This window comes from Megascapheus bottae, chromosome 21 (assembly GCF_031878675.1).
Source record: "Megascapheus bottae isolate mThoBot1 chromosome 21, mThoBot2.hap1, whole genome shotgun sequence".
NCBI classification, from domain to species: Eukaryota; Metazoa; Chordata; class Mammalia; order Rodentia; family Geomyidae; genus Megascapheus; species Megascapheus bottae.
The window spans coordinates 12,947,474-13,019,562 of NC_143529.1; the positions used below are offsets into that span (position 1 = coordinate 12,947,474).

The 72,089-nt window shown below is 38.1% G+C and overlaps 1 protein-coding gene across 1 annotated transcript; it reads left to right on the forward strand.

Annotated features, from left to right (window-relative positions):
* Window positions 1–4,892: 4,892 nt before the first annotated feature.
* Window positions 4,893–27,042, forward strand: Icos (inducible T cell costimulator). Its single transcript, XM_090354360.1, has 5 exons — window positions 4,893–4,984; window positions 20,240–20,575; window positions 21,577–21,683; window positions 23,486–23,570; window positions 25,226–27,042. The coding sequence occupies exons 1-5, from the start codon at window positions 4,927–4,929 to the stop codon at window positions 25,237–25,239; spliced, it is 600 nt and encodes a 199-aa protein (XP_090210486.1). The 5' UTR covers window positions 4,893–4,926; the 3' UTR covers window positions 25,240–27,042.
* Window positions 27,043–72,089: the final 45,047 nt, after the last annotated feature.

The window sequence follows — 72,089 nt, forward strand, 5'->3', positions numbered from 1 at the left end:
TGGGATTCTGGTCAGGAATCTTTTACCTGTGCCCATGAGTTCCAGTGTCTCTCCTACTCTATCATGTAGCTGTTTCACGGTTTCTGGTCTGACATTGAGGTCTTTGATCCACTTTGAGTTAATGCTTGTGCATGGCAAAAGGCTAGGGTCAATTTTTAGTTTTCTGTATGTGGCTGCCCAGTTTTGCCAGCCCCAATAATTGAATAGACTGTGTTTGTTTCGCCAGATGTGATTATTTTTTAAATGTTTAAACAGGCCCATTAAAAAGTAATGTAAAAATTAAATCACACCAGTAGATTTTTCAGTATCTTGTAATAGTTTTAAGAGCTTTAATGTATATTTTGGTCCTATGGCCTTGAGGCTAGGTTAGTAAATTTCTGGTTAGAGAGCTTAGTTATCTTTTTCAGGGTCACCAGCTCTTCAATAATAGAGCTGGGTGTAGACCAATAGTCTTTTGACTTGGTATGATCTATATCTGTGTCTATGCATATATATATATATAGTGTCAAATGTATTTATCCTTTGTTAGATATTAAGAATAGGTGACCCAATGTCTAATAAAGGGGAAGGGGTAGTTTGAGCTCGGCTGGTGGTACACACTTCTAATCCCAGTACTTGGGTGGGTGAGGATCATGGTTTGAGGCCAGCCTTCACTATGTAATAAAACTCTGTCTCAAACAACATCAGCAGCAGCCACATCAAAAACAGTACCTGGGTCTTTAGATATGTTTTGTGTGTCATTCACAATGTTGGCTTGTGCTGCAGTTTTTAAAATAAGCTGCACAAATATTAATTTTTTTTTTTACAAAGGCAAGCCTCTTTAAGTGTATCTGGAAACAAAGGAGAAGTTATTGGCTCACCGGAGGCTAACATTAGCCTCCATAGGATGCACATGCCTGTGGCAACACACAACGGCAGCCGACTGCCTCCATCTCCTGGGTGCCAACCGTTTGGCCCTGTTGTTCACCTATTCCACACCACTGGCTACCTGTCCCTCCTTATTCCTCAGTCACCTACCTGGGTACGGGTGCAGAAGAACTTGTGTATATGTTGACCGGATGTTATTTACTGATCTCAATTTTTTCATTATGGCATAAAACCCTTTGGGCATAGCCTTCAGATCCGCTGAAGCGCCACTCACAAAAAGGGGTGCTATTATTTTTAGCCCATTTAAGTTTTAATTAACAAATGGTCTCAAGTACTTGACTGTTGGGGGGAAAGTACAGAGCAAGGAAAGCAGAGAAGGAAAGTCTGAGTTCCAGGGGACGTCAATGCCAGTTTTCAAGAGGAGAGAGGAATTAGAACTGACAAAGAAGCTCCTGTGGAGAAATGACAATGGCAAGGAGGCTGCACCTGACCAGCCAGGGGCTGGGCTGAAGTGTTTAAATTGTAAACTTAAAGCTTCCTCCTGAGAGTTAGATTTTCAATTTAATGCAGACTAAATCTGAGTAGAGGCAAGCAAAGTTACCGTAAGTGAATCCAGAGTAGCTCTTCAATCTGATAAATCACCCAGGAATGGCATTTGAAGATCTAGTATAACATCAAACAGAAAGCTGAGCATCAATAGGTTCAGAAAAGTCGAGAATACTAAGGAGAGAGCACTCCTAGGAGTTGGTGGTGTCGAGCTTATGGGTGATCTTAGACGAAATTTCAAGGAAAAAGTGAGTTTCAAAGAATCATGAGACAGAAACAATTTATAATCAGGAGAACATGAGGAGTAGAAACTGGTTAGATCTATCTTTTTATTATTAAAGAATTTATTAACATTGATTTTTACATCATATTTCAAATGTCATGTTTCAACAAACAAGTATTCAAAAAGGGAATCTCTGTAGATCTGTCTTTGCTAAGAATGCAGAGAGAACTTGAGGGAAGGGTGGACAGTCTGAGGAAGTATGTGTCTATAGGTGTACATGTATGAATGAATGTGCATATACATGTGCATGCATGTGTGCATGTATAAGTGCACATGTGTGTGTCTATATGTATTTATTTCTGTATATGTGGATCTGTATGTGCATGGCAAGCATGAGGCCCTGAGTTCAAACACCAGTGAGTTGAGATGGAGAGGGAGGCAGGGAGAGAAAGAAGGAAGAAAGGAAAGAAAGAGAAAGGAAGGAAGTGAAGGAAGGAAGGAAGAAAGGAAGGAGAGTTTTTTGTAGGGAGTTTGGTGGAAATTTAAATCCCACATGAAACCTCTGGAAGGTTTCAGCCATGGTACAAGGATGAATTAAATTTTTTATAAAGGTAACTCAGGTTAAAGTGTGGGGACTGTGAAAATGGGACTGAAGGCCATGAGAGAGATGTTGAAGGCTGATCTTAGGCTGTGTCCTGATGAGAAGAGAGAGAGAGAAAGAGAGGGAGGGAGAGAGAGAGAGAAGAAGGGACAGAGAGGGGGGGTGTTGTTGAAGAGGAATCATTAGTGCATATTGTGAGTTCACTGGGGCAATGTAGGAGGAGAAACCACTCTTGCAACGTTCTTTGAGAATTTCAAACAAGACAAAAAGAGATACTGCTTTGTAGAACTTGAGAAAAAAAACAAGCATTCTGTATTAGGAACCTTGGTGCCCACAAGGCAAGAAATAACAAATGTTCTACCTTTAATGTAAGAAACTTTCCATACCCCACCTCCACCCCAGGCATAGGCTAGACACAAATCAAAACCCTCTTAAGTCATGGAATTAAGAATGAAAAAGAAAGAAAGAAAGAAAGAAAGAAAGCAAGAAAGCAAATACGTGCTCTCTGTAGGTGGGTGGAAATTTTTTGGCCAGTTTCTTTTCCAGGCACAGGAAAAGCAATTCTGGTTATTTAAAACCACAAGTACTTGTATTTTTAATTGAGATTTTTTTGAGAAGTGAAGGCGTGAGGGGACCACATAAAGGGTTGGTGTTAGCATCAAGTACCATTCATATAAAAGCTAGCTTGGCTCTCCCACCTGTCACCAACCATTCTGCATACCAAGATGTGTGATGGTTGGGTGAAAGCAAACAGATTCATATCAAATTCATACACTATTGAACTAAAGCTGAATTGAACTGTAACTTGTACTTTTCTTCTCTGGAGGTAGAAATACAAGACAGGAGATTTTTTTTCTCTAGATGAAAATGATGTCTCAACTGTAAACTCAAGTTTGTTTCTCACCCTTCAAAAAGGCCAATGACTCAAGGAGAAAGAAAACTATTTACTTGGGCTAGAAATGGGGGTACATACTTGTAATCTTAACTACTTGGAAGATAAGATGATCTTAGTTCAAGGGCAAGCCTGGTAAAAGCATGAGAATTTATCTAAAAAAGAAATGAAAACGGTGCTGTGTACCAGGTCATTTCTTGTGTGGTAGGATCTTGCCCTGGTCTTGCCATGAATAGTTCTAACGATATTGTACCATTTATAAAGAAATGGAAAGGCTTGGAAAAATTATGGTAAGTGAAGTAAACCAGGCCCAAAGAGACAAAGGCTATGTTTTTCTTTATTTGTGGAAGCTTAGAGTTAGCTTAGAAACATACAAAGGGTAGTGTCACAGGAATGTTAGAAATAATATATACAGTGTATGTGAGGTTCAAGTGATAGTCTACCAGATAGATTGTAACATATACAAATATATCAGCTGAATTACAGTAGATTTAAGGGAGGTATCAAAGAGTGTCATTTTTTAGAAAAGCAAAATCAAAGTTGAATAAAATGAAGTACCAGGAAGTGAGTACTTCAAAGGGAATAGGATGGGGTCAAGGAGTCAGAGGGGGACAAATAAAGAGAAAAGGCCTTCTATCTGGCAAATATCATGTAACCCTTCTGTTAATTACAATAAAAATATACGAAAAAATAAAGAGAAAAGGTAGAGAATGTAGCTAAGAAACTATCTATCCTACAAAACTAACAAGAGTGAGAGAAGGAGTGGCTGGAGGAGGCATGGGTGTGCATGTTGAAGGGAATGCACTGATTAAGATATATTGTATTCACAAACTGCCTTGGCCAAAAAAAGGATAAAGAAATAGATTATGCAAGTTATCTTGCTAATCAATGTTTCTATGTATCTGTAATTGCACTCCTTCCACTTATGAATCTGTTTAAAATGGAATAAGTGAAAAGAAAATGGAAACCAAAACAACAACAACAACAACAACAAAAAGAGAGAACTCCAGCCAGATTCTCCAAATCCAATCCACCAATGGTGTGACCATGGCAGGCTTTTCAATTATTTTGTTTTCACTGGAGTGTATTGGTTCAGAGTCCTTAGTTTCTACAGACTTATAATATGAAGAGCAGGCTTTAAGTAGCTTAGAACTAACCTCATTATTTGGAAAGTAAAATCTACAATGAAGGCCATGTAAATGTGTGTGTGTGTGTGAGTTAGAGATTGAACTCCGGGCCTGGGCACTGTCACTTAGCTTTTTTTTTTCTTAAGGCTGGTAGTCTACCACTTGAACCATACCCACACTGTAAATATTATTTCTAACATACTTGTGATACTCCCCTTTCAATTTCTTCAATAATTTCATCCATTTCTTGTCCTATGCAAAGGGTTTTTCCAGCTCTGGAGCAAAAATTCTAAGGCAGAAATGTGGCTTATTCACTGTGTGAGTATTTGTTGATCCTGTTATTCTCCGACCCAGAGGTACTTTGGAACAAAGTGCTTCTAAAAAGAAGAGAGTGTTGCTGAAACCAGAATATGGGTAAAGTTTTCATTTGTCTTCATGACCATCAATAATCGATGGATGGTATACTTCACTCCTCTATGCAAGAACGCCTCCCTCCACTGCTGGCATCAATGAAGAGACAATCCCTTCACTTGATGGGAAATATGACACTGCACCAACTCCCACAAAACCCACTTCCTTTTCAGCAAATAAAAAGAAACAACTATGAACACGAGCGCACATCATTCTTCTTGAACACGGTAGGAGAAGGCTGCATCTGCTTTTGGCAAACATGAGGCTAGACATCTGGTATTTCTTGGTCTTCTGCTTCCAAATCAAAGTCCTAGCAGGTGAGTGGACATTTAGAAAAAAACAGAGAAATCAGTTGCCAAATATAAAAAGGATCCTTTTAAAAACAGGAAATGGTTTCAAAACAACCCAAGCAGATGGCTAAAGGTATTGTCTCTCCCATGTCACTGTAGATGGCATTGGGTCTGCCTTGCTATCTTTGGTAGTATATTTTAACATGAAGAAATATGTTCAAAGACCATTAAATTTTAAAATTGTCTGCTTGGAGTTATCTGCCAGTAGATAAAATAGAAGAGAAGCTTACTATTCTCAGCAAAAGATGAAAGACATACTGACTTGTGTCAACAGAATGAAAACCAAATAGCTCTGTCATTTGGACTGGGAATAATTCTACGGAAGAAAATAAAAAGGGATGGCTTCAAAAAGAAGGATTTTGATTTAATTCTTACCTGGATAGTATATTGTTTGAAATGTATAGGCTGCCATTGGGGTTTTATTAATACTAGATACCAGGGTTCCTCAAAAGGCCAAGCAAGAGTATATGATTAAAAATACTCCTCTACTATGTTAAAAATTATTCTACAATCTTTTATTCTTTCTCTTGGATGGCATATGTCAGAATTTGTATGAATTATTTAAACAAGGATATCTATAAGTTATTATCTGTGTTTCTGATGCTTCTTATTCAACACATTTTTGTATGGTTTTTCTTTTCTCTTCTTTTTGAGTCCTCTTAAGACTTGGGTAAATGAAGTGAAGTTAAATGGGGAAAGTTTCATTAATAGAAAATGTACAGGCAGAACTTCTGGTAGGTATAATCCTATATAGAAACCTATTTTTCCAGAAGTAAATCTTAGTTTCTTCTCAAAAAAATCAAAACTAAAATGAGATGAATTCAGAATTTGATCTTGTACTGTCTTAAAGTTACTTGAATGCTCTTAAGTAAAAGAGAAATGAGGTTCCATTTGGAATCAATCCCAAGAATAAATCTGGGCTGCCTACTTGTTTAACCATGTCTTTTCTTCAGTCTCATGAAGTTCTTTAGCAGCCTGAGCGCTCTACGAATAACATTAGAATAGAAATTCATCCATTCATTCATTCCCTCACTCACTTGTCCGCTCATTCATGCAGCACAGAGTCCCTGCCACCCAAAAGGCAATGTGCTCGCTGCTGTGTGAACAACTATGAGCAGCACCTGGCACGTGCTGCTCTTCTGAAGCAAACTGAATGCTAGGGAATGAAGCAAGCCATCCCAGTAACTGGTGCCAAGTACTGATGAAAAAGTCAGTTATATGAGAGAATTTGCCAGGGAACACGGACAGGTGGGGTGAGTGGGTAGCTGGGGTTTCACTGAAGTCTTTTCTTAGGAACTGGCACTAGATATTTGAAAAACAAGGAGGAATCAGTGGAGAAGAGAATACTAGGAATGAAGGAAGAACATCGTGTAGAATGTAAAAAGTAAACACAAAACACTGGTGTCAGGAAAGAATGAAGGCAGAAGGACTGGAAGATAGAAATAGCCCAGAAAGGGAGGAGGATAGGGGCAGGGAAGATGAAGCTGGAAAGGAAAAATCAGACACTAGACTACTTAGACCATAAAGATTTTGGATTTTCTTCTGAGAACTTTTGTATGAATCATGGCAGGGTTTATTTGTGCTGATGGAAATCATTCCAGTATGTCAAACCCACTGGGGGAGGCAGTTATGGTTATTGATGGCATGTTCAAGATAGCTGAGTTAGCACTGCTGATATTTCTGTAGAAGGATGGGTCCAGACTTACGTTGCATTATTACAGGTTACACACTGATAAATAACTGAAACTTCAGGAATTATATTTACCTGGGATTGCAAATCAATACGAGCAAGGATCATTCTTACCACACAGAAAATCAAGTTATGTGGTGTTCTACTTGCCAATCAATCAGGTGGCAAAACTGGTGGCATGAGTGGCTAAAAAGTGTAATAGAGAAAATAGCAGTCACCATACTCAAAATAAAATTAGGATGTACAGATGCACCAGGTCCCATTAAAAAAACCAAAAACCCAAAGACAACAAGTCCAAAGATCTAAATTCAAGTAAACTAAGTACTTGTACTTTCTAATACAAAGTTGAATTTGGAACCTCTTGCTTACATATGCTCTCTCACTTAAGCCATACCCCTAAGGCTTTTATATGTAGTTTGTTTTACTGATTAAGGTCTTGTAATAACTTTGGCCATGCTGGCTTGGAACTCTGAATGTCCTCTCTCTATTTCCTGAGTATTTGGGACCGCAGGCATATCATGCCTGTTTGTTTTTGAAATAGGGTTTGATAACTTTGCTTAGGCTGGCTTCACACCATGACCTTCTTGCCTCTATCTCCTCAGTAGCTAGGATTGAAGGTGTATGTCATCATACCTGGCCAGTTCTGGTGCTTCAACTCTAGGCCTGGGTCCTATCCCTGAGCTCTTCAGCTCAAGGCTAGGGCTCTACCACTTGAGCCACAGCACCACTTCTGGTTTTCTGGTGGTTTATTGCAGATGAGTCTCATGGAGTTTTGTGTCCGGGCTGGCTTTGAACTGTGATCCTCAAATCTCAGTCTCCTGAGAAGCAAGGATCACAGGCATGAACCACCAGTACCTGGCTCTGTGTCTTGATATTCCCAGTTTCTGATGTATCTCAATGCAACATTTCATGATGTCTTTGAATAATTCTGGAAGAGTTGGAGACCCTGTCTTGCGAAGAATCTTGGAAGAAGGTAAATCCCTAATTGTATTTAAAAGGGCCTCTTTTTAGGCCTTACTAGCATGGTGACCTGGTGTATGATCTGCTGAAAGAAAGACTTCTTTCTAGTTGAAAGTCTGTTCTTCGAGTAATATAGCAAACACAGCTGAGTGGGAATGGTGGAGGGCAGAGAGTGCCTGAGAAATGCATGTGTCTCATGTCATGTTCAGAATTCTTGGAAGCTTGGAGGGCACTTCTTAGGGCCTTGTCTCACTGGGTCTGACTGAAGCAGCCATTCCTGAATATCACACACCTGCTGGACAAGCAGCCATGGGGCATGGATCCACCTGCAGAGCTCAAGATAAGTCTGTGGATTTGAGCAACCTGAATTCCTTTCAGTGGTTCAGGAGTTGGTGGTGTCCTGAAAATACCCCTTCCAGTATTTATGTTGTATTTAAAAAAAATCCCAAATTACCAGTCTTGAAAAAAAAAACATTTTACGTAGTTGTACAAAGGAATTGTCATTAAACAAAGCAGTTTATAAATACAATGCATCTTGGTTAATGTCAGTTCTTTCAACATTCTTACACATCCCTCTCATTATTTTTGATAGGTGAGTTGAAGGCATTTCTCCTCCACATAGCAAACTTGATTTTGGTCCTTCAATATTGATTACCACTTATGTTTCTTGACTTTATTCCTGCATTGTAGCCAGTTATTTTTCTTTGTTGTTAAATCTTTTCTTCTTCGTTCTCTTCCCTCCTCCTTCTCCTTCCTCCTTTCTTGACATTTTGTTAACACAATGAAATTTCTTCTTAACTCTAGTAAAGTTAGGAGGGTTTTCTACCATTCCTTACTAAGTCAGAGTCATGCTCAGAGGATCTTAACTGAACATTTATTTATTCTTTTTTGGTCAATGTTGAGGATTTTTGTCAGTGTTGGTATTGCATATGCTAGACAAATAGTCTCCCACTTAACCACATCTCAGCCCTATTAATTTATACTTGTGTTGAAATAAATATGAGAATCCCTTCACCTGGTGTACTCTGCTCTCTGCCCCTGCACTGAGATGAGAACTTAGAAATGTTCTTCCCTTCCCATTTTCATGCAGCTACCTCCCCGTCCTCATATTGAGAATCTCTGCCCCATACCTGGGTTTTATACAAACGGTTTGAAATTTATAGTGGCAGTTCCTTGCTGGGTTTCCTCTAACAACATTACTTTCCTGTTTCATGACTCTTTCCTTGACATCCACATCACCTCTCTTTAGTGACACCACCATTGTGGACATCTGGCATCTGTCTTACAACCTCCCTTCTGATAAAGTGTTACGGTCTTCAGATCCATCTGATGCCCTGGATCTCAGCACAGGGGAAGCTATCTTTATTTTTTTCTGCTATGATATAGCTGATAGCTTTTCTAGGACAGGGATTCTTCCCGCAATGTTGTCTTACTTCTGAGTAGACTGGGGATTTTTACCTAGTATCAGCAGGGTTAGAGGATTATGAGTGAAGAATTCTTGTTTTTTTTTAAGTAACTTACAACAATAACAACATCTCTTTCCAATTCTGCAGTTTTAAAAGCCATTTATTTAAATATCGGTATCCAGGAATCCCACCAGTATACAACTCTGTATCTCTGTGTGTTTTTGTTGGGCCCTTTTAATCTGCATACTCAAGCTTTATCTTCATTTGTATTTTCTTAGTCCTCTCTTTTCTCCTACCTTCCCTCCAACTTTCTAGAGATGTCTATTATTCTCATGTAGGACTTGAAATTCCGGAGTCTCTCATCTTTAATAAAATAAATGGTGCTTGTAACTTGGGTTACTTAACAACTCTTTTAGATAAAAAGGAATCTAAGTTATATGTTCCCACTTCTTGGTTAAAACAAAATGCAGTTGTATAGGGAAGATTTAACTTCTCATCAGTTTTAAGATCTAACTTCTCATCAGCTTTACTCACAGTAAGAACTGTAGCCTTGCTTGACTTGAAATACACAAAGTGAGCAAAACTTATAATGTGTGACACCCTATTCTAAAAACATCAAGTTTTATATGTAAAATGACTTGTGAGGCTTCCCATTTTTTTAAAAAAATGTGTACTTTAAAATCATTTGTAGACTAAGATAACTAAAGAAAAGGCCACATTTTGGATAGGAGTGTTACCATTGAACTTAACTAATTGACAAACTGTGTCATGTGGTACTTTTTAGTTAATTTATGCAAAAATAAAACATTTTGGAGACTGGAGCATATGTAAGTATAGATTCTGAAACCATATGTCAGTCAAAAAAGATTTGTTTTCAGGGGTTTGGACTCAGAGGTGAACCAATACAGACAAGGATTTGCAAGTTTCAAAGGAGGTTGGGAATTGGGAACTGTCTGTGGGCCAGACATAATATAATGCTCACACCTACTCTGCTTGAGGAAAAGTGAAGGAGAAATAGTTTGTCCCTGAACAGGTGGCAGACTCAGTAACATGGATTCAGTTCACAACTTTTTTTCTCATATAACCTGTCTGAGCCACACTAATGGAGATACAGCACTTTCCAGAAGTCTGGAAAGATCTTTTAAAGTAATTTTCTCCCAATTTGAGAAATCAGATTTTGTCTTTTGCAAGTTAATGCTAACATTGTCTTAGGACTGTGCTTGAGGAATCCATATTCAGTAATGGCACAAGTATTCACTGAACTCATAATTAAAGGTGTGTTTTTTATTGTGTACTATCTACTGCTAACGAACAAAAATCCCATAGAAGTGTTTGATAACACTTATTTAATTGTAGTGGAAGTTTCTTATCTACATGAGTTCATTTCTGTACATTTCTACAGGCAGATAAATTGCAAAGCAATTACTGGGAATTAAGACCGTCAGAACAAGGACTCAGACTTCTTTCAAGTTTCAATACACAGGGAAGCTTAATATACAATGGTTAATGAATAAATATCTACAGAAATTTGTGTGAAGCACAAATAATTGCATATCAAAGAAATGTTTTTTTTTTTTAATTTTTTTGGCTGTAAGCTATAACCCTTTCAGGCTGGGAGTTTGGCCTAGTGGTAGAGTGCTTGCCTAGTATGCACAAAGACTTGGGTTCAATTCTTTGGTACCACATACATAGAAAAAAGCCAAAAGTGGTGCTATGGCTCAAGTGGTAGAGCGTTAGCCTTGAGAAAGCCCAAGGACTGTGCATAGGCCCTTAGCCCAAGCTCAGGGTGGCTGAAAAAAAATATATATCCCTTTCAATCACAGAATATATATGTATAAAAATACTCCTCTAAATATTTGTCACAAAAATGTGTCCAATGTACTTTGAAGGAGAAGAAATATCTGAAAATCATTATATTTAGTTTAATGTTAAAAGCTTCTTATTTCATAGAACTCCCTTTTAGATCTTAAGCTTTAGTTTCTTTAAATTGAGAGTTGAACTAGATAATTATGCAAAGAAATTCATAACATATGCGGTGTCTGGGATCCACTGTGTAGGTTTAAATTATGTACAGCATATTGCTGTATTATCTTGGGCCAGTTTCTTTGGCCTCAATTTCCCATCTAAAAACATAGGCACAAAAATAGGCAATCTGACTTAAAAGGTGGTTATGAGAAGAAAGTGTACTTAACACAGTACCCTACACATAAGAAGCACTAAATACTTACATGTGGTGGCTAATGATGCTGTTATGTGGAAACTCCTGAAATCTATTGGGGTCCCAAGAATTAGCTGGCATCATTCAGTTTCAATCTTTGCCTGTGAATTGGAAAATAAGTGTTTCCTAGCACATGGCAAATAGTGTCTCTTGTTTCCATTCCTTATTCCTCTCTTTGGCCCATTCTAAGGACATTTGCCAATGGTATACATAGTTCCCATATTCTCCAAGCTATCCATTACAAATAGTTGAGCATCCACTGACACAGTTTCAGGTCTTGAGGTTATTTAGACAACTTTGATGCAGTCCTTACCAATGTAGAGATCATGGCCAAATGAGTAAAACAAGAACAATTACTTGAATTATGAATGTGTCCATCTGAGCAAAGCATTATTAAGAGGGTAGAGTTAGGACTCTGGGGGAATCTAAGGAATACCCAGGAAGAGATGAATTGACATGTAAGAATGGATCTGAAAGAGTGAATGAAGGTGTTTAATCAGATAAAGAGGTAATAGGACATTTTAGTTTGTGGGAGGAGGAGCATTTCAGTGAAAAGAATGGCCAGACATTTCAGTGTGGCTTGAAGGATTGTGAAATTATTTTGTGTCATGCCAAAGTGATTGGATTTTTATCTTATCAGCCACAGGGAGACTTTCAAACAGGAAATGGAATGGCTCTTCAGAAACTCAATCTTGGGAGCCGCTTAGAGGATGTACATGGAAGAGAGAGCCTGATGTCAGGAAGAGGTTCACAGGTTCTGCAGATGAGGGAGAGAGGGAAAAGACCTGGATTAGCAATGGAAATAGAAAAGAAAGATGAAACTCAAAGATGTATCCATGAGCTGATGTCAACAGTATTTAATGACCAATTGGATGAGGAAAGGCAGGGAGAGGGAGAAAGGAAAACTGAAGGCCATAGGTTACTCTAGTGACTTCTTAAAAGAAAGAATGAATATTGAATTCAGTTTGGAAATGCTGCACTCCATATGTTAAGAACACATCCAGAAAGATATACAGAGAGGAATGAGAAATAAAAGACTGATGAGCCAAGCTGTAGATTGAAAACAAATTAGGTTTTTACAGTATAAACTAGGCTAAAGGTATAAAACAATCCACACAGCAAACTTGGCATTCATGTGTACGAAATACTTTGCCCAGAAACTGAGAAATAAGGAGCAGAGTATACATTGAGGAGTGTGGATTAAATCTCTCTCCCTCCCTTCTAGGTTCACTTAATCTCATGTGATTTCACTAATAGGATAATTTTAAATCAATGGTAATGTAATAACTAACAAAATTACTTATTTGCAAATTAATTACTTGCTGAATATTGCTGCAGACTTTTATAACACCTCTGGGAATTTCCCCATTTTTCTCAAAGAAAATAACTTCTAACCAAAGAAAATGAATCTTTCATTTTTCTTATTGAACACATTTAGAGAGCCAATATATTTTTTTTTTGCATGCCTTGGAGAGTTCCTCAGTTAGTAAAAGCAAATTCACACTCTGTGTGTGCGCGTGTGTGTGTGTCTTCCTTTTGTTTTTTGAGGGGTGGGGCTTTATCTTCCTTTTTCTTCACATTTTGATGTTCTTTATTCTACATATTTGGAATTTAAATTGGATGGAGTTTATCTTGCCAACCCTCCTACATCTCTAGGCCCTATCACTTCTTTGGATCAAAGATGACTTTCAGTCATAATAGAAATATCTAAATGCTACATATTTAAAAATCTACCAGCAAAGGATCTAAAAGTATTAGATGGCTGCTTCATTAAAAGAATGAATTATTTTCATGGAAGGTGAAAAAGTGGCAAAAAGCACAATTTTAGCAATGCCAGAATTTCTTAGTAAAAGATCAAATGTCACTAAAATCTAATGTAAGCATTACAATTATTAGAACTTCAGTTCTCACATCTCATTCTCATGCTGTGATAAGCTAGGGCTTATCATTGTTTGAGTATAGAAAATGTGTCTATTAAGCACTACGAGTAGCTGTATATTCAGGAGATCTTATCTTTCTATCACTCAGGGACTTTTGTGGTTAGAAGTCTGAGGTAAAGAAAATAAAGTTACACTGCTAATCTGTTTTGCGTCCTTCTTGCATTATGTGAATTCCCTAAATGTTTTCTCCAAAGGATTTTCAACCAGGAATAATACAGCTGTCAGCAAAGTGTTCTAGCCAGATTATCTTCTTTTTCCTTTTTTTAATTGTATATATCCTTTATTATCTTTAACTAGTTGTATTAACTAGGCACCATTTAACAAAGCAATTTATGAATACGAGATAACTTGATCAATGGTATTCCTTTCAACATTCTTACTCCATCCCTTCGCTCACTCTTCTTAACTTTGTAGAATATATAGTTAATTTCTGATGCATTCCCCTCCTCTTCTCTTCATTAGGCCCCTTCCCCCTCCCCCCCACCTCTACTTCCCAGTGTTTTATTTCGCTGAATTTCATTTTGCCCTTCTAAGGAATTATAAATTTGAGTTCTTCCTTGAATCTACTGTATTCGTTGGAAGGTCTGATTCTAATCTTGAAAACATTATTGGTCTATTGACATTAATAATAATATTATAAAAATCATAATAGCAGTTAATACAGTTAATAGGGTTGAGCTCTACTGGCATTCAATGTGATTCTAAATATGTTGTACCTGTTGGCTAGAGTGAATGTTATTTAACTATTCCAACAACAGTAACAAAACAGATATGGGTAGCAAAATATACATTTATACTTAACATTCAGATTTTTTATTTTATTTTATTTTTGCCAGTTCCTGGGGCTTGAACTCAGGGCTAAGTGCTGTCCTTGGGCTTTCTCAAAGCTAGAGCTTTACCACTTGAACCACAGCACCACTTCCGGCTTTTTTAATGTATGTGGTACCAAAGAATCGAACCCAGGTCTTTGTGCATCTTAGGCAAGCACTATACTACTAGGCCAAACTCCCGGCCCCTTAACATTCAGATTTTAAGACTCATAACCAGGATATAAGCACCGTGTGTGTGTGTGTGTGTGTGTGTGTGTGTGTGTGTGTGTGTGTGTGGTTAATTGGGGATGAGGCTCATGCACTTTCCCACCCAGGCTGGCTTTAAATGGTAATTCTCAGACCGCAGCCTCCTGAGTAGCTAGGATTATAGGTGTGGGACAGCAGTGCCTGGCTTGCAGAAGTGCTCTTGTAAGTGCTTTTAATTTATTTTTAAGTGCTAAAATACATATCATGGTGTTTATATTGCAAGCCACCAATACATTTATAATCATCTAGGTCCATCCGAGCTACTGTAGGCCCAGGACAACTTGTGTCCTAGCCCTAGATTGGGTGAATTTAATTACTCTACACTTTGGAGAATCTAAAGAACCAACTAGGCTTAAACTTTACAGGAAAAGGACAAAAAGGTCATCATTCACTTCAACTAGTCTTTTTGAGCCCGGTATGCAGGTTCAAAGCCCTTTTCCTTAAAGTTTATACAGATAGTTTATCCTAGAACCTGATACATCAGGTGTCAGGTGACTCATATGCATGATTATATAGCTTTATGTATTTGTTTCCAGAAGAAAAACAACATATAGTAGCTAACTTGGGGATCATATCCTTGCTGTTATAGAATGCTGGCACGAGATTAACTTTTCTGGCTTCAGTTTAACTAGATAAGACTAAATGAAAAATGTACAATGACAGTGTTGATCTGATTATTTCTAGGACCCTTTTTCATTCTTATATTCAATGTATTATCTTTCCATATTTGCAACATCACTGAGTTCTATATTTGCATTTGTTCATCTATGCATGCATCCTTTCTAGCTCATAAATATTCATTGCAATTTGCTATCTTCTCTTTGCTATTGTTGATGTTATGGATGCATCTGCAAATGTTATGTGGGGGTAATCAGACAATAAACAAGTAGATAAATAAACAGAGCAGTCATAAATATTTTATGCCTTAGATAATGTGATAGAAAATGATCTGGTGTCTCTTTGGGTTGGATAACTTATGGCCTGGTCACTGAAGAAGTGCCATTATTCTTGAGTAATGAAAAAGCTGCATCCAGGTAGGGATCTGAGGATGGATAAGAATGGGCACTAGGGAAGGCTAACATTTAGGCTGCTTTGGTAGTCTCAGAAAAAAATAATAGTGATTTGAATCAGTTGTATCTGAACTGGAAAAGAAGTAGGGAAATTCTGTTGGACATAAACAGAGATACACAAAAGGAAGGCTTTCTGCTGACAGATTTTAATAGTGATTCTCTAAGATGGGGCTGTTAGGGACCACTGTATAGCATCGGGCGATGACCTGCTTCCATTGGTTGTTGCTAGAGGTACTTTGGCCATGGATTGGACCAAAAAATCCTTTTGACCCGAGGCAAATACTTTAGTGTATCCGGGCCTTCAGTGCGTGGCACAAAAGACTCACTGCTCTAGTTCATGAGTTTGTATGGTGCTGGGAAGTGGTTGAGTCATAGTACAGGAAATTAAGAATTTTAAAGGTGAGGGTGTTTATAGGATGCTTGAAATATAGACAATAATGTAGCCAAGAATTTACTAGATATGCAGATAGCATGTATGGAAAAGTAATGAACATATGAAAGACAATGGGAGAGGAGATATTTTGAAACAAGATTTTATATTATAATACTTATAGTACATTTATCTATTATATTATCTATAAATATTATATCATATGCACACATGATATTTATTATAATATTTAAAATACGTTTATTATAGTAGGTGAAGGAAATATAAATATGAGAGAAAGGAAGAAACAGCAACAGCAAGAGATGGATGATGGGACAATAAAAAAAATTTTAACTAATTGTGTACAACAGAATTAATCAAACAAATTTGACATCCCACCACTCCAGACAGACAGACAGTGGTTATAAATACTAATGGTTTCACCCAGTACTCTGGGTTGAATATTAAACTCTGAGATATGAACATCCAAAGTGAGTGGAGAAAAGAGTCTAGAACCTTCTGTAATTGTAAGATACAAATGTATTCATATTTCCCTTAAATTGTCTTATCATTTTCACTTGATATTATTTTTCTGAATGCTACTAAAGAATAAGGAGAATTGCTATATGTCAGCATACCTGCTCTTTGAGTGCTAATGTAATCTTGAGGAAACATCATGACTGAAAACATTGAAATTACAGACTTGAGTTGTCTAACAGTTTTTCCTGAGATAAAAAAATTAGATATACGAAAGCTTGACCCTTCTTATCCCTGCATTTCATAAAAAAGAGAACCCAGGCAGATTTTAGGTTATCACAATAATTAAAAATGAATCATGTAGTGTCCACTTAGAGAATCCTATTGATTTCAATGGCACAGAGCAGCCAGACAAGCAAAAGTTAACTTTCCTAACCCTCCTAAATACTTTTGTAGGAGCAAAAAGATAGTCTCCTTTATTTTAAAATTTCCTGATTGATTGGTATATCTCATTGAAAGAGAAAATAATGGAAGTTGGCTTTTTTCCCCCCCAAGGAACTCACCAAAGGGCAAAGTTTTATCCCTCTTGGTTGCTAGAAATCTCATCCTTAATCCACAGAAAATAACTTTTGGAAAATACTTCAAGATAATTTTTCTTTTACTTCTCTGTCTCCCAATGAAAGTGGCACCCAGGCACTACTAGTGAGTCCTGCTAGTGGGAGAGCCAAAGTTTGCTACTGGTTTTCTTGGAAATCATGGCGTTGTGTTCCCACCATTACATCTCACCTTCTGTTGGGTTGTAGGTCACCAGGTGTGCTCAAAATGAAGAAATTGCTGCCACAATAACCCTGAGAAGAAGAGCATGCTTCTTGTTTATTGTGTGTACATGTTGGCTGGCCACAGACACTTTTGCTCCAGGATCTGTTTGTGGTTTACTTGCAGTCATTCTAAAGTCTCTGGGAAACTTGCTCTAAACATGTCTAAAGGAACTGAGAACCAGTCTTCTGATCTTATCTTCCTCAGCAGAGGTAGAGCCAGGAACATCAAAATAGCAGCAGTGCAACTTAATGCACTACAGAAAAACAATTCCGCAGCAAACTGCCCTTCCCTTTAATAGAAAGTACATCGCCTCTGCTGCATGGAGCTAGTCCTTTCCCCTTTGCCTTTTGTATACCTTCTTTTCCTTTTCAAAATAAAACTCGCATTATTTTCTTTCTGTATATTTGGATCCTTTTTTGAAAATCTGTGAAGCAATTCAAAGTCACCTGAAGTGATTTTAATGTGTCTAATAATCTGCACAAAGGTCAGATTACTTCTGGTTTAAATGTTGTCCAAGGATATAACTCTTGGAAAACAAAACTTATCAAGGAGAAAGTTTTCTACTAGATTCCTTACCTTGCAGAATCTAAAAACAAAAGTTTGAGCCTGGAAGAACAAGTGCTCTAGAACAAAAAGTAGCTTCTAAAGTCTGCTTATGACTCTGGGTCCAAAATTCAGGGCTCTGTGTCTGTTGTTTACCTCTGCAATTTTCCTTTTTTGAGGTCTCCTATTTAGTCCTTTTATTATTACTTTTAGACATTTGTTCTACACTTGGTTTTGTTTTTGAATAATTTATATACTATCACTAGAAACTGTAGTATATATTTTTTAATCAACTCTGAAAATCTTATCTGAAAATCTGTTCTTTAGGAATATAAAAATATTAATGAAAGCCTAGAGATGTTAGGAAAAATACATGTCTAGGAATCCATAAGCAAATAAATATATTGGGGGATACACAAATGGTTACAAATGAATTAATAAGCCAGAAGTCATGTTGTGGCTCAAGTGGTAGAGCTCTAGCATTGAGAAAGCCCAAGGACAGTGCTAAGTTCAAGCCCTGGGACTGGCACCAAAAAACCTCAAACAAACAAACAAAATCCAAAGCAAAGAATAGGCTAAAGCCTGAGAAAAGCAGCCCTAGGTAACTGGTACATGCAAGAGGCAGGGTGGGGCTACTGGGAGAAGGGTAGAAGAATGAAGGGGAGAAGGAGAGAATGTGGCCAACAATTCATTGTATATAACACAAAATTACAAAATTAAGAAGAGTAAGGGATGGAGTGGGTCAAGTAAGTGGGGGGGGGATGAGAATGTTGAGGGGTGACACTGATCAAAATGCATTGTGTCCATAAACTGCTTTGTTAAATGAAACCTCCTTTGTATAACTACTTAAAGATAAATATTTTAAAATAAAAATAAGTTATGGTACCCATAAGACATGTATGTGAATTAATGCACTTTCTATCTGGCAAATATCATGTAACCCTTTTACTAATTACAATAAAAAAATAAATAAATCCAGGGAAATAAAAAAAAAGTTATGGTAGCAAATCTCAAATGAAGTTAAGGAAACAATGTAGACGAATGGGTCCCCCTTCATACTGCTAGTCAATATAAATCAGAGCACTTCTTTAAGACACAACATGGCAGGATATACTGTTATAGTAATGTTTAAACATTTTGATTAAGTGCCATACTAATTCAGAAGGAAGATACTGAACATAACCCACTAACTATTCTTAGTGAATTAATTTAAATAAATTATCATGGATTAATATGGAAGTTCTGTAGATAGCTATGAAAAAAGGTAATTATTGGGCTGGTATGCAGCTGAATGGTAGGATACTTGCGTTGCACACAAAAAGTCTGGTGTACAATCTCTAGCATGGTTAAAACAAAGATAATGATAAAAAATAATGGAATGCTGATATATGCCATTAAATAAAAACAGAAACTAAAAGAGTATGTTTGCTATTTGAAATAAGATTATACGCAGTAGATAAAGAACAAAACCAAAGCACTATTTGTATTTCACTGAAAGACTGAACATGTTTTCTAGAACTTTTTCATGCTTATTTAATCTCAAGAAAAAAGAGTTTTGCAAATTTAATAATTTCCCCCAAACAATTTCAATATTAAACTTCCATGAATAAAAAGAATAAAAGAATCAAAAATAAAGAGCAATTTGCATTAAGCTAGTAGCTCAGAATCTGTAACCAGGCTTTAACCAATGTCTTCTTGTGCTTTTCCTGTAGCTCATAAAAACAATCTTGGTTACATGAGTTCATGCTTCATTTAAAAAGCAAAAAAAAAAAAAAGTAGGCAAAAATCTAGGGCTTTGCCATTATCATCAACTTTGATTCAGTTATCTGTGAAGCAGTTTCAGAAAATGTGTTAGTCTTGTATGAGCATTACCGAACAATAGTCTAATGTAAATATCTGCTTACATGGAATCATTCCACTTTAGCTTCAGGTATCTGCTTAAGATTTTCTCTTCCTTTCTTAAACATTTTTCCTCAAAGCATTTCTTGTTTAGCTAAGTGATATTTATGCTTGAATTGAAATTTTAAAAGTCACTCTTTTGAAAATGCATTTTCTGGTTTTTCAGTGAAAATGATAATCCATCCCATCCCTAGTACACATTACGTTATTCCTAACATCATTACACATTCTTTTGTTTGCCACCTGTCCCCATTGTGGAAGGGGGTTGAGACTAAATCTGTTTGACTCATGTTATCTAAATAATGCCATTTGATACTTAATATCTGGTGTATCGTATATTCATATGTAACAAGTACATTTCTGGGTAGGTTTATTTTTTCTAGAATGCATGCTCTATTTTTATGTTTGGATAGGAAGTTCTTTCATTTTGGTGCAAGAGATTTTTTAAAAGTTTTTATTCCTTTACTTATTTTGCCAGTCCTAGGGCTTGAACTCAGGGCCTGAGCACTATCCTTGGGCTTTCTCAAAGCTAGAGCTCTACCACCTGAACCCCAGCACCAATTCCAGCTTTATCTATGTATATGATACCAAGGAATCAAACCGGGTCTTCTTGCAAGCAAGGCAAGCACTCTACCACTAGGCCAAACTCTGGGTCAGCAATAGACTTTATGAAAAGAAGAAATTACTTTTATGTTTAAGTGTAACTATAGAATAGCATATCATAAAATGTCACTTTTTCTTTCTTTTTATCCAGGAGAAATCAATGATTCTGCCAAATATGAGATGTTTACATTCCACAATGGTGGAGTACAAATTTTGTGCAAATACTCTGAGATTGTCAAGCAGTTTAAAATGCAACTAAAGAAAGGGAAGCAGACACTCTGTGATCTCTCAAAGACCAAGGGAAGTGGACACACCATATCTACTGGGAATCTGAAGTCCTGTCAACCTCAGCTAGCCAACAACAGTGTCATTTTTTCCCTAAATAACTTGGAAAGTGATCACGGCTATTACTTCTGCAACTTATCAATTTTTGATCCTCCTCCTTTTCAAATAAAGATTATTAGTGGTGAATATTTGCATATACATGGTAAGTCATTTCTTTCATCCTTGGGACCTTAGAGGGTGTACATATTTTGACAGCTTTCTCCCTAATGAAGACAAATAAAGTCACCTTTTCTGTTAGAATTCACTTAGATATGATTGATAAGAAACCATTTTAATGAAGTACACAAGACATGATTTTTTAATTTTAATTTTTATTGGTCATAGGACTTGAACTCCGGCCTTGGCCATTGTCTCTGAGTTCTTCAGCTCAAGGCTGCTGCTCTATCCTTTGAGCCACAGCACCACTTCCAGTTTTCTGTTGGTTAATTGGAGATAAGTCTCATAGATTTTTTTACCTGGGCTGGCTTTGAACCTCAGTCCTCAGATCTCAGCCTCCTGAGTAGCTAGGATTACAGGTGTGAGCCACCGGTGCTCAGCTACAAGACATGATTTATTAACACAATAATAATTAATTTTTATTATTGGTAATATGCAATTTAACCACTTAAGACTGTTGAGCTAGAATAAGGTCATTTTATCTTTAAAATAGCCAGATTTGTGGCTTAGTGGCTATTGTCTCTATACACCTAAGTTATACAGTGCTTTGTGTTGGGTTTGTGGAATAAATGTGGTGATAAAAATCATATCTTTTGACTACGTGCTTATAATCCTAGCTGTTCAGGAGGCTGAGATATGAGAATTAGAGTTTGAAGCCAACCCGGCAGAAAAGTCAATAAGTCACTTATCTCTTGTTAATTAGGAAATAAGAAGTATGATTGGTTTGCAAAAATACAAAGAGGCCTCTTTTCCGTTAACCACATTTGTAAATATCCTTGGATGATCTTTTAAGGTCCAGTGTTTTGCTGTATTGTTGCAGGGTGGGTGTTCATTCACAGTCAATGGATTTCATCACTGTAATGAAGAAAGGCTTTATTTGGTTAAACGGCTCCTTTAAATATTACCAAAGAGCCTACACTTCAGCATAAGAGAGGAGATTTGATTCTCAGTGTTTTACATCACTGTCCTTTTTTTTTCCTAATCCAGAATCGCGGCTTTGTTGCCAGCTGAAATTCTGGTTACCTATAGGTTGTGGCGTTTTTGTTGCAGTGTGCATGTTTGGATGCATATGCGTTTTCTGGTTTACAAAAAAGGTGGGTAATTGATATCTTTTCTTGCATCTATTTTCCTGAGTCGTTAATTACTCCTCAAAAAATGCCAGAGAAATTTGAACAAGAAGACAACTCCTTTCCCCTAAGATACACATGCTGATGAAACTAATAACTTGGAATGGAGCTTGTTTCCTTGTTTATTTCATAGCCTAATTCATTCTAAAAAAGACTAGGTGGCTTACAGAAATATGATCTTACTACTCTTATTTAATAACAGGTAGAAAAGAAGGGCCAAAAGAACACCCATATTCAGCAAGGAAGTTACAATTTATAAATAGATGCCTCTGTTTTTTTTTAAAAAAGTTATTAAAATTGAGTTGTGCATAGTTGAACCTAACCCTCCCAGGAGTCTGGGAAAATATGAAAACAATTAGCTTTGCACGTCATTTAATTGTTATATTAAGAAAAGCAGTCTGTAAGTCTTAGAAGGTACCAGAAATAGAAATTGCTAACTTTTTTTTTTTTTTTTTTTTTTTTTTGTCAGTCATAGGGCTTGAATTCTGGGCCTGGGCTCTGTCCCTGAGCTTTTCAGCTCACGGCTACTGCCCTATCCCTTGAGCCACAGTGCTGCTTCCAGTTTTCTGGTGGTTAATTGGAGATAAGAGTCTCAAGGAATTTAGTGCCCTGGCTGGGTTTGAACCGCAATCCTCAGATCTCAGCCTCCCAAGCTGCTAAGATTACAGGCGTGAGCCATCATGCCTGGCTGAAACTGCTAACTTTTTTTTTTTTTACAGTATATGTTTTTAGACTCCTTATTTTGAAAAGAAACTGCTGAAAAGCTATTCTAAACAGTAAAACAACAGTGACATAAAAAAAACCCCTCTCTGTGGAACATTCATTTCTGTTGTCCACATTGCAAATTCTCAATCAAAGAACTTAAGTCCTTCTGCATATTTTGTGAGTATGCAAATATTCAGTGCCCTGCTGGTACTGGGCGAGGCAGGATGTGTATCTTTGCCAGTCTAGACTTGGTTTTTTGTTTTTAATTTAAATTTTGTTGAAAAGGTGATGAAAAGGGGTTACAGTTACATAAGGAAGGTAATGAGTACATTCTTCTTGAACAGTTTTACCCCTCCCTCATGTCCTCCCATTTTCCTCTTCTGATTCCCCCACCCCTTCAAGTTCATTTCCAGCATAGTATCTAGTGATTATCACTGTAGAATTGGTTTACCCTTTGTTTCACTGTTTCTGTGATTTCCCTTCCTTTCCCCGAATCAGAGAAAAATATACAAGGCAGAGAGTACAGAAATTAAAAACAGTGACAACAAGGAATAAAACCTCTTGTTTCCATTTCTTGGGGTCCATTTTGATAAGCATCATTTATATGGTCATATGCTCATAACTATTGAGACATTGTGATCCTTTCCTGAGAATATCCTCCTTTGTTCTTAGTGTATGAATGCTTAGAGTTCTGTTTAATCATTTCCAAGTGTAATTATTATATTTTTTATCCTTACTATTCCCTGGATTAACTTGTAGATTTATAGACTTTGAAAGGAGGCAAAGAGGGAAGAGAATGAGATAGGGCCCGCAATCTAGGTCTACAGGGGAAGTAGAGTAATCAAGGTAAAATAGAGGAAGGAAGTGCCACCAAAGACACTTTTAATTGAAAACCTTTCATGTTTTTCTCTTAGAATCTGTAGTGAGGAACCTAGACTCATTATTACACTTTTGTATGTCACTTTTACAAAGATTAGGAAGCAGTAACAACAAAAAAGTACAGGCGTGCACATGGGAAAGAACTCAAGATAAAACCTGTTCCTTACTTTTTCTTTTTCTTTCAGAAGTATGGATCGACTGCACACGACCCTAATAGTGAATACATGTTCATGGCAGCAGTAAAGACAGCTAAAAAAACCAGGCTTGCAGGTAGAGCTCCATTTGGGGTTTGGATAAAAAAGAGAATTCTTCAGATCAAACCTGGATTTTTTTTAAATACAAAGGAAAGTGTCCTTAAGACTTAATTTTAGTATTTTTTTCACTGTGAAAAAAATCTTTAAGTTTAGGTGAATTTCTACCATCTGAAGTACATTCAGTATGTGTGTAAATCTCTATTCAAAATAAACAAACAAAAACTTCACAGGCTGTGATTATAGTAAGAAAACCTTCCAGTTGATATTGGAAAAATTAGGATGGTTCTAAGGCTTCAGTGTTGAAAAATGTTATTAAGTCATAAGACAGGCATAAGACATAAGTTACTGAGTGAGGCCTTATGGGGATTAGGAGGATAGGTGGGACAATGAGACTGAGAGTAGGGAGAGAGATGGAGGCTGATACCACACGGGGGTGGGAGGAGAGACGAGAAAAAGAACTTGATAAAGATGCTCACTTATTTCCATGTAAAGCATGTGTAAGTTTGGAAAACTTGGATTGTTTCAAGTGTCCTAGTCAGATGAAAAAGAAGCCAAAAATACATCTCTGCCTCTTTTTAAAAATTTATTTATATTTATTTATTCATTTGTTGTTTGTTTGCTTGTTTATTTATTTATTTTTGCCAGTCCTGGGGCTTGAACTCAGGGCCTGAGCACTGTCCTTGGGCTTTCCTCAAGACTAGAGCTCTACCAAGTGGCTGTAGAGCCACAATACCACTTCCGGCTTTTTTCTATGCATGTGGTACTGAGGAATCTAATCCAGGTCTTCGTGCATGCTAGACAAGCACTCTACCACTAGGCCAAACTCCTGGCCCGCCTCTTTTTTTAAAAAGTGACAGAAATTGATATTCTATATCGTGACCCCTTGGGGTCTCCAGTTAACGTCCTAGATTTGACACTTGTAAAGAGCTTTGTTTGGTTAACTTACTACTGCAACATACTTCAACTCAATCATTGTTCTCATCGCAGTGCATTTTGACTTAGATTGCTGAAAGCAAATTCTGAGATAAGAACTTGAATCTCAGTAATTCATGTGAGAAGCGATCCCCAGCTGGGGCAGGGGGAATGGTGAAACAGACAAGACAACCAGGCAGGTCGGTGCTTAGGGTGCATTAGTCAAGCGCCAGCTTTGGGTTCCCAGGGCTAGACAGAAGTACAGGGCCTCCAAAAATTGCTCTGAAAGATGGCAAGTGGGGCATGTGGTGGGGGCATTGGCTTCATCTCTTCTGTTTGGAGGGGCCGCAGGTGGCATTACCTCTTCCCATCTCTGTGTTACACCTTGCGCTCACACTGAAGCTGTTCTCAAGTGGGAAGAGGAAGCCAGGTGGCAGAAGAGCAGTGACATGATAGACCCAAAGCAGTCAGCAGAAGCAGAATGGACCACTTAAGTAGCAGTTGGAACCAGGAATGGAATGGTTGAAAAGGAAGCATTTAGTCAATGACTGCTCTTAAGTACAGAATGGTGGGTCTGGTGAAAATTTCCGGGAAATGAGAAACTGGTGTGGGGTGTCAGAAAGAAGATAAGTTCAGATGGAGCATGCACCTGTGGGTGTGGTGATGTGTGTGTATACCAGAGCAAAATGTAAAGGCTTATTGAAGGGAAATGAAACATGGAGAGCTTTTTAAAGAATTCATGTCAAATTTTTGTTGCAGATGTGACCTCATAAGCTGGAACTCTAACTTCCAGGTATTGGCCCATTACCTCTAAACTTCAAGTGAGAAATTCCATTTCCTAAGACCACACAGCATCCAACTTGATGGTGATGTTTTGTTCACTGGATCGATGACTGCCAGGCAATAGGATCCCAACAACTGCCTCCGTATTGCTGACTTCTCAAAAACCAACATCCTCTTGCAATTAGTTAGAGAAGACCCAGCTCATGTGTGCTCAACAAACAGACCTCACTGGAGTAGAATCCTCTCATTCCACATCTGCTCCTAGCAACATACCAATCAGTAAAACAAACACATCAACCAAAAAAAATTTTTAAGACTGCCACGGGTATTCATCTGCAAAGCAAATGGGCAGCCAAGGACCAGCGTCTGTCCTCATTTTCAGACCACATCTTCTTTCTGTGGGGATGTGCGTGACTTTTAAAATCCGACAGTAACTGTCGCCATTTTCCTCTTTGAGATGTATATTACTCTGTACTGCTAGATGGATATTTGCACAACACTATCTTCCAATTTCTGAATTCCAGTTGACCATTCTGGCCTTCAATTTTCCTTTAAAAATTACTAATACAAGTCTCTTTCAACAGCCTGAAGCCGCTCTGCTTAGGGAGCTATGTCAACATTATTTTTTTCTTTGCTGTTCAAGCGTAGTTATTTCCTAATGAATATAATTTACTCACATTCTCCCTACAAGTACTTCTTTTTGCTCTGCAAAACATTTCTCCAAATTCAGTTGACTTGGTTGACATTAGTGGCAGGAAACATCAGTCAGAATCTAAAGCAACTTTATTTTATTATCCTGTTTTCTACCATTGTCTATGTTTCCATGGTGCTATTAATCACAAGCTTGGCTATTTTTTGTATATTAGATTAAAACTGCAAACAACCAAAACCATGTGTTTCCACCAAGCATTCTCCTCAGGGTAAGAATGAATTACTCACTCAGCCCACAAGTTCAAGTTACAGAAGATTGTTGCCAAACTTGGCTATGCAGCTTCTGGGCTCAACAGGTCAAAATGGTTCTGGTGAGACTGGATGGAGCTATAGGGCTGAGCTATTGCACGAGCTAGGACCAGCCACTTGTTTTAGGTTGAAGTTACCCTGAGAAGCCATGACCTCTCTGCATTTGTACTTCTGGGATTTGGAGAGAGGTCAGGGTACAAACCCTTTCCCAGAAACAATGGAGCCTGGAAACTAGCACTGGCCCTTTAAGGTAGACTCCTTTGGAATATTTTTGGCTGGAAAGATTCTTAAATACATGTACTATGAGTATTCTTTGCTAGGGAAATACCCTTTCCATTATTTCCTCATATACCAAGCTTCTGAAACAGCCAAGGTGTATACAATTTTTTTTTTGTAATTTCAGGAAAAAAAAGAAATTGTTTAGTAGTCTTAAGTTTGTAGTTACCTGTGCCCTACATTGTTTACTTTAAAAGGGAGACTTGGTCTCTCCTTATATATACTTAGATTTTGTGAAGCATGTATAATGCTGGTTGTGTACAGTACAGTACTGAACCTGTAATTTGAATCAAGTATGGTGTTCTCTGTTGTCCTCTGAGTTGGGCGACCTGGCGGCTTTGCCAAGGCAGTCCTCTCTGGATGGGGGTGAATGGGGAAGATGGTTTTCACGGTGGCCTTCCTGACCTGCCTTGTTGTCCCAATCTGGACATCCCTAATACAGAACATTTCAAATTTCTGTGAAATAAAAACTAGTTTAAAAGATGCCACCTATGGGGTCGGTTTTAAACAGCAGTAGAGTGAACAAATAAACCTTTCATAATGGGTTACTGAAAATACCTTGTAGTGTCTTCTTGGGGACAGGGAGATAAACACCTTAACCACCACTCACTAGTTCAATCTTGTTCTTAAAGGGTGCTGAGCATTGTGGGGGGGATGTTGCTTCTGTATGTATTTTTTTTGGAGGGGGCATCAGTAATTACTAGGATCTCTTAAAACAATCAGAAGCACAGTTAAAAGAACTGTTCTTTCCCTGTGGGTTTCTGAACTGACATCTGTTCACCTTTAAATAGTATGCACTTCCCAGAAAAAGAGAAAAGTGGCCTGGCATGGCTGTACATGCAAACGCCAGCATCAGTTGACTTTGGTACATGGTGTCCAATTCTTCTTCAGATCCCATGGGAGATTGTTTTTTTTTCCTCCCCTTGCCTCCATAATGTATTTAATAGTAAAAAATTCTGCTTAGGACCATTCTGCACTTTATTGCCTGGCACCCATAGACTCCTTTAGTTTGAACAGTTTCTTAGTCAAGAGTTCCTGGCCTTGGTTCTTAGTGAATGAAGAGCACAAGCAGTTATTTTATACATGGTCCCATCATGGTTGGGTCAACCTGACATTTCTCCCTGATTAAAGAAGTTCAGAGTATTTATCACGTATGAATATCATACGAGGGGTATTGCACTCTTTCAATCATACCCTAAAGTGCAGCTCACAATTTGGATTTGTTATGTTACTGTTGTTCATTTAATCGTTTGACTAAGGTTGTGTCCATGGAGTTGCTCCATTGGGAAGCAACTCTTTCCCCTCTTGCAGATTGTGGGAAAGTACTTTGGAACATTGCAAATCATCTTCTCCTTTTCAGCTTACTCGTTTGTTTGTCATTGCATGGTATTCAATGGGTATAAATTTGTTCCTATCATTAGTTATTTTCATGTTGAATTGTCCCATCGTGGGCCTGCAGGAGCCCAATCACACTAGTCCTCTTTTTGTATCCCATTATTCTTTCTGTATTTCACTGCTTTCCAGAACATGCTACTCCAGCCTCAGCTTGTTTTCCTATCTCAGCACTGAAATCAGATGCTTTTTCAGGAACTCTGGGTTTTTCTTGAGTAAAAAATGGTTTGAGAAAGCAATATCTAAGCATTGGTTAGGCTCACTGCTACTGGAATTGCTTTGCTCCTAGGATCAGACAGTGAATACAACTGGGGATATGCACCTATTCAGATAGATAGATAGATAGATAGATAGATAGATAGATAGATAGACAGACAGATGCATACATACATACATACATACACAGATAGCTAGATGATACACACACAGATAATAGATGTTTCAACATAAATACAATGCACACATTTGTACACATGTGTATGTGTATATACAAAAACATATGTGTGGTTGGACACTCGTGACTCACTAATTTTGGAGGAATGGAAATGGAAATGGAAATGGATGGCATCCCTTTCCTTCTTCAGACCTAGGGGAAATAGCCATTAATTTGATCTGGTGGTTCCATTATTTTTCTTTCCTTCTTATTTGCTTTTAATCTTTAAGTACTTGTACAAAGGAGTTACCATTCAACAAAGTAGTATATGATTACAATGAAGCTTGATCAGTGTCATTGCTTTCATCTCCCCCTTGCTTCACCCTTTGTGTGTGTGTGTGTATGTTGTGTGTGTGTGTGTGTATGTTGTGTGTGTGTGTGTGTGTGTGTGTGTGTGTGTGTGTGTGTGAAGGAATAGGGGTTAAATTCATGGCCTCATGCTTGCTGGGAACCACTTAAGTTCTGCTCCCAGTTCTTTTGCTTTTTTTTTTTTTTGCCAGTCCTGGGCTTGAGCTCAGGGCCTGAGCACTGTCTTTGGATTTTCTCAAGGCTAGAGCTCTAACACCTGAGCCTCAGCACCACTTCTGGCTTTTTTCTATGTATGTGGTACTGAGGAATCCAACCTGGGACTTCACACATGCTAGGCAAGCATTCTACCACTCGACCAAACTCCTGGCCCTGCTTTTTTTTTTTTTTTTTTTTAAGACCATTCTTATATTAACCTTATCCCTGCTAGCCTTGGACAGCAATCCACTTAATCTCTGCCTCCTGAGTAACTAGGATTGTAGGTGTGAACCTCCATGCTTAGACCAGTCTTTGTTGATTCCCTAACTCCTTCCATACTTGTAGAAACAATCCTTTTATGAATTTTGTTTTCTTAACCTTTTAAACGTAATGCCTGTGAAGCTACTGAGTCACACAAAAACGTGATCTGCCTCCTTTCGTTCCAGCTCCTTCTCCCTCTACTGCCCTAAGACATAGAATTCTCTTAAGATCTGATCTCTTTCTTCAGGTGTATCTCAAATACTGATGAATAAAATTTCCATGCCTTATGCATCTTTAAACTCACATTTTTCAAAAGAGAGGACCACGTTTTCCTCTTGTGATCTGTCTTTCATCTACTCATTTTCTTCTCATTTTTCATGGGTGGGTAAGATTTCTCCTGCCATCCCAGAAGACAGACTGTGCTCAGCCTTGTTGTGAATCAACTTTCATTCTATGAAAAGAGGAGCTGGGAAATTTGAAATTTTCCAGCAGGATGAACACATCAGTACCAACACTTCATCTCTTCCTCGAGGGTCTGCATCCTCAGTAAAATGAGGAAGATGATGAATTCACTAAACCCTTTTCACAAAAAAGCAAACTATACCCGGATGTCTTTTATTCCCTGCCATGTTTTATTTCTCTCTACCTTGGTGATTAGTGCCTATGAATTCACTGTATGAATGTTAACTACTCATCACCTTGCCATATGTTCTATCTAAGGCAGTGAGACAGTCTGTGATTGAATTTATAAATAACACCTGATACCAACCTCTGTGGACTTTTCCTCGGTCTTTCAAAATCTATTCATGTTTATGTTATTTCAGAGTCATGCTCCAATCATGACCCAGAACTACTATCCTTTTTCCCTTGGGATCTCAACACAGTGCTTCCTGTAGTCTCTTTCTCTCTCTCTCTCTCTCTCTCTCTCCCTCCCTCCCCCCCTCTCTCTCCTTCTCCCCCATATCTGTCTTTCTACCTTTTTTTTTCTTGCCAGTTCTGGACTTGAGCTCAGGGCCTGAGCACTGTCCTTTCTCAAGGCTAGAGCTCTACCACTTGAGCCTCAGCACCACTTCTGGTTTTTTCTATGTATGTGGTACTGAGGAATTGAACCTGGTTCTTTGTGCATGCTAGGCAAGCACTCTACCTCTAGGCCAAACTCCCGGCCCCTCTTTCTACCTTTTTGTCTATCATCTATCTATCTTTCTTTCCAAGAAGACAGTGGTAAGGTATATTTATCTGGGAAATCTGATCTTTGAGGATAGAGTCAGGCAAAACCTTCAACTAAACCACGATGTTTGATCTTTCTCTTTATGTAAAGGGCATCTGTCGAGTGAGGCAGAGTTGAAGCTTCTGGTTTCCTGTGAAAGAAACTTTCATCATCAGTAACAGTGAATAGAATAATGGAATTGTGTTTGACAAACAATCTTGAGTTTTAAAATGAGCCTTTTCCTTAGCCTGGTCTCTCTTTCTGTTCTGGGTTTATGATGACTGTCGTCAAAGGTTTCAGATTGCCTCGGAGGAAGACAACACTCCCTTATAACACAGTATTTCAATAATGTCAGACCAAAGAGGAAATTCTCGCTAAATTCCTCAAGTGTAGTTCAAAATGTCATGTAAATTCCTGTAAAATCCCTTGTATAAGAATCCAGATACCTGGAAGCCTACTCAGCATTACATTCAAAGAAATTATAGTTCATCAGAAATAAATTTCAGTTGAAAAATATATCCTTTCCCAGTGTTTTGAGCACATGCCAACACAGGGATGGGTTTCATTCTGAAAGTAAAACTTTATTACAAAAAAGAAACACCCTTTTCTTGCTATCAGTATTTCTTTTTTCATATATTTTTATTGTAATTAATAGAAGGGTTCCAATTATATTCATCAGATAGAAGGTACATTACTTCACAAATATTGATACCCTTTCTCATGTCCTGTTTCTCATTTCCTTCTCCCCTTCCCCTTCACAACTTGATTTCCCCCTTCCCTCTCCTATTTCAAACAACCAATTAAGCATATATAAAATATATCAGATAACAAGGTGAAATATTGTAACAATAAGAGATAACCAAGGGACAGTAAAAGAGATGAGAGATAACATAGTACATCAAGGACAACAATCATTCATTATATGGCTTTTGTTTCTATATCCTGGAGGTCCTTACATTTAGCATCATACTATATGGCCTTATGTATCTAGATTTTGTTCTTTTGTGAATTTCTGCTAGGAAAGCCCAAGGTTCCTACTGATTATGACGAATGAGGAAGACTACTGGGCCTATGTTCCTTTGAGTCTGGCTTACTTCACTTAATATAATTTTTTCTGTCTTTCCATTTCCTTACTAATGGGGCAATGTCATTCTTTCTGACAATAGCATAGAATTCCATTGTGTATAAATACCACATCTTGTCAATCCACTCATCAACTGAGGGACATCTGGGTTGGTTCCATATCTTCACTATGGTAAATAGTGCTGCAATGAACATTGTTGTGCTAGTGGATTTAGTATGTCCTTGTTTCTGGACGATTGGGTAAATGCCAAGTAGTGGAATTGCTGGGTCATAGGGGAGTTCTATATTTAGTCTTTTGAGGAACTGCCATACTGTTTTCCATAGTGGTTGGACAAGTTTGCACTCCCACCAACAGTGTAGTAGTGATCCCTCCTGGCCACATCCCCTCCAGCATCTGTTGTTATTAGTTTTCTTGATCCTGGCCATTCTAACTGGAGTGAGGTGGAATCTTAGAGTTGTTTTGATTTGCATTCCTTTTATGAGGAGATGTCGAGCATGTCTTCGTGTGTCTAATTCTAATTTCTTCTTCAGAGAAGACTCTCTTTAAGTCTTTGGCCTATCTTTTAATGGGATGGTTGTTTCTTTGGAGATTAGTTTTGGAGTGATTCAATTTTTTGAGCTGTTTATATATTTTAGATATGAGGTCTTTGTCTGTTGTATGGTTAGTGAAGATCTTCTCCCACTCTGTAGGCTTTCTAGTTAATTAGCTTCGCTATCAATATTTCTTGAGAAGCTTCTCTTTTGTTTCCGTCTAATACCTTCCCTAGACCATTTAAAGGCCTCTTTTTAGCATCTCCCACCTTTTCCTGTTTGAATCAGCCACTGCATTTAGCGCGCTCTCTCTCTCTCACGCGCGCGGGCGCTCTCCAATCAACATGGCAAATGTTGGTTTCCATAAAAAATGACCATAGCGCCATAATTTTTGTGGCTTAAGGCTTCACATGATTACTCTCTTATACTTGTGGAGGCCAGAAGTCAAGTATCCAGTGTTGTCAAACTCTAGAGAGGAATCCATGTTCACGTCTGCTTGCTCCTTCTTAGTGGCTGCCAACATTGTTTTGTCTGTGGTCGCATCACTCTTCTCCACTTTCATGGTCACATTGCTTTCTCTGTAGTTAGTCTATAGTCACTGCTTTCTTCTAGAGTCATTCTCCATCTGTCTTTTTTTAGAACAAGGTGTGTGATTGTATTTAGGGATCACCTTTTAGTTCAAGTTAGTTCTTCCATCCCAAGGTCCTTTGTAGTCATGTGGCCCTCTGGCCACACATGGTAGATGGCAGATCTTAGCTTACAGATATTAGGAGTTGAATATCTTCTGTGGGCCACTCTTCATTCTACCATAGACTCCTTCCTCTAATGTTTGCCTTCAGCTTCCTCCCATATTATGCATCTAGTGTACACAGTATTTCTGCCATAATATCCTAGGAAGTATTACTCTTCTCACCTTATGCTTGATTTATAATCGCTGACATTGTCTGTCACATTATACTTGAATTTCAAAAGAAACACACCTGGAAATGTTATGGGGGCCAGGACTAGGAATGGCCTGTGAATCTTTCCTTATACCTGCATTCTAGGTTTCTTTTTTTCTTTTTTATTGTAATTAATGGAAGGGTTACATTTTCCAGGTAGTAGGTGCATTACTTCACAAACATTGTTGATACTCCTTCTCATTTTTTTGTCCCCATTTCCCTCCCGCCTCCCCCATTCCTCATATTGTTTTCCCCCTTCCCTTTCCTATTTCAAATAAATAAACATATACAATATATCAGATAACAAGGTAAGATACTATAACAATATGAGATAACCAAGGGACAACAAGAGAGATGAGTACATTCAAGGTTTCTATGCTTAGAAATCACCACCTTTTTCTCCAGGTCTCCTTCTAGGAGACAACACAATTTTCCTAGAGAAAACTCCAGTCATTATCTTGTTTAGATTCCTTCCCCACTGAGTGGTCATACTCTGACTTCCATAGGGTTGAGCAGAGCTTTTAGCCTCAGCCCCTGGGCTATCATTGGGAACTTGCTCATGACTTCACTGTGGTGGGCAGTGGTGAATGCATCCCTTTTAATGCTGATGGCCGCCTTTCTATTACTTCTGTTTGGTATTTGATTTTGAACTATGGGATCCAAACTCCCTTTTAGTTTTTTTTTTCTTTAAATCAATGCTGGTGGTTTACCACTTAAAATACTCCTCCACTTGGGGCTTTTTTTTCCTGGTTAATTGGAGATGAGTCTCTCAGATAGATCTGGGTATACTAACTTGGAACCTGGAGATCTCAGTTTCCTTAGTAGCTAAGATTAAAGGTATGTGCTACTGATATCAGGTCCTTTCCATTAGTGCTACTAAAAGGAACTACAGTGATGTATTTGCTAGATAATTTATTTAAACAGAAATCCCTGAAAACAAGCTGCACTTGAGAGTCAGTAGTGTGAACTTAGGGAAGAAGTCAGTTGCCTCATTCTATTACTGTTCCACCGGTGGTGCCATTGGGTCTCCATTACTCTGAAATAAAGGATTTTCTCACTTCATCTGGCAGTGCTTGCCAAAAATCCCCAAAGAAGTTGGCACTCGCTTTTAGTGCTTGTTCCCTTTACTAATGTGGGAAGTGGGTTAGACTTAATTAAATTACTTTGGATCAGAATATCCCTCTAATGGAAATCAGGGTGAGGATCTTCTATGTTCTTCCATCTCCTGGTGCACATTAAATGCTATGGTTTCCGAATTTAATTTTTTGTAATGGTTAAGAAAAAATGGGTATTTCTAGGAAGCACTCTTTTTAACAGAGAGAAATCATGAGATATATGGGAACCACCAATTGCCTTCCAGTTGAAGCTTGGATCCAGTTTAATGTTTCCCGAAGGAGGCTTTAAGAGTAAACCTGACTAGTTTGGGAGAATAAAAGGAGTGATTTGACATTGTTAGATTACTTCCCTGCTCCTTTTCCCCCTTCCCAATGCTACTCTCACACTGCAAAGGAACAATTATGTTGGGTTCTGGATGTTAAACAAAATGTTACAGAAATCTACCCATCCAGATGTCTGTCTAGACTATTCATTTGTGTGTGTGTGTGTGTGTGTGTGTGTGTGTGAAAGAAAGCAAGGTTTGAGATATTGAATATGATCAAAAGGAAAACTACTAACCCCTCTATACATTACCCCGACAATAAAAAATAAAATAAAATCTGAAAAAGAAAAAGTGTTTATGAAACTTATCCAACAGGGGTCCCCTAACCATACACTTCCCACAGATCTTCACTCCAATTTTATAGATGGCCCAAGCAAATGAAATGCATCCTTGGATTTATATTCCCAGTGAAAGTAGAAGTTGACTTAAAGTTATTGCTTGTTTCCTTCTCTAGTTTTATTCCACCCAATTCAACTTCACAAATCTATATCCTCTTGTTAAAATCCATTCTTCCCTTGGTTATCTCATACTGCTACAGTATTTCACCTTGTTATCTGATATACTGTATATATGTGTATTTGGTTATTTGAAATCAGATAGGGAAGGGGGAAAAACAAGATGAGGGGAGGGGATGGGGGGAGAGAAATGGGGACCAAGACATGAGAAAGCGTTTCAAGGTTTGTGAAGTAATGCACCTTCTATCTGGTGAATATAATGTAACCCTTCTATTCATTACAATAAAATTATTATATGGAAAAAAGCCATTCTCCTCTTTTAGTTATGGTACTTGGACTGTTAATGGGGATAAAGCAGGAAGCTAGGGAAAGGTTCTGGATGAGCAAACAGGTCACAGGACAATTAGTTGTGGGAGAAAAGCTTCTCATTCTTCATCAAGACCTGCATTACCTCCAAACCTCCTTGTTCCATAGGTCTGATGTTTTCTAGCTCTCCATTTTGCCTGACAGAAGAGGCACTGGTATAACTTTCCTTATCCAAGTTTTTGCTGTGCATAAGAAGTTTTGGCCAATAACAATTTTCATGGGCACATGAAAAATTATATAGGACTCTAAGCATTCACACACACAGTGAGACCAAAGGAAGATACTCTTAGGAGACAAATACAAAAGTGCAGGGCTGGGAATTTGTCCTAGTGGTAGAGTGCCTGACTAGCATGCATGAAGACCTGGGTTCAATTCCTCAGTACCATATACAGTAAAAAAAAAAAAAGCCCAAAGTGGTGCTGTGGCTTCAGTGGTAGAGCTCTTGCTTTGAGAAGGCCCAAGTGCTCAGGCTCTGAGTTCAAGTCCCAGGACTGGCATATATATATAAAAAAAAAACAACAAAGGTGCAACGCCCGCGTAAATCTGATCATACAAAATACTATTTATCAAAATGAGCTTCAGGAAATGGAAACAAAAGGTTTTTGTTTTTTACTAATGCATTTTAAGAATTGTTATTGTAAAGGTGATGCACAGGTGGGGCAACAGTTACATATGGCAGAGAAAGAGTACATTTCCTTTTTTATACTGTGTCATCCCTTCTCTCACTGTCTTCCAGTTTCTCCCTACAAATTGTGCAGTTAATTTTCAGCATAGTGTCTAGTGAGTTCCATTGCTACATTTTTTTCATCCTTTCCCCCACCATTTCTGTGCTCCCAGGACTTTACCCCTCCAAAGACAGATAAATGAACAAACAAAACAAAAGGAAATGAAAACAAAAATATCAACAAAGAAAAGATCGCTTGTTTCCATTTCCTAGAGTTTATTTTAGTAAGTTTTTTTCTTTTTCTATCAGTTGTGGTGCTTGAACTATGGGCCTAGGTGCTGTCTGTGAGCTCTTCAGCTCAAAGCTAGAGTTCTATCACTTTGAGCTACAGTGCCATTTCAGTGCCAGTCCTGGCTTGAGCTCAGGGCCTGAGCACTGTCCTTGGACTTTCTCAAGGCTAGAGCTCTACCACTTGAGCCTCAGCACCACTTCCGGCTTTTTTCTATGTATGTGGTACCAAGGAATTGAACCCGGGTCTTCCTGCATGCTAGGCAAGCACTTTAACCACTAGGCCAAACTCCTGGCCCCCCAGTAAGTATTATTTTATATGATCAGAAGCACATAGCTATTGCAATTTTGTGTTCCTCTCCTAAGAATATCCTTGTTCTGTCTCCTTCCATGTGAATGCCTAAAGACCTGTGTAATTTATCATACTCTAGTGTATTTTTTTCCATCCAGTGTGTTTGCTTATAGATTTATAGGCATTTAGCTACCACAAATGAAGGAAACCATGCAACCTATGTTTCTCTGGGTCTGTCTTACTTAGCTTAATTTTTTTTTCATTTCTTCACAAATGGTACAATATCATTCTTTCTGATGGATGAGTAGAATTCCATCATGTATATGCCACATTTTCTTTATTCAATTGCCCTCTGAGGGGCATCTGGACTGATTTCATGTCTTGACTATGGTAAATGATGCTGTAATGAACATGGTTGTGCAGGTAGCTTCTGTACGGCTTTGTTTATGTTCTGTTGAATAAATTCCCAGCAGTGGGATGGCTGGAGCATAGGGAAGCTCTATGTCTAGTCCTCTGAGGAACTACCATATTGCTTTCCAGTGTAGCTGAACAAGTTTACATTGCCACCAATGTGTAATAGAGTTCCCTTTAGGCCACATTCATATCAGCATTTGTTACTGTTTAGTTTTCTTGAAAATGTCCATTCTAACTAGGATGAAGTAGAATTCCAATGTTTTGATTTGCATTTCTTTTATGACCAGAGATGTTGCACATTTCGTCATGTGTCTATTGGCCATTCTGGGAACTCTCTTTTTAAGTCTTTAGCCCATTTTTTAATTGGGTTGTTGTTTCTTTGAGGGTTTATTTTTGGGGGAAGGAGTTAAATTTTTGAGCTATAAAAGATGTGGTTTTTAGTGAATGGGTGTGTGAATGAGTACCAGAATTCATACTTATCCCTTTAATAACTATTGAATCCTTTGAGACTTAGGTACTAGGACTCAACTCCTATCCTTTTACTCTGGACTATATTCTTTCAGTTTATTTACAGATCTACTACTCACTATATTTTCTATAATCTGAGAGTTATAAAATAAATTATCATCAGAATTCAAACAAGAAAACATTCAAACATGAAGACCTGGGTTCGATTCCTAGATACTACATACATATAATAAAAACTGGAAGTGGTGCTGTAGCTCAAGTGGTAGAGCTCTAGCCTTGAGAAAGCTCAAGGACAGTGCTCAGGCCCAGAGTTCAAGCCACAGGACTAGCAAAAAAAAAAGGAAATGCTGTGACATTCCAAAAAGCAAATTAGTGATTTCCTAGCACCATAAGTAGAGGCAGATTATGAAAACCTTTTTGAGATCAGAAATATTCTATATTATAATTTCAATGGTGGTTACACTGTTACATATATTTGTAGAAAAGTCACCCAACTAAACACTGAAAATTGATGAACATACAGTATATAAATTCTTTCATGATCTGTTTATGAAGGAAGGAATGGTTTTCCTTAGCATGAAAGATTACTTGATCACATGATTTTGTTGAGAATATTTCACCAAACTTATTGTAAACTCGAAGACTCAGAAGCCTTTTAAAAATGTCCTCTCTTGGCTGAGATTTGGTTGCTCATACCTGGAATCCTTGCTACTCTGGAGCCTGAGATCTGAGATCAGTTTTGAAGCTAGCTAGGATAGGAAAGTCCATGAGACTCTTCTCTCCAATTAACCATCAAAAAGCCAATAGTGGGGCTGTGGCTCAAGTAAAAGAACCCTAGTCTTTAGCAAAAATCTCAGAGACAGTGCCCAGCACTGAGTTCAAGTCCCTGGACTCACATGTGAGTATACACACATGCACACACACACACACACACACACACACACAAATCAACACACACCAACACACACATGAAGATCTCCTTTGCATAGGTGGGTAGGTAAGAGAGTCTCTGTTGATATGGAGGTACTAGTGGGAGGGTATTTGGCTAACAAGGAAGATGGAAGAAGATCAATATAGTTAAAATTCATTGGGCACAACTTGGAAAATGAAAGTAATCTGCTGAAATTATTTGAGGGAGAAAAAAGTAAGGAGTAAAGGAGAGTGAGATAGAGAATAATTGGAATGTATTATAAATAAGCATAGAAATGTAACAATAAAATCGTCTTCCTTGTCCTATATAACTAAAATGAGTTCATTTAAATTTTTACCTATAATTTCAATAATGTATGTGAATATGTTGAATTTGATCAAGGTCATCCCTTTCATCATTCTCTTCCACAAATTAATTTTTAAAGTTATCTAAAACTGTCTGGCACTGGGCATATGATTTTCTTAAGAAATCCAGAAGGAAGCCTGGCATGGGGGGCTCACACCTGTATTCCTAGTTACTCAGGAGGCTGAGATCTGAGGATTAAGGTTCAAAGTCAGCCCAGGAACAAAGGTACCTGAGATTCTTATCTCCAGTTAACCTCTAGAAAATGGGAAGTGGGGCTGTGGCTCAAGGGTAGGGTGGTAGCCTTGAGCTAAAAGCTCAGGGACAGCGCCCAGGCTGAGTTCAAGCCCCATGGCCCACAAAAAGAAAGATAGAAAGAAAAGAAATTCAGAAGAAGCAAGGAGGCTTGCAAAAGAAATTTCTTGATCTTTCTTTCTGAAATGGGACAAATGTATAAATGAAGGTTAGGGAGAAAGATAGTCTGATTAAGTTGAAAGAGATAAGATATTTCCTTCAAGAAAATGCTAACATCCTGGGAAATTATGACACAAGAGGTAGAGACATATGAAGAGAAAAGGAGACAGATACAGATTTAGTCATTTAGACATTATACAGAGGAACTATTTGATTTGTAATAGATCATACACAATGTCTATGACCTCTTGTGATTTGAAAGAGAAAGAGAGACAATCTTTCAGGACACATATCAGATTACCAGGAGCTAGGAAACTTTGAGAGGTGCATCTTAAAGCCCCAAATTAGAAGCCCATGGAGTATCAGAAAATTGTCCCTGGAAGATAGTATAAATACAAGTGGTTAGAAACAATGTGGATATATTTAAAAAGAAAGGACCCAAAATATCAGCATTCATCTTTGAAAGAATTACTGGATTTTTTGACAGCTCGAAACATGCATGAGCAAGAATGCCATTCCTGAAATTGTGAAATTAGGATTCAAAGGGAGATCCTTGAAAAGTGGTGTCTATGAAAGGGAAGAAGGTAGGGAGGTACTAGACATAAATTGTGACTTTGGTTAGAAACTGGTTTTAGTGAGCAGATGTTTCCAGGAGATGGAATTAGTCAAATTAGGTATGTGAAAGTGGATTAGAGATGAACAGACAGATTTAGTAAACCCAGATTTACCAGGAGTACTTTTATCTCTTATTTTCTTGGATCATTTAAAACAAAAAAATGAAAGAAGTCTTTGCTAACAAGCTAAGAGAATGTAAAGGTAATGACACACTTAGGTCCAATGTCATGGTAGCTTTACTTGTGATAAAGAAAGTATGCACTGAAGATATTGTGTTTGATAGTTAGAAGCATATCTAGATCATTTGGAGGGAATTAAAATGACAGCATAAAATCATGAAAGCTGCAGTAATTCTGACCAGTTTTCCTTTATAAGTAACTTGTCCTTTCTCTTTGATTACGTTAAATATTGTTTCCCTGCTATCTTCAGACCTGTGTGGAGCTCATGTGGTGGTGTGTGGTTGTGTGCTCTAAAGGCCTTGTATAACTGAATGGACCTATCATTTTGGACATTTGGGAAATGTTCTGCTAGAATTCTGCTAAATATACTTCCTATCCCTTTATTTGCCTGCTCTTCTCCTTATTCAATAGTTTTCACCAGCAAATTGCCCTCTAATTGAGTTCTGAAATCCTTGCTGGTTCCTTTTTTTTGTTGTTTCTTGGATATGTTCTATATATTAACTCCTCTCTGTATTATATCTATGCTATCTTTAAGCCCTGAGACTCTAATTTCTATACCACCTATTCTGCTGTAGAAACTTTCTGCTTATTTTTTTTATTTCTCTGTCTTCTGTTTGGTCATCTTTAAGGCTTTCTATCTTTTTACTGAAGTGTTTCTTTAGGTTTGTATTGACTTTACTTCATTTGTTTATCTTCCTTCAGCTCTTTTAAGTGAGTGGTGGCTTTTTAAATTGGACTCCTTTGCCATCTCTTGGAATTCCTTTAGGTTTTTGTTTGTATCCTACATGACTTCTTCTATATTCTTTGGTTAGTCTCACTGCACTCACAAAATGTCTTGTAAAAATTTTCTATCATGAATCATTTTTATTGGTTTGTGCTATTTCTATGCCACTAGCTTTCTGTTCTTTTATTACCTGGTTTCCTAATGTAGGTGTTTTATTTCCGTGATTTCTCATAATTCTTGTATTTCTTTGATAGGTTTTACCCATTTGGAAATCTTTTTGATTTTGAATTTTGTGTGAGGCTGAGATCCTCCTGATCAGTTGCTGCAATTGATTGATTGATAGTTCATTGATTTTTACTTCTTTGGGCTGAGGGTCTGTAAAGCTATTCAATGTAGGTAGAGAGCTGTCATGGTGGGGAGCAGTGATGGTAAAGCTTAGCAATCAGGTGAAAAAATTAGAGTTGAGTTCCAAGGCAAAGGAAGGATGAGGAAGAATCATTTTCCAGAGAGATCTATGGTGAGAGAGGTTAAAGATTATAGAAGAGTTAGAAGAGGGAAAGAGGACAGTGAATGAATGCATGGGAAGAGAAAAATAAGAAAGAGAAACCCTGTGATTTACTGAAGTGAATAAAATAGGAGTTGCATCTAAATCCCTAATCACTCGTCCTTTCTACTCTAAACTGCCTACTTACCGCCACAGAGGAGAGAGAAAAATACATAAATATGTGTGTGTGCATCTCAAACAAAATACAAAATAATAACAACAAAATGAACAAACGTAAGTTAAACACAAGTGAAGAGAAGCCTGCATTCAAAGTGCTCAGGATAGCCTGTCTGGAGCTGTTCCACGGGCCAGTATAAACCGGGAGGCGGCTTTCTGTCTTGTTGGCCTCTGTGTTTTGCAGTCCTCCTCCTGGTAATGTAGGGGTGGTCATCACAAGGCGAGGCAGAAGTTCTCAGTCCTTCAGCTTCCTTGAGATTGTGGGCAGGGTCCTTTTTCCGGCTAGCCTGTGGTAGTTCCTCACTGCTCTCTACCCTCCAACCCTCTGGCTGTGCACTGGACAGGGTCCTTGTCCTGAAGCGCAATTTCCTCCTCCCTTATCTCTGCTCCTGTGAACTCTGGGCATCACGGTGGTTCTATAGTCCTTTCTGGAATGGAGATGGCTATCCGTGGAACAGGGATGGAACCTGGGCTGGATTTCCCAAGCCTTTCTCAGCGATGGTGGTGAGTTTTAGAACTGGCTGCTCACCACTTCCCAGGTGCTGGTGAGCGCCAGGCTTGTACAGCTCCCAGGCGCGCAGCTAGCCACGAGTGGGGCTAGGTATGTTCTGGCTCCTTAGCCTTTTTCAATAACAACTGGGATGCTCACCGCTCTCCTCCGGTGGGAACTCATGGCTCCCAGTGATGGTGGAAGGTCTCTTCAGCTGCACATCCATGTTCCTGGGGCCTGCGTTTTTCAAGTCCCAATCTTGAGTTTTAGAGCTGGAGGAATGTTGCAGCGCAGCTGCACTGTGGAGTCGCCTTTCTGAGGCACTTCTTTGCTGCTTATCTTTCTTTGTAGGCACGTCTTATAGTTTCTTCATAGTTGATGTCAATCTCTATTTGCTTAAAGTTTGCTTGGTCTCTCTCTCTCTCTCTCACTCGAGGTGGAGTTTGGTAAGAGAGAGCTAAGGTTCCTTGTCATTTACTCTGCCATCTTGTTTCCTCTCTTTTTTATTTCCCCCTTGGATTCTTCTAATGTGGGAAACAAAAGATATTCTACTCATCTCAGTAATAAAGGCTTCAGGCAACTGTAGTTGAAAGAACTCATCCTCCACCACATCAGCCCTGAGCCCTTGTGGAATAATTTGAGAAGAATTAAGGATGTTATTTCCTTTGCATCTTAAATTATTTGAACTTTAGCTTGGTAGAGGGTTTAATCTTTGGACTTCAGTTTCTTCTGGGAGTTTCACAATATGAGAAAGTTGAGAAAGTTTATATGTAAACTTTGGGGGCATCGTTATGTTGCTGGAAATTTATTCAAATACATTAGTGCTGCCCAATTTATAGTGATACTATTAATCATACTGCATACAATTTCGTGAAGTGTGTTGAACAGCATAACTGGGTATAATTTGAGAAGGGAAGTAGAAAATGAATCAAATTCTTGAGATTGGATGCACTGCAGATTTGGAGCTAATTTGAATAGTTTCTGTCTGTGTGTAACTTCATGTTTCTCACTACTGTAGTCACTGTAGGAAACTAAAGAATGTGGGTTGAGAAAGCAGCCATGAAGGTAAGACAGAGACTGGATGAATAGCTAACCACCTGTCCTGTGATGGACAGTCACAGTATTGGGTGATAAACTTCATGGTTTAGCTCAAAGGATGAGGAAAATAACAAGAAATGCTTGTGAATCATATTCTCCAAGACTTGTTACTATCTTACTCATCTCTCCCTCCCCTCTCCCCACCCCCCACCAAATCATAATGTAAATGTAATAGTCCTTCATTGGATCCCTGACTTTTACCCATCTTTTTTTTTTATTCTGCCCCTACTAACTAGTAGCAGATATTCATATGTTTATGTTTATCTATTTAATGGAGTTGCTCTCTTACAAAGTTTCATTCTCTATTTGTGTCTGGTAGGGATCTTGATTAGTGTTTTGTTAAGATGATTTAAGTTTATCTCTTGGATAAAATATCCTAAAGTCTAAATGGAATATTAATGGGAGATAGTAGGACAATTATACTCTTTAAGTGCATAAATTAGTTACAACCCCACATTAGGGTATATGTATGTGTGTGGGCCAGTACTGGGACTTGAACTTAGGACTTCAAGATCTCCCTCAGCTTTGTGCTTATGGCTGCTACTCTATCACATCATCTGTATCTTCAATTCTGCCCTTTGCTAGTTAATAGGAGACAAAAGCCTTGATGTGTTGTCTGCCTAGGCTGGTTTTGATCCTTGATCCTCAGACCATGGTCTTTTGAGTAGTAGACTTATAGAATTATAGATAATGTTGTTACTTTTCTGATTATTCCAAAGCAGAGGACAAAACTCAGAAAGGTAGGGAAACATAGGATTAATCAGATATTAGTGGCATACAAATTTCAAAGAATGATACAGCTTTAGCATGTTAGCAGCTGAAGAGAGATGAGACTCAAGATTGTCAAAAGGAGAGGTTAATGACAAAGGCAGGTCCAAATGATAGTACTAAAGATGGGTAGTCAATAGAACTGGGCTGACGATTCTGTACTTGGGGTGAAGGAACTAGAGGTCCAAAATAACAAAGTTATGCAACTTTGGAGATTGAAAGCAAGGGTTGGCAAAGTATTTGAGAAGGGGGTCAGATATATTTAGGCTTTGTGGGTCATACAGTCTCCATGGTAACTATCCAACTCTATCATTGTAGGATGAAAGTATCAGTAAACAGTATGTACACAAATGAATATAAGACTCATGTCCCAGTTGAGTTTTTGCCTGGTTGATCTGTCCATAGGTGAGAGTGGTATGTTAAAGTCACCAACAATCACTGTGTTTCGATCTATGTATGGTTTTAGTGAAAGTAAAGTTTGCTTGATGAATTTCGGAGCTCTGGGATTAGGTGTGTAGATATTTAGGATGGTTATGTCCTCCTGGAGGAAAAATCCCTTTAGTACTATGTAGTAAGTTTCTTTGTCTTTTCTTACTAATTTTAGTTGGAAGTCTATTTTATCTGATATGAGGATGGCAACTCCAGCCTGTTTATGGGGGCCGTTAGCTTGATAAAGTTTATTCCACCCTTTCACTTTCAAAAAATGTTTGTTTTTTTGGGGGTAAGATGTGTCTCTTGAAGACAGCAGAATGATGGATCTTGTTTTTTGATCCAACTAGATAATCTATGTTGTTTAATTGGAGAGTTAAGTCCATTGATATTGAGAATCAGGATTGAGAAATATTTATTAGTTCCTGCCATTTTTAAAAGCTCTCATTAGGGCCTGTGTCTTGACAGTTCTTGTGGTACTTAGATGGTATGAGTTTTAGGTGCCATTTCTTTCTCTGTATTACATTTGTGTTGGTTTTCTATGTGTAGAACATCTTTGAGAATTTTCTGTAATGTTGGTTTGGTTGCTACATAATGTTGAAGCTTTTCCCTGGAATGGAATGTTTTTATTTTTCCCTCATTTATGAATGAGAGCTTAGCTGGATACAGTATTCTTGGTTGGTGGTTATTTGACTTCAGGGCATGACATATATCCTTTCAATCTCTTCTTGCTTGCATGGTCTCTGCTGAGAAATCTGGGGTTATTCTGATTGGCTTGCCTTTCTAGGTGATTGTTCTCTTCTCTCTGGCTGCTTTTAGGATCCTTTCTTTGGTCTCTATTGATCCAGTTTGGATTATAATGTGGCAGTCGGAGGTCCTTTTCTGGTCAGGTCTGTTTGGGGTTCTAAAAGCTTCTTGTATCTGGATGGGTCTGCCCTTCTGGATATTTGGGAAATTCTCTGAGATGATTCCCTGAAGTATATTTCCAATACCATTGACCTCTTTCTCCAGACCCTCCTCAATACCAATTAGCCTTAAATTAGGCTTCCTAATTGTATCTTGGACCTCCTGTAGCATTTTCTCATATTTCCTAGATTTGAATTGACTCATTTTCTGTTCTTTCTCTATAACAACTAAATTATCTTCAACCCCGGAAATTCTCTCTTCTGCATTGTCTAACCTGCTATCAAAGCTTTCTACTTTATTCTTCATCTCTCTCGCTTCTAATTGCTCATTTTTGATGCCTTGCATCTCTTGTTTTAGATCATGCATTTCTTTCTTTAACTCCTTGATTTCCATTTGAGTGGTTAGCTCAGCAGCTTTATTCTCTTTGGACATTTGTTGGAGTTCGGTCACCTTTTTGTTTGTGGATTCTATGAATTCATCCATTTTTCTTTGAAAAACCTTTATTATGGCCTCCTTTATGGCTTCCCCCTTTTCACATATCACCTTGTTTATGGTTTCCTCTTGTTTAGCTATGGCTTCCTCCCTTAACTCTTTATGTTTTCACATTTTTCATTAATGATGTTTATCAATTGCATTTGTATAGCACTTGGAAGACGCTCCTCTAGATTTGCCACTGACTGCTCCATTGCCTGTTTATGTTAAGTGAAGTAAGCCAGACTCAAAGGAACATAAGCTCAATGGTTTCACTCATTTGTCATAATCAGTAGAAACCTTGGGCTTTCATAGCAGAGATTTGCAATAGAACAAAACCTAGATACATAAGGCCATACAGTTTGACACTAAATGAAAGGACTTCTAGGATATAGAAACAAAAGCCATATAATGAGTGATTGTTGTCCTTAATGTACTGTGTTATATCTCATCTCTTTTGCTGTCCCTTGGTTATCTCATATTGTTACAGTATCTCACTTTGTTATTTGATATATTGGATATATTTGTATTTGTTTATTTGAAATTGGATAGGGAAGGGGGGAAAACAAGTTGAGGGGTGGGGGTGGAGGGGAGAGAAATGGGGACCAAGACATGAGAAAGGGTATCAATGTATGTGAATTAATGCACCTTCTCTCTGGCGAATATAATGTAACCCTTCTATTAATTACAATGAAAACTATATGAAAAAAAGATTCATGTCCCAACACTTAATGGACTGAAACATCTGGCTTACACGTTGTGATTTGCTGACCCCTGGTTTAGAGGTTGATAGTACCCATGCTGGTTATTAAACTGTCATCTTTGAAGCCTAAACTCTTATTGTCTTGTCTCTGCTATGGGATTTTTGGGCTGAAACTCTACAAACCGCATTCTGAACCACACTCTTATTTTGTCAGCTGTGCCCTGTGAGGTGTGGAGCCAGGTGGAGGAATATTGCTTGTTGCTTTTGTTGAGGCCACCACAACAACAGTTTTGAGCAGGATTGTAACGTTGGCCCTGATTTCCTGTTTGCACTCATCTTCCCCCAGAAGATAGCTCTAACTGTGCTGCTTCAGAGAAACTAGTACCAGCTGGCTGATTCCCTCCTTAGAGACTCATTTTGGCAAGGTGAGGGCCTAGTTCCAGGCCTGAAGAATAAGCACAAGCTTAGTGTACTTGCTGCCCACATCCAAAGTCCTTAATAACTCTAATTCTGTGCCTCCCCCCACCCTGTTTCACCAGTTCCAGGAGTAGCCACCACTCTTACAGTTGGTGTGACCTCACTGTTTTTCTGTTTAATCTCTTAATGCCTATTATCCTACTCCCTGGCATTCAAGTCCATTGAAATACTGTTTGGTTTCCATTTTTCTCACTGAAACCTCATGAATTATCAAATTATATTTTATGTATAATACAGATAAACCTACAGAGTAGAAGGAAATGCAAGAAACGGTCCAGATCAATTCAGGTGTGAGGAAGAGTGAAGCTAAATTTGTTATATACAGCAAAACTTTATTCCTTATTCCTGTCAGTCAGTAATGTGAACAAACAATAGATTTTCTTAGTTCTCTTCTAAACAATGCTGAGATCAAGACATAGTTAACATCTGTTTATTTAAGAAAATTGGTAAAGTCATGGATGATAGGATTTTGGTCTGTTCTAGCCAGATTCTCCAGGAGACAATTCTGTTCTTAGCTACTGGGAATGCTGTTAGGAGAGAGCTGCCCCTGCAGCAATGACTCAGCTGCAGAAAAATGTCTTGCTCAAAACCTTGCTCACTTTATTGCCTGCTACAAGCAGCTCATGTCCAGTGAAGTTGTCCAATGTGGAGCATTTCTGATGGGCTATTTAAATTCAGAGCTCCTTGTGGGAGTTGATTGAGACAGTGAGTATGTGTCACAGCCTGACTCTCTCCCTTGGTCAATCTAGCTTCCTCTCTGTTTATCCCATAGGTACATACTCAAGGATACTTTCTTTCTTTCTTTTTTTTTGCCAGTCATGGGCCTGAGCTCAGGGCCTGAGCACTGTCCTTGGACTTTCTCAAGGTTAGAGCTCCACCACTTGAGCCTCAGCACCATTTCTGGCTTTTTTTTCTGGCTTTTTTCTATGTATGTGGTACCGAGGAATCGAACCCGGGTCTTCATGCATGCTACCACTAGGCCAAACTCTCAGCCCCTCTTTTTTTTTTTTGGTGGTCATAAGGCTTGAACTCTGGACCTGGGCACTGTCCCTGAGCTCTTTAGCTCAAAGCTACCGCCATCCCCCTTGAGCCACAGTCCCACTTCCCATTTTCTACTAGTTAATTGGAGATAAGAGTCTCATGGACTTTAGTGCCCAGGCTAGCTTTGAACCTCGATCCTCAGATCTCAGCCTCCTGAGTAGCTAGGATTATAGGAATGAGCCACTGTGCCCGGCTCTCAAGGATACTTTCTAATAATGACCTTTCTGAATACCAACCTGTCCCAGAGTCTGACTCACAGAAATTCCGACTTGCAATGCCTACTCAACATCATACTTGGTGCTTCTGACAGCTTTGTCATCAGGGCCATTATAACACCCTTGACTTACTGTGATCCTCTATATCAATGTATTTTATCATTAACTACAACCCAGTCTCAACTGATATCCTGGCTTACAAAACCTACTTTCAGATGACCAACTGAAGCTCCAAAACTCTTTAGATAACCTGTGTCAATTTTCTGTTTTGGGACTGTTCACTCTTACTTCAATTTGTTTAATGAACTCAGCTTTGCTTAGTTTTACTGATGGCCTTCTGCAGCATTGACCGTGGAGAGCTTTCGTCAAATAGTATTCTTCTTCGCAAGTTCTAGAAAGTCAGATAGTTTCAGAAAAAGAGGAAAGGAGCAAACATTCTTTTGGAAAATATAATAAGTAATCAATTCTAAATTTTTCAATATTGTGCTTTCTGCCTCGATAGGATTTTTTTCAATGAAGGGTGATCAGCCTGAAGTGGCAAGGTAGAAAAAGAGTTCTATAAACTTGAGCTCAGATGACATGGTTTAGGATAGTCAAGGCACATAGCCACCATCTTAACCATGTAATCAGTGTTCTCAGAAGTACTTCTCAGATAGGGCAGCCTGGACTCTGATGAAAACTGAAACCGAATCCTTGAAATGTTTTGACTCAGGTAGCAAATCTTTGCTTGGTTTTGAGTTTGTTCTCTGACTGAACATCCTTGTCTCTTTTCTTAGGCTTCCCTAAACCCATGCCTTCCACAATCCTCTACTGTTTATAGACTCCTCAAGAAATGACAAAAGGAGTCACAGAACATCTTTGATCTCTTCCTCCTTTAATATATTGGAATGAGTTTGGGTACACATGGAAAAATCAAGTCTTTTTTTTCCAGATGGAAACCTATGGACACCTCTAAAATGATGGGACCTCTGATATGCTATGGTTTGGAAATGAAATGTGCTCTATTTTTACCTTCATTGCCCTTAATATAAACAACTCACACCCTCTCTTGCTGAACCTCTACTAAGACAGTCCCACCACTCTCTTACAATGCCATGTTTTAATTTTTTTTTTTTCTGTTTTGGGTCATGGGACTTGAACTCAGCCTGGAGGCTGTCCCTGAGCTCTTCAGCTCACGGCTACCACCCTATCCTGGAACCAAGCCCCACTTCCCATTTTTCTAGAGGTTAATTAGAGATAAGAGTCTCAGGTCCTTTTGTGCCCAGACTGGCTTGAACCTTGATCCTCAGATCTCAGCCTCGTGAGTAGCTAGGATTACAGGAGTGAGCCACCATACCCAGCTAACCATGTTTTAATTTTGAAGGAGGGTTAGCAAGAATCCTTCCACCCTCTTTCCACCAAAAACCCAGCTTTTTCATGTATATGATTTCCAAAAGATGATTTCAATTTCTTCTTTGTTTTGAGTGCATAATTGTTAAAGGCAGGGATGGGACATTAATTAAGTCATGCTCAACCCACAAAAGATCTTTAACTCAAGTTACCAGCCTTTGAGTTTTTAAACTTTTCAGTCTTGGGCCTAGGTGAAGTCATTTGGGTTTTCCCCTGCCTTGATTATCTTCAACATTAAGGGTAAACACTATGTCTGTAGACACTGAATATTAACATGTCAATTATCCCACCCAAGTCAAGCAGGTATACTTCAAAAAGTGTTATGAACTACTGGTGGCCATAGGGACCATTTAGAAGCCATTTGCACTGAAGCACAGCAAAGATCACACAGTGCCCAACAAAGATAATGAAAGTGAGCTGTGACGCCTCTATTTTAGACACTGAGCCACCCCCATAAGGAACAGCACAGAAGCTCCTGCTAAGCACTTTTATAGCATAATTTGCTTTTCTGGGAAAAAAACCCCAAAAGCTATTTAGTTACTGGAAATCAAATCAACACCAGAATTCTGTTTAAAAAAAAAGACAAACCTTGAATTTTAAAATGACACTTTCTTGAAAAAAATAAGATTAGGACACATTTTTAATTACATGCTTGAAAGAAAGTTTACAATGTAGTTGTACAATTTTCACTAATGATTTGCTGAAGATGAACACATTTTTCTATTCTCATAATTATCACGAGCTTTTTCACTTGTGTACTTGACACTCTTTCACTTTCCCATAGTGGTCGCTAGCTTTGAACCCTTTAGTTTCTTTGTTTTCATCCCTTTGCCTGTCCTCAGCTTCTCTGATTAGGGAGAATTGGTGAGAATTGTGCTAAAAGTAGTTATGGTCTGCAGCTTTTGGTAATGGGCTAAGTCACTGCTTCTGAACCCAGTTATATCCAATTCCATTTACTTTCAGCCTTTGCATTTATTTATTTATTTATTTATTTATTTATTTATTTATTCGAGATAGGGTCTTTCCATGCACTATAGTTTGACCTTGAACTCATTATTTTCCTACCTCAGCCTTTTAAGTGCTAGCATTGCAAGCTTGTTCTACTATGTCTGGCCAAATATAATATAGAGAATCCTATAACCTCAAGAAATAAAAAAATAGTATTGAAATCTATTCTGTCTTTATAATTTTATTACTTGTCTGCTTACACATCCTTAGCTCAATTTCAAGGATTTGACTTTCAGCAATTCTTAAAATCTTTACTGGATGTAACTTTGGAATTAGCAGTCTGTGTTGTTTCACTCCACACCTTCCATCCCAGTTGCCTATTGTGCTCAAGTGGATGAAAGAATGTGGGGACTTTTGAGCTCTTCAGCGGCTTTGACTAGGTGCAGGAAGTATGACTGACTGCCTGGAGAATGAATGATGCCAGCAGAAAACCCCTGGTTGTGTGATTGCTTAGGCTGAGTGTGTCTGACCGTCTGCAGTAATCCTGTCAAAAGACACGAAGAGTCCCTATGTGTACTTACCTTACTGCTTCCTGATATCCTATTATCTTCCTCTTGGAATATACTCTTTTAATATGTTCCCTTAGTCGGCTGTGGGACTATCTGACTGTGTAAAAGCAGAGGTTGGGGGAGACAACTTTGGTGTAATTGTGTCTGTCAGTTAAAATCCCTTGCCCCATATAGGTATTGAAATATTATTTGATATTAAAATATTAAATGCATTATAGCACTGTATGAGTATTTCTTCATTCATTGCACTGATATCTGCTGGGTGGAACCAGTGAGAGAACAGCTGTCAGTGAGTGTAGGCACCTTTGGTTATGTTTGCCAAATCACCCTGCATCTTTTCCTGTCTAATTTTTGGTAAGGTTTTGTACTCTGTGTGTGTGTGTGTGTGTGTGTGTGTGTGTGTGTGTGTGTGTGTATGTATGTGTGTGTGTATGTGACCACATTAGTATTGGGGCTTGAATTTAGATTCTAGTGCTCTCACTTAGATTTTTCACTCAATTCTGACACTCTACCTATTTGAGCCATGATTCTTCTTCTGGATTTTTGGTTAATTGAAGAGCAATCTCATGAGATTTTCCTGCTTGGGCTGGGTTTAAATGAAGAGACTCAAATCTCAGCCTCCTAAGTAGTTAGGATTACAGGTGTGAGCTACTGATGACTAGCATATTTTATATTTCTTTTATGTATATATATTATTTTAATGTATAGAGGGGTTACAGTTATATTTGCCAGATAAAGGTTGAATTACTTCTCACACATTAATGCCCCTTCTCATGTTTTTGTCCCCATTTCCCTCCCCCCACCTATTTTGTATTTCTTAAAGCAAAGCAATCAATTATTTCACAGTTTACTTCTATACTTTTTGTGAAATTCCTGAAACTACAAAAAGTCACTGAGGAGATCACTCAAAATCAGAATATATTTTTCTATATCTGTCTTCCCTTCTGGCAACTTGCTTAAGAGAGAGGCAATCTTTTTAGATTTTACTTCAGATTTTGTTTGTTTGTTTTTGTCGGTTGTGGGGCTGGAACTCTGGGGAGCCACAGTGCCACTTCTGGTTTTCTGGTGGTTAATTGAAGATAAGAGTCTACTTTTGTACCCAGGCTGGTTTTGCACTACAATCTTATAGATTTCATCCTCCTGAACAGCTAGAATTACAGGTGTGAGGCACAGGTGCCAAGATTTTACTTCCATTTTGGAGTTTCCATGCTCACACTTTTAGTCTTTCATCATCATCATCATCATCAACATCATCATCATCATCATCATCATATTTGTTCCTTTTGAAAGTTGGGGGTTAGGTGAATGCTTTCATGAGAGTGGATAGCAGGAAAAGACAACAAGCAATTTTATTTGTAGAAATCTTACATGGGCCATTTTATTTCTTCTTCAGAGAACACTTTAAGTCTTTGGCCCATCTTTTAATGGGATGGTTGTTTCTTTGGAGATTAGTTTTTAGTGATTCAATTTTTTGAGCTGTGGGATATATTTTAGATATGAGGCCTTTGTCCGTTGTATGGTTGGTGAAGATCTCCCATTCTGTAGGCTTCCTAATTAATTTACTAGCTATGTCCTTTGCCATACAAAAGCTCCGCAGTTTAATGCAGTCCCACTTATCCAGCCTTTCTCTGATTTGTTGTGATTCTTGGTCCTTATTAAGAAAGTTTCCACCTGTGCCAAGGAGGCCTAGTGTATCTCCTATTCCTTCTTGTAAAGTTTTCAGTGTGTCAGCTTTTACCTCCAGGTCTTTGATCCATTTGGAGTTAATTCTAGTTCAGGGTGACAAAGAAAGATCCAACTTTAGTTTTCTGTAGGTGCTTAACCAGTTCTGCCAGCACAACTTGTTGAAGAGGGTGTCTTTCTTTCATTCTATTTTTTTTGGCTCCCTTGTCAAAGATTAGGTGGCCATAGGTCTGTGGTTTAATATCTGGGTCCTCAGTTCTATTCCATTGGTCTTCAGGCCTGCTCCTGTGCCAGTACTAAGCAGTTTTGATAATTATATCTCTGTAATAGAGTCTAAAGTTTGGTATCGAAATTCCTCCTGCGCTGTTCTTTCTGCTGAAAAGTGCTTTTTGCTGTACGAGATCTTTTATTATTCCATATGAAATTTTGGATTGCCTCTTCTATTTCTTTAAAGAATGACATTGGGATATTGATGGGTATTGTGTTGAATAATGGCCTATAGACACATGAAGAAATGCTCGACATCTCTGGTCATAAAAGAAATGCAAATCAAAACAACTCTAAGATTCCACCTCACTCCAGTTAGAATGGCCAGGATCAAGAAATCTAATAACAACAGATGCTGGAGGGGATGTGGCCAGGAGGGATCACTACTACACTGTTGGTGGGAGTGCAAACTCATTCAACCACTATGGAAAGCAGTATGGCAGTTCCTCAAAAGACTAAACATAGAGCTCCCCTATAACCCAGCAGTTCCACTACTAAGCATTTACCCAATCATCCAGAAACAAGGACATACTAAAGCTATTGGCACAATGATATTCATTGCAGCACTATTTACCATAGGAAAGATATGGAACCAACCCAGATGTCCCTCAGTTGATGAGTGGATCAACAAATGTGGTATTTGTACACAATGGAATTCTATGCTGCTGTCAGAAAAAATGACATTGCCCCATTAGTAAGAAAATGGAATGACTTAGAAAAAATCATATTAAGTGAAATAAGCCAGACTTAAAGAAACATAGGCTCAATGGTTTCCCTCATTTGTCATAATCAGTAGAAACCTTGGGCTCTCCTAGCAGAGATTTGCAATAGAGCAAAACCTAGATACATAAGGCCATATAGTATGATGCTAAATGAGAGGACCTCTAGGATATAGAAACAAAAGCCATATAATGAGTGATTGTTATCCTTAATGTACTATGTTATCTCTCATCTCTTTTGCTGTCTTGGTTATCTCATATTGTTACAGTATCTCACTTTGTTATCTGATATATTGGATATATTCGTATTTGGTTATTTGAAATTGGATAGGGAAGGTTGGAAAACAAGATTAGGGGTGGGGGTGAGGGGAAGGGAAATTGGGACCAAGACATGAGAAAGGGTATCAATGTATGTGAATTAATGAACCTTCTCTCTGGCGAATATAATGTAACCCTTCTATTAATTGCAATATCAAAGTTTATGAAAAAAAGAAATCTTACATGAACAATATGTATACATATATATAATATACACACATACAGCTTGAAATGTTGACATTTTCTTGAAATGTTATTTCAAGAAAAGATTTTGCTTTATCAAAGATGGCAAGCAGCATTCAATTACAGATGAGCCATATCGAAATTAGGAACATTTAGATGAGATTCTCATACAACAATGTACAGATCTTATAAAGAACATTTTAGTGTTCTTTTGTCATCAACTGTGACTCTTTTTAGAATTTATAGTGATTTTGAGTTATGCGACTTTGTATGGAGGAATGGGGAAAGGGCTAAGTATCCTTGTCTAAGACTGGTCAGGGATTAGAACAAGGAAAGAGATGCGTTTCTGAGACATAAACTTCACAGCAGTTAGGAATAAGAAGTAACTCTCCCATGTATGAGTAAATTGGTAATGACCATACAGATGTAGAAACAAAATGAGATATGAAAGGAATGCTTAGCCCTGGAGGAGTTAATAAATAGGATGAGTAAATAAGAAAAGGGCTTGTTTGATACCCAGAGGTAATAAATAATGTAATGTTAAACATACATCACCTAAAGGGAAGGCACAGCATAGGGTGATGATGATGTGGTCAGGTGAGTCTGGTGAATTCTGGGCTCACTTTCTGGGCTGACACTAACTAAAGGTGTGAATTTTGGAAACCATGTTAGTGCCTTTGAGCTTCAGTTTCCCATCTTTAAAGTTTGTTTCAGGTGAGGTGTAGTCTAGGTGACATTTAAGTTTTCAGATCTATCAACTTATGAGTAACTACTTATCTATCTCCTCCAATCTAGTTTCCCTTCTGATGGGGCTGCAATTTCCCGGTAGGTATGGGCTGTCATGTTCATCTCTGGATTCCAATGACCTAGCATGAGATCTTGGGTAGAGAAGCTGACAAATGACAGGATAAATGGCCTTTGTTTATCAGTAATAATACTATACCCCTTTCTTACCATATCTTGGGACTAACACACAGTATCTCATGCCCTCTTTTCTTTAAGTTACCTCCATTCTACCTTGGGCTAACCTATCCGTTCAGGATGTATTTTTTCTTCCAAGAATCTTTCAGCCCTGGCTTCTCTTTTGATTTCTAGAAACTTCTCTCTGGACTTTACTTAAGTGGAAGCAATTGCAGCCATATACATTCCCTTTCTGTTGTAAGTGATATCCTTGGGTGTATATGGGATTTACCATCCCATATACAGCTTCCATGTCAAATGCCTTATTGTTTTGTGATCTAAAACCTCAAATGCCTACCCAGTGTGTCCATTTATACTCCATGCTCAGCGTAATCTGGCTGCCATCTACATTGCCATGGATTTTCCATTAAAACCTGTCAACAAGAGTCTTCAGTCTTGTATCTTTCTATCTCAATGGGTTACTTATTGATGTTTTCCTAGCTGGAATCCTCATCCCTCTTCACTCCCTATTTAAGGACAATTTGTTTGTCAAGCAGGGCCTTGACAGATGAATTGAGAAGAGTATGTATCTTTTGAGCAGTTAAGGCTATTTACCCATCACTTTCCTTGTTTCCCGTATCTATCCTCTTTCCTATGCAAATTCTCTTCCCTATCATCTTTTAGCCTCCCCTGGAGTCATCCAGTGCACATTAGTCTGTTCTTCACATCTGATAGGGGTGTTCTATAGGTTATTAAGATATCATTCACTCATATTATTCTCATGGACCATGCTTATATCATATCACCCTAAGTATTAAGTTCTTTGACGGCATGGAATACGTCTTATGCATCTTTGTTTTTCCCATTATCAAATAACCACAGTTTATATGGTCTGACCCCTTACATGTGCTAGATACCACAGTAAATTATCTCTCTTAATACAGATGGTCCCCAGTTATGATTGTTCAATTGCTTTTACAGTTTTATAATGGTATGAAAATAGCAAGTGAACTTTAAATATGAAGTTTTAATTAGTTTTACTCCTAGGGTAGTAATAGGCAGTGTGATTCTCTGTCCTGATGCTGGGAAGGTCAAGAAGTCCTGGTCTCCACAGACATGAGATCCAAGGGTGGGGTTACTCTATAGCACATTGTGAGGCTAAGCTAGGCTCTTGAGGAGGTTAGGTGTGTTCAGTGAATTTTCATCTTCTGATTCATTCATCTTGGGATCTGTACTGAAGAATATTCTATAAGAATAGACACTATTACAATTTCTGCTCTCCAGACAGGAAAAGTTTGGAAACCTTAACTTGCATTAAAATACTCAGCCAGTATGTGAATTAATGCACCTCCTATCTGGCAAATATAATGTAACCCTTCTATTAATTATAATAAAAATATATGAAAAATACTCAGCCATTATCACCTAGTGGACACTTCAAAAGCTGAGTGATTATTATGAGATGTAGTTTGGCTCCCTTTTCTTCTACCACGTGACCAAGAAAAGGGATAGATTTCTTTTTATTTTTTCCTCCCTATTTTTCTTTTATACTGGGGATTGAATTCAGGCCTTGAATTTTCTAGACAAGGACTCTACCATTTGAGCCACATCTAGTCCCAAGAAACTAGAGAATGTTGAGGTCACAAATAGCTTTGACAAGATTTACAGGGGTTGCAGTTGCAGAGGAGCTGGCCTGCCAGTGAGGGGTGAAGGGCTGCAAAATGAGGAAAACATGTTTCCCAATCATGGAAAGTACCAACATGTAAAAGTACCCTGGGTGAATAATCTCTGAAAAGGAAGGATGCTTGGCACAAGCATTACCACAAGAGAGCTTGTGTGTTTACCTAGGATATTTTGGGTAGCCTAGAAAATTTTCAGTTAGATTTTGAGGAGTAAGCATGTTAGTTAAAATTAAGACATTATTTTTATAATGGAAGATCTGTGACTGTAAGTAATATGATTCAATTACAAGGAATGGGATGTACATGCTTGTGTAATGTGTTTAGGGCCTAAGAGGGAGATCCGGCAACATTCTGGGTTCATGCTTGCTCCTGGGAACTATAAAGCTGGAATAATAAACTTTTATTATTTATTCAAAATACTTCCCAGAGGTCTATTCAGAGCTTCTTGGGGTGGGAAAACCAGTAACCGAGATTGATCTGACTACTGGCTTCAAGACTCCAATGAAGCATCTTCTAGAGTGAAGCAACACTGTGTTTGTAAAATGCCCAGGGCTCTGATCCATCCTGATAGTGACAACTGAGACTTTGGCTACAGCTCAACAAAGGTCATTATACTCTGAAGCCTTGCTCTGGAAGTGGACGTGGAGATTAGGAACAATGAGTTCTGCTCAACTATGTGGGAGTGATTTCCCGAAGTCCAAACCCAAAGATGTCTCTGACGTAGCCAAGATGGCAATGAACACTAATAAACTGATTTTTTCGCACTTTACACGTGTTATTTCATGTAATGTCCACACCCACAGGAAGAATCTGCTTGAGGAGGTTCCATAAATTATGTAACAACTAACGTAATAAATTATCTCCACTCAGCCAGGAAGTGTCAGAATGGAGAGTCAAAGCTGTGTCTCTTGACTCTGACATGCATGCACGTTGCTTTCTGCTCTCAGCTCTTAACCCATGCTCTGCTACTAACTAGCGAGGTACCTTGGTGGGCCTCTTACAAAGATGTTGATCAGCAGAGTTTCCCAAACTGTGCGTCTCTCTTCAATTACATTATCTAATGGAACAATAAGAACAAATTCAAGTGCTAGATAGATATAATATGCTGAGTACTAGTCAGTCAGCCCAAAGGCTTATTTTTTCCATTAGGATAAGATGATAAGCACAAAAGAATCAAAAAGAGGGAATTCATGGGAAGTCCAAATTCCTCTGAATTGGAATGACTACCTCCTTAAAATAGCAAAATAGTTAAATAGTATGATGATAAACACACAAGCATCCACACTTTTTTCACAACTTTCTAAATCTGATCTGTTTTTCCATATGAACTGGGTAGGCCAGTGATATTTGGTGTCCTTTATCCTTTGACGAACATATGAGAGGTATATTCCCAAGCCTGCTGACCAGAGCGCTCACAAAGAAAATAATGACCGATGTACGATGTTCTGTAGCTTCTAAAAATTTACAAGGTTGGATGTCTTTACGTGGGGACTGCAGAGATGGTGTGGAAATCATTATTTACAAGAAGTATTCGTAAGACTACAAATAGGTAGAATATTGACTGGATATATCAGCCATCCTTCAAAAATCTGAATTTGTTTCATTTAAGGGGAAAATTTGTTTTTTTTTTCATGTCTAATGTAGTTTCTGTCATTAAAGAATAAAGAATGAAGTACTAAAAACCATGACAGTGAAGTTACTTGCTTAAAATACTTAAAACTTATTAGTATTTAGGAAGTTAGTGGCCAACGATAGGTAGGCCAACACATTCTGCCACTACTGGTCTTAGTTCTGTGGGAGAGCCTCAGTGTCTAGCTCATAACACATGTGTAGCTGTTCCTTCAGTGAGAATTTTGATGCTTCTCTTTTCATTAGAAAAATATGTGGCATTAAAAGCCATTTATCATAGCAAAGCAGGGAAATCCAGCTTTACGCCCCTCCTCATTTGGCTGAAAAGGAGGCATTATTAACATAAGAGGACTTTGTTTGTTGCAATACAATCCCCCCCACGCTCCCCCAATGACAAAAGTCTCTAAGAACACATTTGATTATAATTTTTCCGTGTCTCAATTCAGGGTCCAGCTGAGGACGTTGAGAGACGGTTCTTCTCCTAGTTATAAAGTTATAGAATTCTTCTGTTTGCTTCATCTGCAAATTTATGTTGTTTTGCTTTAGAAGATTTTTCTGTTATAGACCACATGGTTTCTGACTTAGTCAAGTTCTGCGTTCTTAATCATTCAGAAACTCTCAATTCAGCCAGAGTTAATCATGTGCACACCTCCCTGCTTTCTCCTCAGTAAACTCTCAAGGCTTTTGTTGATTTTTATTGTAGATGATTTATCTTGTTGCTTACTGGAAGAAAGCTACAAAAGACATGACTGGGAAAGGCAACAATGAGGACTTTGCCTCTTTAATTTACATGTCGGGTTTTCTTGTATTTGTATTTATGACTCAGAGAAAAAGTATGTCGACAGTCGAAAAAGCTGTTTTCATAAATTTTTACACAAGAATTCAGAAAAGATGGATAAAACCCTGTTACACATTTTTTCTAGTACCATTATTTATTTACTTTTTATTACTCTTAAATATTGTACAGTTCAAGATCTCAGAGTGTGAATTTAATATCTCATGATCAGTGTCTCTCATCATTCTCCTCCAACCCTCCCATCCTTACTCATCCCCTCAATTTTTACCTAGTTTCATTTTCACAAATGTAATTGAATATTAAGATTTCACTCACCCACTCTTCCTCTCTTCATTTATCTGTCCCCCTCCTCTTGACCTCATTCCCTCCAACACACATTCCAGCTTCCTGGTATTTATTTTATTTAACTGTTAAGTTAGTTGTTCTAAGGGAATTACACCATTGGAATTCTCTCCTGCAGATACCATATTTTAGTTACTATGTTATATATTTAAATATCCAGAGGGTAGGATATGAAATTGATGTATTTGGCATGGATGACATACCTACTGTGTCAATATTTGTGAGGTATGGCTGCCAAAACTCTGACTTCAGGAATTGGTAGTTTGAGATTTTGCAGTGATTTGAAAGTGAACAAGCAGTAAAGACTGATGTGACATGCAGAATCTGGATATTACTAACATGAATTTTTGGCAGGACTAGGGTTCAAGGCTCATGGATTACTCTCCCTTAGTTCTGCATACATGAAATGAGCTGAGACAAGTCCTTTCTTCTACTGTATCCCTGTCTTCCAGAATTCATCCTTCACTGGTTTGTTGGTTCTGTGAAAACCTCTCTTTTGAATCTGTGACTTCTTGGCGTTGCTGTCATTCAGCTGGTTTCTTCCCACGTGTCTAGCCTTACTAGATTAGAAACACCAGATAGGGAAACCTGCAGTTTTGTTTTTCCCTGACTACATCCTTTCCCTCTCTACTCCCTACTAAAAGGTTGTGATTGGTAGCACACAACAACACTCTCCAGAACTCAGTAGCCGAAAAAACCACAGAATTGTCATGTAAATAATAATCATGGAGCCATTTCACTTTCAGAAAATTATCTAGTGCAAAAAGGCATAAGAGAGAGAATAGTGTTGAACATTTCCCATTGTTTTTGAAGTCTGTGAATTTTTTTTATTGTCAGGATAATGTATAGAGGGGTTACAGTTACATTTGTCAGGTGGTAGGTGCCTTACGTCTTACACATTGATACCCCTTTTCATGTTTTTGTCCCCACTTCTCCCCCACCCCCTCCCAATCATCTTGTTTTTCCCCCATTCCCTTTCCTATTTTAAATAAACAAATAAACATATATACAATATACCAGGTAACAAAGTCAGATATAGTAACAATATGAAATTAACCAGAAGGGCAAAAAAAAAATAAAAGAGAAGACAAATAATATAGTACATTAAGAACAACAATCACACAAGATAAAATTCTTGTTTCCATATCCTAGAGATCATTTCACTTACTCTCATCCCATATGACCTTATGTACCTACGTTTTGAGCTATTGTAATGCACCAGAATTAATTCTAAATGGATCAAAGACCCTGAGATAAAAGCAGATACCCTGAAAACTTTACAAGAAGGAATAGGTCTCCTTGGCACAGGTTGAAACTTTCTTAATAAAGACCCTAAAACACACAAATTAAAGAAAGTTTGGACAAATGGGACTGCATTGAACTGCAGAGTTTCTGTATGGCAAAGGATGTAGCTAGCAAGTTAAATAGAAAGCCCACAGAGTGGGAGAAGATCTTCACTAGCCATATAACAGACAAAGGCCTCATATCTAAATATAGCTACAGTTAAAAAATTGAATCTCCCCAAAACAAATCTTCAAAAAAACAACCATCCCATTAAAAGATGGGCCAAAGACTTAAAGAGAGACTTCTCTGAGAAGGAAATAAGAATGGCCTATAGACACATGAAGAAATTCTTGACATCTCTGGCCATAAAAGAAATGCGAATCAAAACAACTCTAAGATTCCACCTCACTCCAGTTAGAATGGCCAGGATCAAGAAATCTAATAACAACAGATGCTAGTGGGGATGTGGCCAGGAGGGATCACTAGTATATTGTTGGTGGGAGTGTAAACTCATTCAACCACTGTGGAAAGCAGTATGGCGGTTCCTCAAAAGACTAAACATAGAACTCCCCTATGACCCAGCAATTCCACTACTTGGCATTTACCCAAATGTCCAGAAACAAGGATATACTAAAACTACTAGTACAATGATGTTCATTGCAGCACTATTTATCATAGCAAAGATATGGAACCTACCCAGATGCCCGTCAGTTGATGAGTGGATCAACAAGATGTGGTATTTATACACAAAGGAATTGTATGCTGCCATCAGAATGAATGACATTGCTCCATTAGTAAGGAAATGGAAAAGTTTGAGGAAAAATACTTATTAAGTGAACTAAGCCTGACCCCAAGGAACATAGTCTCCATGGTTTCCCTCATTTGTAATAATTAGTACACATCTAGGACTCTCCTATCAAAGGATTACATTTCCCATTCTTAAAGCTGGTTACTTAGCACAGCTCAGTTTCTCCTACAATTGTTCTGTATTTGATTACTTCTAAATTATAAAACTGTGTTTAAAATCCTATGCATTGATCCCAACTACAGGTATAAATTTCTCTTGAACATGATTATATTGGACTTACTGGAATATGACTTTCTTTCTGTAAAAAAATCTTCAAGTAGCTGGCAGAAAAAGTTTGTAAATACAGTGTATTTTAATCAGTGTTAGTCCTTTCAACATTCTCACCCATCTCTCCCTTACTTTTCTTAATTTGATAGGATACTCATTGAATTCTTAACTGAGTTCTCCTCTTCTCTTCATTTGTCTACCCCTTTCCCTTGACTCTACCTCACCCCTTTCAAGTATCTGTTTCCTGGTGTTTATTTTGTTGAACTTTGACTTTGCATGTCTAAGGAATAACACTTTCTGAGTTCTCTCTTGAATCTACCATCTTTCAGTAAATACATTTGTATACCACCCAACATATTTACTTACAAGTCTATCAGCTTAAGGATCATGGTCCAGGCTGGCCCTAAGCAAAAATATGAGACTTTATTTAAAAAAACTAAAATGAAAAGCTCTGAGGCATGGCTCAAGTGGTAGAGTGTCTGCTTAGTGAGCATGAGGCCCTGCTTTCAAACTTCAGTGAGTACTGCACAGAAATAATTAAAAGTGAAAGTTGGGAAGAGAAGATGAAAATAAACTAAGAGATGATTACAAAGAAATGACAAGAGTGAGCGAGTCATGGGGAACAGAAACCAAGAAGGAGAGGAGTTTAAGAGAGATGGCATCGGGTATTCCAACTGCTATCAAGAAATGGTATGGTCTAAGAGTTTTAAGCTTTGTTGTTAGTCACCCTTGCAAAAGCCAGTGGAATGGGCTTTTGAGAAAGCTGTAGAATGCAGAGTAGAAGAGTGGTTGCTCCTTTTCTCAGTGTTATGGAAGAAGTGACTGGCAATATGTAGGAACATAAGATGTGGATACATGTAGTTCTGATGGACAAGGTAGGAAAGAGAAGATTAAAACAGGTCTATCTGGGTGGCCAGGGAGAAGAACGTTGTAGAGCATGACTCGTGCCATATTTGATCCTTCCTTGCAGGCAAGGAGAGGGAGCAGCTGTGCTGGAGTTCGAGTTTCAGGAGTTGGAGCTGGATAGAGGGTATGTGGAGGACTATCCTTGTCCTGGGAGCACAGATGTAAAAGTGATCCGAAAAGAGAGTTGCATTAGATTTTCTATGAAGCCCTCTCAGTTCTAAAATGTTATGACTCTGAGATTAATTTGCAAAAGAAATTACTACTGCAAACAGTATTTCAAGAGAAATGTTTAAATTGCTTATGAGAATAAACTTTTTAAGTACCCTCAAGCATCATAAAAAATATCCACTAACATAGAAATAATTGATATACCAATTATAAGTCTTAGCTGTCATCAAGCAGGTTTCCTGGGCACTTATACTTGGTCACATTCTATTTACCTAAATCTTGTTTGCATTTCAAACCCATCTAACTACATTTCCTTAAACAACATGTTTCAACATGGCCAACCTTCTCATAAGGTTGAATTATCAAAGCTTTATATTATGCCCAAAATGAGTTCTTGATGAATTGTTCATCTCTGGAGAAATGCCCATTTTCTTCTTAATTTAGGACACAGCTGTTAGAATTGCAGACTTCATAAAAAAAAAAGGCCACATCTAACTCAGACACCTCTCAGAAACATTTCCTCTCGATTGGCATGGCCTCTGAGGACCACACTCAGAAATGTTTGTGTAACAGGAAAATGTGGTATCAAGATGATCAACAAGATAGGAAATAATATATTTTTTACAAAATTTACATATATTATTAAAAATACCAGAGTGTACCTACAAAATGAGAACACAACATTTGTTGTACATAGAGTCCTGATAAAGACACAGACACTTAAAATGATCATGTGATTGATACACAACCCTAACATCAATTTGATTTCTCTCTTTTAGGTTTTAGAGGACATGAGCAATTGTCCCCACCACAGCAAAAGCATTTGAGCAATTCTCTTTAACTTGCTGTTTTATACTTATATGAAATGTCTAAGTTAGTTATCATATATATATATGTATATATATATATATACATATATATGCCAGCCTGGGGCTTGAACTCAGGGCCTGGCATTGTCCTTGGACATATGTTGCTCAAGGCTAGTCCTCTGCCTCTTGAGCCATGGCACCACTTTCAGCTTTTTCTGTATATATAGTACTAAGGAATGGAACCCAGAGTGCTAGGCAAGCACTCTACCATCAGGCTAAGCTCCTGGCTTCATAAATCAGATTCTTTAAAAAAGAGATGGTAGTGACTTAAAACAGAAAAGATCAGAAGTCCAGTTAGTCAGTTTCACTGAGCTAAAAATCTAGATTCCTTCTGGAAGTCTCAGGAGAGAATAAATTTCTTCTACTTTTCCATCAGTGGTAGCCAGAATTCCTTGGCTTGTTGCCTCTTCCTGCGTCTTTAAAGTATATCACCACAGTCTCTGCTTCCATCACCACATAACTTTCTTTCTGATACTGATGGTGTCTTAGAAGGTTGTGTAATTATATTTGGTGATCATTTGGATATTCTAAGACAGTCTACCTGCATTAAGACCTTTATCTTAATCAAAGTCCATTTTGCCAAGTTGAGGTAAAATAAGAAGGATTTAGGATGTAAACATATTTGGGATAAGAATCATTATCTGGAACACCACAGACAGATCTAGGATTTCTGAAACAAAGCAGCTACTGTCTTATAATATTCACTATTGTCTTAGAGTAGATCTCCTTCAGAATAAAAGCCCAGGAAGTTGTTTATGTTCAGGTAGTTTATTTTGAAAGTGACACGAGAGCATGAGTGTTGGAATTGGGAAAGGGAGATGAAAGAATGTGAATCTAAAAACACATTGTTGGCTCAATCATGACTGTAGTAAACTATGGCTTAATCCCCTTAGGAGATTCTGAAGAATGTATTCCAGAATAGTGTGGTGAAAAAAAGAAATTCCATCAACTTTTGCCCACAAGCTGTCCTCCAGACGGTGTTTAATCCTTTGTGCTTCCAAACTATGCATCCTTTCAGGATGTCTTAGAATGAAATACAGAAATTGGACACAGTGGTGGCACACCCATGGACTGATGTCACATGATTAGAGTTAGAATGGTCTAGAAGATGAAATGGAGCACCAAAGATGCCTAATTCCTTCTTTACATAAGAATATTAAAGGCCGAATGATCTTGATTGAGTTATATAAAGGTAGCTTTTTGTTCTATCAAGATACCAGAATTATTTGCAAAATTGGTTCAGGTCTACTCTTAAAGGAATGATTAGGTCCAAAACATGTGATTCCAAGTAAAAGATCAAAACTATTTTCAACAGTACCAAATCCAAGGTTTTTTTTTTTTTTTTGGAACACCCACTCATGGTTTGCTTTATAGCCTGGTCAGAAAGAGCACCATTAACATTAGATGAAAGATAATGCAGGAATAATTAAGTATTCTCACGTGTTCTGATGTTATACAACTAACATGGGAGACAGGGAAAGATTTCTTGGGGAAATTATAAGTAAGATGAAAAGTAAAGGATGTGTAGAAATGAGATAAATAAATGAAACAGCAAATCTTATCAGAAGGAGCCATAAGAAGTGTCTGAACTGGAGCAGAGCAGAGTGAGGTTGCTAAGAGTGTATTTACATGTTATAAAGGCTTCTTGCTTGATGGAGAAGGGGACTAGAATGAAGTCTAAGTGAGACATAAGAATCTGGGACTGATCTCTGGATTCTAAATCCACACCAGACTGGAGTGACTTATGCCTAAGAGCTATGAAAAGCCAAGAAATCTCACTTTAGATTATGAGCCACAGTTCAGGTCACCAACCAAGGTTGCAGGACTTGATTCAAACTTATAACAGCTGGAACTGCTGTGAAGTGAGGCAGGTAAAGCCAGAAGCCATCCTCACGAAGAGGATTACAGATGTGATTTGCTGCTTGGCTAAATTTGGTGGAAGGTATTACTACATTGTACTCTAAGGTAATTTTAAAAGATATTTGTAGAGTTTATGTTTGAGAGGGAAATTCTCTGCATAAACCATGAACTTTAAAAGTTTTTTTTTTATTTTGCTGGGTTAATCAACATCTCAGTAGATTTTTACTTTAACATGTTTTTTTTTCTTTTTTATTACCAGTCCTGGAGCTTGAACTCAGGGCCTGGGCATTGTCCTTGGGATTTCTTTCTCACAGCTAGTGCTCTACCACTTGAGCCACAGTACCACTTCTGGCTTTTTCTGTGTATGTGATACTGAGAAATTGAAGCCAAGGCTTCGTGCATGCTGGGTGAGCACTCTACCACTAAGCCACTCTCCTGGCCCTTTTAACATTTTTTTAAGGCAAACTTCCATCATGGAAAGATTAAATGGATTGGAGTACTTGAGGTATATCAAGGAGATTCACAGGGGCCAGACTATACTCTGTACAAGTTGAGAAAGAGAAGGAAGAAAAGGAGCAAGAGGATGAAAAGTAGAAGGAGGAGGAGAAAGAGGAAGGGAAAGAGAAGGGATAAAGAATTGAGAGGAAGGGAAAGATGAAGGAAAGGAGAGAGAGAGAGGGAGAAGGAGAGAGAGGGAGGGGCACACTTGGAGCAATCAGAATTGAAAGGAGTTTGTGGACTAATATGATTCCAAACCAGGGCTTCTCAACCTCTTGTTGGTGTGGATAACCTCTGTGGCTGGTGGAGGGAGGGACTGTATGTACTGTAGGATGTTTAGCAGCATTCCTGTTCACTCCACATTCATACCAGTACTACCCCAAGCCACCTTTCTCCCTGGTCTCCCAAAGCTGTGATAACCAAAATGTCCTCAGGGGAGGCAAAATGACATACAGTGTGGAAGACTTTTTGTTTATGATCGTTTATATTTTAGGGACATCATAAGGGATGAACAAATTAAGTAGTCAGAAATGATCATATCTTTTATTTAACCTCATTTTATAAGTAACCAAGCTATCATTTGGAGTACTGGCTTTTAATCTCTGCACATAGTTAATATACTTACAGATAGTCATAGTTCAAACATAAAATATATTTTATCATGACCCACCTGGCATCTGAGCCAAAATGTTACACGTGTGGCAAGTTAAGTCAGGTTGAACAACAAGTTGAATCATTGGGTCACCTAGTCTCTGTGTGAATAAATTTTATGCACATTCATTTGCATTCCCCCACTGAAAGAGAAACATTGAGAAGATCAAAAAAACACCACTGATAAAATACAAATACTCATGTATGTCTTCATTTTTCCATAGATACCAGAAAGTGTTTAAGTGACTTTTCCATGACAGAGATAGCACTTTTGACTTACGAATCACCAAACTGCTCGATCCCCGTTTGTCCCCCAAAAGAATGATCTAATTGTAATTAGAAATTTCTCTTCTGGGGATGTAGTATGTCTCTCTACACTTCATTTATAACACCCTAGCTAAAAGCATACTTTTTTCAGCATGCAAATCTAATTCTATTTAAGCCTTGCCATTGGCTTTCTACTGCTTTTAGGTGAAGGACAATCATTTTTTTTTAAAGCAAAGTCTCTTCTTCTTGACCACATTTTAAGCCATGTATCTTTGTTACATGTGCTTTGGCCACACCAGCCTTGTCTCAGTTCTTTGGGAATGCTATATCCTGCCTCACCATAGAGAATGGCACATGTTTTTTTTATTTTTTATTTATTTTATTTTTTATTGTAATTAGTAAAAAGGGTTACATGATATTTGCCAGATAGAAGGTGCATTAATTCACATACACTGATACCCTTTCACATGTCTTGGTACCCATTACCCTCCCCCCACCCCCCCACCCGTCTTGGTTTTCCCCCCTTCCCTATCAAATTTCAAATAACCAAATACAAATAAATTCAGTATATCAGATAACAAAGTGAGATACTGTAACAATATGAGATAACCAAGGGACAGCAAAGGAGATGAGAGACAACATAGTACATTAAGGACAACAATCATTCACAATATGGCTTTTGTTTCAATATCCTGGAGGTCCTTTCAATTAGCTTCATACTATATGGCCTTATGTATCAAGATTTTGCTCTATTGCAGATCTCTGCTAGTAGAGCCCAAGGTTTCTACTGATTATGACGAATGAGGGAAACCATTGAGCCTAAGTTCCTTTGAGTCTGGCTTACTTCACTTAATATGATTTTTTCTAAGTCTTTCCATTTCCTAACAAATGAGGCGATGTCATTCTTTCTGACAGCAGCATAGAATTCCATTGTGTACAAATACCACAACTTGTTGATCCACTCATCAACTGAGGGACATCTAGGTTGGTTCCATATCTTTGCTATGGTGAATAGTGCTGCAATGAACATTGTTGTGCTAGTGGATTTAGTATGCCCTTGTTTCTGGATGGTTGGGTAAATGTCAAGTAGTGGAATTGCTGGGTTATAGGGGAGTTCTATGTTTAGCCTTTTGAGGCACTGCCATACTGCTTTCCATAGTGGTTGAATGAGTTTGCACTCCCACCAACAGTGTAGTAGTGATCCCTCCTGGCCACATCCCCTCCAGCGTCTGTTATTATTCATTTTCCTGATCCTGGCAGAGAATGGCACATGTTTTATCTTTATCTGGAATGTCCTTCCCAACAGTTTCAATTTGGTTTATTTATCCTCATACTTTAGAACTTGGCACAAGCATTTCTTCAGAGAAACTTGTTGGAACCCACTTTGACTAAACCTAAAACTAAACAAGAAAATGCCTTATTAGCTAAAACTAATAACATCATAGATTTTCCTTCATGGCTCTAAATCACATCTTTTAACTGTATGCTGTGTAATTCATACTCACCTCTTAAGATGGTATAGCTGTTATTGCTATGGAGTAAGAAAAAATATTCTTACCATTGTATTACCATTACCCAACACAGTAGATTTTCAAGGAAGTTTTGCTAAACTAATAAAGCAAATAATTAATCAATGTAGTATCTTAGGCAATCATTTCCAGGTGATCTCTGATTTCTGCCTGGGTCTTTCCAGTGGCTGAAAAGTGATATGAACTTATTAGAGATCTTATGTCAAGGTTCTTTATTTTGATCCTTCCTTGAGTTAACATGCAATAGGTACTTTCTGTGTACTGGGCATGGACAGTGGGCCATAAGAGCTCTGCAGTCACACAATCAGAGATAAGTAACCAACAGCCTTCAGAATTCTGTGTTGCTAAGCCGTGGCATTAGATAGGGTAGGTATATCAAATATATATTTTCAACTTACGATGCTTTTGTGAGGATGTGACCTCATTTCAAGTTGAAAAGCATCTTGTACATTGCAGATCAGCAAACAATGGCTCCTGGGGCTGTCTGTAACCTGTTCCTGTAAAGTTTATTAGGACACCGCTGTACTTATTTTTTTCTACTTTTGTGGGTAGACTCTATAAGGGCAGAATTGTGTGGTTATGACAGCCCTTCATGGCAAGAGCTTGCCTATTTCTGCTAAAAAAAACTGTCTTATTTTTGTTTGGCTCACTAGCCAGTTGTCAAACAACCTAATCCAAGAAAAATATGAAATACAAAACACAAATATATCTATATTTTTTCATTGTTGAAGTATTTTATAGTAACAATTCTTTAATAAACACTTGCTTACTGGCCCTTGGAGCTAACTAACTAAACATGTTACTTTCACCATCTCATAAAATTCTGACAGAGACCCTGTTTTCATTGAAAAGGAAAATATTCAACTTAATGTGATTTCCCAGAACCATAAAGATGAGATGGAAAAATGTATGCCATCATCAGCTTTCATTTTGCTTGACCCAGTCATTTGTGGAATGCTGGGAAAACATCGATGAATGGTGGCAATTAAGATTTGGATGTTTCAAAAGCTATATCCTTGGATTATTCAAAGTTAGAGGTGAATGGATTAATATAGGACAGATACCATGGCAATGCAATCCTTACAGAGTAGAAAGAATCTCCTCAACTCTTTGGAGCATAGTACCATTTGGCAGACACCCTAATGGCAAAGGAAAATGGAGTAGAAAGAATCAAAAGGTCTAGAAAGAACTGAATAGGTGAAATTGGCTGAGAAATAGTAGAGAGGGCATTGGAAATTTCCATATAGTACATGTGGATCCCAAGAGTCTAAAGAATCAAAAGAGGTCAGATTTGGCAGTGAGACAATGACAGCTTAAAAGTTCTGAGAAGATAAGCTGGAAAACTGAAAACTAAGAATGGGAAACTTGAACGTGAAAGTTAGAAGGCACTGTATAAACCATAGACAAAGAATCTAGACAACCAAAATGTTGGGATCAAGGCAAAAGGACTGAGAGCAGTTCTGGGGTGGAGAAAGGATAATGAAGCTTGCTGAGATCTTGGTATTCTGAAGATCCCTTACCAGTGTCAGAACCAGATTCTCAGAGTGCAAGCACCTAACTCTGGTGATAGAGGAAAGTTTGTTAGCTTGTGAGAATAGAGAACGGATAGTCATGGAAGGTATAAGAAAACTGAGATTCTAGGCCACTGTTTCTCTGGACCTAAATGGCTTTGTCTTAAACTTCATAATTGTTCCTTAACATTTCTTTCTTCCATATTTCTGCTGGAGAATCTCTCCTTTCCCACATTACATGCCATCACATACCAGAATATCACATGCTGTGCCTACATTTTCCAATGATGGCCCAGTTCCCTTTTCCTTGGTTCCTTTCCTTATATTGTTGGCATTGTGTTGGAAGACTTTACCTAATACTACCAAATATCTACACATGTGACAGAGCCCAGCCCAAATGTCACATTTCGCCCCAGTAGTATTTCCAGACTTTTTCACTCTTTAGGAAGAACGAATTACATTTTCTGTATTCCAAGTGGTGCCTTTTATGTCACAGTTATAAATATTTTCTAGCTATCTGTTGCTCAGAGGGCATATATAAAACCTCAATGTGACTTACAATTTTCTGCATAGGTCCTGTCCTACCTGAACAATATTATTTCCGCATTCTTCCCATAGCTCCAGATCTGGACAGAACTGCCTACAAGGCTCTTTCACCTCTCTTTATGCACAAAATCTCTAATCCTTTTGCAGGTCTCAGCTGAGGAAGCCTTCCCTGAATTCTGTGACTAATCAAATTCCCCATTTTTGGCTCTTTTGGCTCCTGGGACTCATCTTCATAGCCTAGAACATAGGCCGTTCTATAATTGTGCAATTATTTGCTTGGCTGCTATCTCCACACATTGTATTTGCCAAGAGTTGAGGAAATGTTTCACTTGTTGATGGCCTGCATTTCTAGTTGTCCAGCTCAGAGACTGGCTCAGAGTAGATACTCAGTCCACATTGGCCAATGAATGACTCAGTGAGACATTTGTTTGCTTTTGGGTCCTTGTCTTACTCCAGCCAGAGAGCTCCTGAGAAGCAGAGCTGTTAAGTACCAATCAGTGCTTAGCATAGTACCTGTCACATGGCAAGTATTCTGTTTAAAACTGTGAATGCCATTTTTTCTATTTTAGTCCCACAGATTGGTCTCAAGTTTGAACAGGAGCTATATCCTCAGAGCTTCTTTGTTTACAAAGGTGGCAAGAGTAAAATGTATCTGTGAAGAAAATATTATTGAACACCATTTTCTTCAGTTAACCTATGGCTTACATAGCTCATTTCTTACTGTTGTACTCTTCTTTTATCCTGCGCACAAGTTGTCCCTGGGGCATCCTTAGTGGGTGACTTGTTCTCGTGCCATATAGCTTTTATGTTTCTTTCCTTACAATTAGATCATAATCATATTTCTGTACCTCCCATGCCTCTACCCCAAGACTTCTGCAACACCACAGGGATTGTTTTTTAAAAAAAATTCTGCCAATGTAACTTATCCTCCCCCACAGATTTCCATCCAGAAACAAAATGACAGTAGAAGAGAGCACCCTAAAAATGTGAATATATGATTGTGTTCCTCTACTTACAGGAAAAGCATTTTGAAGGCAGATGTAGGAGGAATAGGTGAGTGTGTGTGTGTGTGTGTGTGTGTGTGTGTGTGTGTGTGATCTGTTCCTTTTGCTCTAAAACAACAGAGAAAAACACCAGATGCAGTTAAGCATGGTCATACTGTGAAATGCTGGGTGAGCTCAGTGTTGTTCATTGAATGAGATGAAGTCTACATCAGTCTTTGAATAGTTGCCAGGCCCTGTTTCTACTTGGCAGGTGGCTCCCTGGAAATTCAGGCTCCACTTAGACTTCAATGGTAAAGGTTCTGATGGAATTGCATTGTTTCCTTTTAACTTATTGTTATCATTATCATCATTATTATTTTTATGGTGCAGATCAGCTTAGAACATAGATATTTGTTAAATGAATGACATCATCTTACAGATGAGAAATTTCTTGTAGGATTTTGTTAGAGAGAAATCATTGGTTAAAAAAGTATGAAAAACGTAAATTAAATGCTCTATAAAACATTCTGTATTGTATAAAACAATTTTTATGAAATTAAAGTTATCATTATATGTAAAAAATAAGCAATCTAATTCATGGCGGTAAAAATTCTCTAGATCATTATGCAAGATACATTTTCTTCATTTCAAAATAGTGGTCATTAAAACCCGGAAAGCAGAGCAACAAAGTACTTAATGACTTCATGCATATCCCAGTTTCTTACTTTGGCCTCCTATCACCTCAACTTGAAGCCTGCCCTCTCTAGGAGG

Bases quoted from the DNA above. Each gene is read 5' to 3' on its own strand.
- Icos (XM_090354360.1), top strand. From the start codon at position 4,927: ATGAGGCTAGACATCTGGTATTTCTTGGTCTTCTGCTTCCAAATCAAA. The intron at 20,576-21,576 runs GTAAGTCATTTC...TTCCTAATCCAG, and splicing joins TGAATATTTGCATATACATG to AATCGCGGCTTTGTTGCCAG. The intron at 21,684-23,485 runs GTGGGTAATTGA...TTTTTCTTTCAG, and splicing joins TTTTCTGGTTTACAAAAAAG to AAGTATGGATCGACTGCACA.